The sequence below is a fragment of the Calonectris borealis genome, unplaced genomic scaffold (genome assembly GCF_964195595.1).
Source record: "Calonectris borealis unplaced genomic scaffold, bCalBor7.hap1.2 HAP1_SCAFFOLD_66, whole genome shotgun sequence".
NCBI lineage: Eukaryota > Metazoa > Chordata > Aves > Procellariiformes > Procellariidae > Calonectris > Calonectris borealis.
The window spans coordinates 828,646-896,080 of record NW_027441471.1 but is presented as its reverse complement, the minus strand read 5'-3'; the positions used below and the strand labels follow the sequence as shown (position 1 = coordinate 896,080).

Genomic DNA, 67,435 nt, shown 5'->3' with positions numbered 1-67,435 from the left:
TGACTTGGGTGTGGGCAGGCAAACCGTTACAGAGGTTAAGTTCATCATTCTAGCAAATCCTACGATGATTTTTGCTACCATATTGCTGCCCAGGTCCTGGTTGTTTCTGTTGGTCATTGTCACCATTGCCAGTAGGAGCACCAAGGCAGTCGCTTTTCCATTGTCCTGTAAGAAAACACAGAGCTGGGCCTCGGGCTTGAACGCAGGCTTCAGGGTTAGAAGTCAGGGCTTATCCACTGAGCATTAATACGGTGGGTTTTCCCGTTCCCGTCCAGAGCGTCCCAGGCATATAAGGCTTTGGGCTTTGCCAGGGTCATGGGTACAATGCGAAGGAGGGTAGCTTCACCATTACAGGTTGACCCACGTACGCTCGTAGTGGGAACTGGTCCCTTTTTTGCCCAGTATAGGGTCGTCTCCCATTAATGGTCCCGTAGAATTTTTGGGGTTTCCATAACTTCCCCAGCAGTTGTTAAAAATAAAGACTGCCTGTGGTAATCGGATGTCCCAGTTGTGGCGTGAGACATCGGCATGTTTTTTAATCAAAGCATTGGTTATTTCAATTATACCGTTAGCCTGAGGATAATATGGTGTATGGAACACCCATTTGATGCCTTCCCCTCAAGCCCAGTCTTGCACCACTGTGCAAGAATGCTCTTTGAATGCTCTCGGGAGTGGGTAAAATACTAAACCACTTTCTTAAAGCTTGGACCGTCTGATCTCCGGTGGCGGTGCTAACAGCTGTAGCCATAGTCAGTCCTGACACCACCTCTACTCCGACCAAGATCTATTTCTTCCCATGGGATGGCTGCAAAGGACTATACCCTTTCCCTTTCCAAAAGCAGCACAGTCCCTTTGAGCACCTTGAAATTGAAAGGGACCAGTTGTACCAGCTGCATGTTCACAAGGCCATGGGGCCTTTTCGCATTCATCCCGGAGTACTGGAGGAACTAGGGGATGTCACGGCAGGACCCCTCTCGATCACCTACCAAAGGTCTGGGGAGCCTGGGGAGGTCCCCACTGACTGGCAGCTAGCCAACGTAATTCCAACGTACGCAAGAAGGGCGAGAGGGAAGACTCAGGAAACGACAGACCTCTTGGTCTGACCTCAGTACCTGGAAAAACCATGGAGAAGATCATAATATAAATTGCTGTGCTGGTTTTGTCTGGGATAGAGTTAATTTTTTTCAGAGTAGCTGGTATGGGGCTGTGTTTTGGATTTGTGCTGGAAACAGTGTGGATAACACAGGGCTGTTTTCTGCTTCTCAGGCCACCTCACCAGCGAGTGGGCTGGGGGTGCACAAGAAGGTGGGAGGGGACATAGCCAGGACAGATGATCCCAACTGAACAAAGAAACATTCTGTACTGTATGACGTCATGCTCAGCAATAAAACTAGGGGATGGTTGGCGGGGGGGCCACTGCGATTGGTGGTGAGTAATTGTTTTCATTTGGATAATTTGTCCTTCTTGGGTTTTATTTTTTGCTCTCTTTGTATTTTTTTTTCCTTCCAATTGTTTATTATTGTTATTATATTGCTATTATGTCTTTTTAAAAATTATGAAACAGTTTTTATCTCAACCCACGAGTTTTCTCACTTTTACACTTCCGATTCTCTCCCCCATCCCACCACGGGGACTTAGTGAGTGGCTGTGTGGGGCTCAGTTGCTGGCTGGGGTTAAACCACGACAATTGATTATTTTAAAAATTGTGGGAAGGGAATGCATGCCCTCGAGACTTCTCTGCTACTGTACGTAGAAAGGGACAGTCCCAAGGTAAGAACCAGCTGTTCTGCAGGAATTTTAGCAGCATCAGTGCAATGACTGGCTTTTAAAAATAAGCATAAGCCTGTAGAGAAAAATGGTTCAATGACATGAAAGGAGTATGGAATGGTTTAGTTTATTGTGTATTAGCACTGAGTATGATCAGTGGCTCAGCAAGAGCTCTGCACTGTTGGGAGAGAGGGCAATTCTTGAAGTGCTGATCTCTTCTGATGCACAACATGCCAGTTGCAAGGTTGTACGTTAGGTACAAAGAGAGGAAACCTGCTCTGAAGGAGATGACGTAACTTACTGAAGGAGGAGAGGTGTTTATTCCAGATAAAGCAATACAGAGTTTTAGATATGGCTGGTACAAAATTTTCCATAAGCAACATCCGATTCTGACCTCCCCTGCAGCAAGATTTTAGAGGTTGTTTCTGTTTTCTTAGTGCCACTAGAAAAGAGTGACAGATATAGTTCAGTGCCATGGAGGGAATCTTCATAGCACTGGGGGTGTTTTTGTAGAAAATTTGGTATTTGCCAATTTGTTTAGATTTCTGAAAGTCATATGGTTTAGTTTTTGGTAGTGCTGTGAGGAGCAGGGAGTTGGATGATCCTTATGGGTGCCTTCCAACTTGAGATATTCTAGGATTCTAGGATTGTGGGTGCCATGGAAAGGCGTTTAAAGGACAATGCAATCATCAGGCACAGTCAGCATGGGTTCACAAAGGGAAGGTCCTGTTTAACCAATCCGATATCCTTCTATGATAAGGTCATCTGCCTCGTGGACGAAGGGAAGGCGGTGGATGTCATTTTTCTGGATGTCGGAAAGGCTTTTGATACCGTCCCTCACAGCATCCTTCTGGGCAAGTTGTCCAGCCGTGAGATGAGGGGGTTCCCGGAGCACTCACGGGTGAAGAACTGGCTGGACGGCAGGGCTCAAAGTGTCGAGGTGAACGGGGCTGCTGCATCTGGCTGGCAGCTGGTCACCAGTGGTGTTCCTCTGGGCTCCATCCTGGGGCCAGTTCTATACATTTATCAATGTTCAATGTATTTCTCAATGATCTGGAGGCAGGAGTGGAATCCGTTGTTAGCAAGTTTGCTGATGATCCTAAAATGGGAGGAGCTGTTGACTCTCTCGGGAGACGAGAGGCCTTGCCGAGGGATCCGGCAAACATTTCTGAGCAAACACGATTATAACCAGTACAATGCCAAAAAGACACAAGTTGCCTGCGATCACTTGGAGAAACCTTGTGAAGAGAGATGGGCAGCTTATTTCTGCTGAAATACTACTTCTAGAATCAGGTTCTTCAGGGCATTCTTGAGTTCCTTGTTCCTCATGCTGTAGATGAGGGGGTTGACTGCTGGAGGTACCACTGAGTACAGAACTGTCACCACCAGATCCAAGGATGGGGAGGAGATGGAGGGGGGCTTCAGATAGGAAAACATGCCAGTGCTGACAAACAGGGAGACCACAGCCAGGTGAGGGATGCACGTGGAAAAGGCTTTGTGTCGTCCCTGCTCAGAGGGGATCCTCAGCACAGCCCTGAAGATCTGCACATAGGACACCACAATGAAAATAAAAAATCCAAAATGAAAAGAAAGACTAACCACAAGAAGCCCAACTTCCCTGAGGTAGGCACGTGAGCAGGACAGCTTGAGGAGTGGGGGGATTTCACAGAAGAACTGGTCCACAGTATTGCCCTTGCAGAGGGGCAGTGAAAACGTATTGATGGTGTGAAGGAGAGAATTGAGAAAAGCAGTGCCCCAGGCAGCTGCTGCCATGTGGACACAAGCTCTGCTGCCCAGGAGGGTCCCGTAGTGCAGGGGTTTGCAGATGGCAACATAGCGGTCATAGGCCATGACGGTGAGAAGAGAATACTCTGCTATTACCAAAAAGGCAAAGAGAAAGAGCTGGGCAGCACATCCTGAGTAGGAGATGGCTCTGGTGTCCCAGAGGGAATTGGCCATGGATTTGGGGACAGTGGTGGAGATGCAGACCAGGTCGAGGATGGAGAGGTTGAGGAGGAAGAAGTACATGGGGGTGTGGAGGCGGTGCTCACAGGCTATGGCGGTGATGATGAGGCCGTTGCCCAGCAGGGCAGCCAGGTAGATGCCCAGGAAGAGCCAGAAGTGCAAGAGCTGCAGCTCCCGCGTGTCTGCGAAGGCCAGGAGGAGGAACTGGGTGATGGAGCTGGTGTTGGACATCTGCTGCCTCTGGGCATGAGAGAATGCCTCTGTCCAAGAGGGAAAAGACAGTGACAAGTTAGGAGAGACTTCTCTGAGCAAATTCAAAGCCATTTCTCATAGAACACTGCCCAAAGTGTCTCTCTTCATTCAGGAAGACCTTTGGCAGGTCCCTTGCACGAGCTCTGGTTGGTGCTGGCTGAGGGTGCCCCAGGGAGCCGCAGGCTCTGCTGTGGGCTCTGCAGGAGCCAATCCTGCCCCACAGCAATAGGTAAACAGGAACACGGGTGATCTCAGATTAAATCCACTCGTGATATCAAAGAGCTTTTCAGCATTGTCACTGCCAATTCACCTGCCTGCAGAGCAGAGCTGTGGGGATTTTGGTTTGTGTCTTCTGGTCTGGTTGCCCCACCACAGCTGAGCAGTGTTTCTAATGCAGAAATCCCGGGCATTTCTGCTGCACTGCAAGTGAAATCGTGTGGGTCCTGAGAGGCAAAGCGACTGTCCCTCAGTGCAGAGTGAGGACAGCCGCTCTGTCCATCAGCCCTGAGCTCAGCTGCCCTGTGCTGGCCGCTCTTTCAGCTGGAGGACTATGGCACTCCCGTGTTCCCCCCAAAAGAAACGGGACAGTGCTGGGAGCAGAGGAATCCACGTTCTGAGTGCACATCTCCAAAGCCCTCACCCCATTGTACCTGAGGAGGATCTCAGCTCTCCCCTCCCAACCACGGACACAGAGGGCTCCTTACAGCTGCCCACATACAGCCACCCAGCAGCATTTCAATGGCCTTAGCACCGAGGTGTCTTCTCCATGGGGCTCCTGCATGACATAGAGATGCCCCGGGAGAGCTTTGCCCTACTGGCGGGCAGCCTGCAGCCCAGCAGGACCTCCCAAGGAAAGACTCAACTCTCCTAAATTTGCTGTGTCCTGGAAGGAGGGTGAGATGTGTGCCAGCCGCACACCCTGCACTACCCAGAGCCCCAAAGGTTAACAGGGTGCGAGTTGGATGCTTTTCCTCCACGGACAGACGGGCATGACAGTAGACACAGCGTTGGTGTCTGAGCTGCACTTGAATCCTCACCCCCCACAGCAGTGAGTGTCACAGTAAGAACAAGGGCATCAGGGAGAAGAGGAGAACGTGCCAGAGTTCCCCTGCCAAGGGAGGCAGGGGAGGGAGACACAGTCAGAGCCTTGAGTTTTTCTCCTCTTTGGTGGTCAGGCTGCTGGGAAGGCAACTCATGGCCAAGTGTCCATGACATGAAGGGCAGAGGCTCTGCTGTGTGAGTGAGGAGAGCAGGGGGTTACTGCAGGGAAAGCATCTGCACTGCAGGGGATGGCAGGGAGGTGCCTGAACCCCTCCTGCCAAGGACTTTCTGGGAGCAGTTCTCTCTTCCTCGCTGCCCTTGGCTCTGCTGCCTGGAGCTCTTCTGGGCTAGGACCTGTTTCTCTGCCCTCACCTCTCCTCCCTCTTCATGTTCACAGAGCCCATCCACCCTGCTGCGTGCTCAGCTCTGCCCTGCAGACACCTCCTGGCAGCAGGGTACTGCCCAGGGACATCTCGGTGTGTGCAGGGGCTAGGGAGCAGCTCAGGCAAGTCCTAACGAGAACTGGGGTCTCATTGCCTACTCCAGAGCAGAGCAATCAATTCCCATCTCCCACTGCACACCCAGACAACCCAGGGGAGAAAACTCAAAGCACACACTTCTTCCCTTTCAGGTAATCCCCTACCTCGACACCCATCTTTAACATGACCCTCTGTAAATGTCCTCTGGGTGATGGAGAAGCCTGAGCAGCCCTGACCCACGCTGCACCCTCTGGACAGCAGAAGGACTGTGCCCTGGTGGGGCTCACTCCTTCCACCCACAGCTTCTCCCCACAGCGTCGTGGGGAGCTCCCCGGGCAGGCTGAGTGCTGACCCTGCCCTGGTGCACAGCCCCCTGGGGCGCAGGGACCCTGCTCGGAAGGACAGCCCTGGCCACCCCTGCCTGCACACACGCCTTCACACCCTGGAGCAGTGCCCAGGAGAAGGCAGCCGTCATGCCCTCTCCTTCTGACGGTGCAGCAGGGAAGCCCTGCTCTGCAGCACCTCCTCCTCCTCTACAGCAGGGAAGCTGTGAGAGTCCTCCTGAAAGATCATAGTTGCTGTGGCATGTACCAGCTTTTGGATATCCCTCCAGGAACAGCAGCTACATTGTCCTGCACCCAGGCACTTACCATGTAGAGGGCTGTGAAGATCTCTCCGCGCAGTGAGCTCTCAGCATCCTCCCACTCCAGACTGCCTTTACGCTCTCTCTGCCTCGCTCCCTCCCCTCGCTGCCTGCAGGCAGTGCCCTCAGCCCTGCTGCACTTTGCAGAGGAGCTGCTCCTGGGCAGAGCTGTCTCTCTGCAGCACTGCCCACTTGCCAGGAGCTCCATCCTTCCAGGAGCCCCCTCCTTCCAGGAGCCCAGCCCAGCTCAGCAGCAGAGGACCAGCACAAGGCAGCACTTACTCTGCCCCTCGCGGCTCCCTCGAGGGGTCCCTGGGGCTCCAGGGGAACCTGCTGGGAAACAGCCTGAAGTCATCCCTGATCTTCCCTCCCTCAGCTGCGCAGAGACACTTCCTTCTCCTCTCAGGAAAAGACTTGGCCATGAGAAACCCCTTTTTTTGTCCCAGCATTAGACAGGACTCCCAGGAAGGTGACAAGCAAAGACCTAATTTCTCCAAGCTGGGGGATATCCTCACGTGAATGAAATAGGCATTTCAGTGTGGCTTTGTAGTCCTAGGGATCGAAAGACATTCAGCTCTCTGTTGTCCACGCCACGTCTCTGCTCTGAAGCAAAGCCTTTGCACACAGGGGATCTTGGGCGCTTGGGACCAGGTTTCCTTAGGGCAGGGACGAGCTTGCCTGCTTCCACAGCTGCAGGGCTTCAGCCCAAACGTGCAGCAATGGCCTCAGCCAGGGCCACAGGCAGGAAGAGCTGGAGCTGCTCCTGAGGAGACAGAGCTGTGACATGGTTGCAGAGCTCAGGACAGCTGCTCTTCAAGGACAGCATCCTCCAAGCTCAGCAAGGCTCCAGGTCGAAACTCCCTCTGAACTTGAAAGGCCATTGAAGGGCACCAGAAGGAGCGTTCACTGCTTCAGGAACAGTTAAAGAAGAAACAAAGGTGCTGTGTAGCCACTGCTGAATGTGGTGAGAGCAGGAGCAGATAGATCTGAGATTCTCTATGTCCTCTTTGCCTCAGTCTTCCCCTGCAAGGTCTGCCAGGCCTCTGGGACTCAGGGCAGGACTCTGGAGGAGATCAAGCAGCGGTGCATGGGGATCAAGTCAGGGATCACTTGCGCCAACGCAATCCTTACCAGTCGAGGGGACAGGAGGGGCGGCATCCCAGGGAGCTGAGAGAGCAGCCCAAGGTCACAGTGAAGCCACTCTCCATCATCTTTCAAAGATGGTGGTGTCTGTGGGGATTCCCTGATGACTCGCAGCACCCAAACCTTGCACGCACCTTTCAAAACTGCCCCAAGGATGTGCAGAGGAGCGGAAGGCTGTGCCCCAGATCGTGTTCCCTCAGATCCCATTTCTGGGGGTCTGAAAGAGAAGGTGACTGGATTTACTGGATTTAGCTTGTCTCTCGCCACCCTCTTTGCTTTCTGTGGTGAAAGGACAGGACTGCTGGACACAGGGAGACCAGTAGTTGTCTTTTCACCTGGAAGTCAGTGAAGTTTTCAACATCACCCACCCACTATATTCTTGTCCCAAGTTCAGATATTATGGTCTGCATAGGTGGATAAGTAGATGGGTAAATAACCAGATGGATGGTCAGGCTCAGAGGGATGTGATCAATGCGTGGTACGCTGCCTGGTGGCATCGAGCTCGTAGGGTCCTGCAGGGGTCTGTCCTGCCACCTGCCCTCTTTAAGGTGTTTTTAATGACCTGGAGGAGATGAGCAAGTGCTTTTTCATAGCATTTGCAGATGACATCATATTGAGGAGAGCAGACGCTGCAGTGGAGAGCAGGACTGCTATCCCGAAGGACAAAGACAGGCCAGAGGGATTCGCAAAAAGTAACATCACAATGTCCACTAAAGACAAATCTGCCTTGCGGTGCACCAATCCCGTGCAATGACAGAGGCCAGGGGCTGTGTGGCTGCGTAGCAGCTCTGCAGGAAAGGCTCTGCTGGTCCTTGGATTTCATTAGGCAAAACAGGATCCATCAGCAAAGAAAGCCAATGGCATCATTTGCTTCTCTCTTCATTCCTTTATATTACAAGTGCTTCTCTTTTCTTACCCTAACACCGTCCAAAAAGAACAGCCTACCCACTTAAACCTTTCCCCATTGCCTGTGCATTTTTTGTTTCTTTCCCTCTTTTGGTATTTCTGAGGTGGTTGCTGTGGTAGTTTTCAATCTTGTATAGCAACTCAGTTAAGCACATCATGCCCTTTCAGTCCTTGGAATGTCCTGCAATTCCCCATCTCGTTATCTTGTTTGAGACACTGGCCCACAAACCTTAACTGCTGACGTGTTGGAGTTTCAGTCCAGAGGGACCTTGACACACATGGGGACATGGCCAACAGAAACCTCCTGAAGTTTTAAAGGCAAAGGGGGCAAGGTCTGCACTGGGTCAGAAGAACCTCGTGCATCAGGACAGGCCGGGACCTGACTGGCTGAGGATTGTTGTGAGGAGAAGGGCATGGGAGTTCTGATGGATGCCCTAGGAGCCGATGGGTTTCCCTCTTGAAAGGAGGATGGAGAAACTGGAGAAGGTCCAGAGGAAGGCTGTTACCATGGGCTTAGGAGCCTAAAGCACATGAGCTGTGTGGAGAGGCTGAGGCAACTGGGCCTCTTTAGTCTGCTGAAGGGGAGGCAGAGGGCAGTCTAAAAGCAGGCGACACCTGCCTGGAGAGGTGGTGGAGCCAAGCTCTTCTGCAATGGCAGATGGTATGGCAGAGACAACAGCCACAAGGCTTCTTCCTGGGGGCTTCAAACTTGGTTTCAGGAAAGACTGGCTAGGAGGGTGATGCTGCAGTGCAGCAGGACACCCAGAGACCTTCTGTGCTCTCCATCTTTGGAGGTTTTCACTTTTCAGCTCTACAAAGTCACAGCCGACCTGACCCGTGGTTGGTGATTCCCCAGCCTTTGGTTGGAGCCTGGACCGGAGACCCCCAGTAGTCCCTTTTCCCACCATCTCTTCCATGCCCTTGTGCCTTGCAGTGTGCCCCAGCTGGAAGTGAGGGTCTCTACAGCTCTGGCTCCTGGCACAATTCAGGGTGGAATTGCTCTGTCCTCAGGAGGTCTCCAGTCCTACCTTTGGTTCCAAGCAGGGCCTGCTCCCAAGTCCAAGCAGGTTGCTCAATTAATGTCAGTATCCCTGTGCACAGTCTGCACATGAGCCAGGCAGTGATGCCACCAGTGCAGAAATGCAGATGAGGCATTGGACCAGCTCCTTGAACCCACCAATCGCTATGCCATGCCTCCTGAGATTCCTGGGAACACCTAAGCATTTTGTCCAGGGAAGTGTGACCTCTCTTTCGATGTCCTGTGAGAGAGGTAAAAATAGGTGAAGCTGTAGCGTCTGAACTCACAAATTCTGTGTCAGTAAAGAGAAAGTCCCACAGCCAGTGGGATGTTCTCCTTCTCTGGTCCTCTGGGAATCTGGGTTTCTTGGGTCTCTTGGCTCGAGCCTGCTGCATTCCCGTGTCCAGCAAGGGCAGAAGTTCTGCTTCAGGCATCAACCTTCTGCCCATTCTGCCTGGAGAGCCAGGAGAGTTGTGTCACACAACAGCCAGTGTCAGAGGGAAGATGGAGGTAATGTGAACTGAAATGCTTTCGACTCAGACGGAAGCTCAAATCCCGGGCTGGCAGGACATCATTGGCTGCAGTTAGACATAAGTTACCTACACGACTGTAAGTTCAGCCCTCGTTGGCAGAGTTTCTCACACAGCTCACTGAGGAGGGCAGGGTGTTGGGGAGAGGGGAGACGTTTCAGTTTCCCAAATCTCAGGATAGTGCCCAAACCATCCTTCCCTTGGCCTGAGATGGATCCCAGGATAGTGCCCAAACCATCCTTCCCTTGGCCTGAGATGGCCTCTGTCAAAAATCCTTCAATAATCCTTCAGGTGTTTGTGTGATTTCTCTAAAAATATCAGTATCAAGGGAAAAAAAAAAGCCTTAATGTGACCAAATACAAATTTCTGTAACATTCGCATCCAGAGGGTATTCAGCCCCCTGAGCTGGAAGTAAGGGACGGCGAGCAGGATAAACCCCCCATGATCCAAGAGGAAGCAGTTAACGACCTGCTACGCGACCTGGACGCTCACAAGTCTATGGGGCTGGATGGGATCCACCCGAGGGTACTGAGGGAGCTGGCGGAGGAGCTTGCCAAGCCACACTCCATCATTTATCAGCAGTCCTGGTTAACAGGGGAGGTCCCGGATAACTGGAGGGTTGCCAATGTGACGTCCATCTACAAGAAGTGTTGGAAGGAGGATCTGGGGAACTACAGGCCGGTCAGCCTGACCTTGGTGCCAGGGAAGATTATGGAGCGGTTCGTCTTGAGGGCGCTCACAAGCCATGTGCGGGACAACCACAGGATCAGGCCCAGCCAGCACAGCTTCATGGAAGGCAGGTCCTGCTTGACCAACCTGATCTCCTTCTATGACCTGCCTAGTGGATGAGGGAAAGGCTGTGGATGTGGTCTACCTGGACTTCAGTAAAGCCTTTGACACTGTCTCCCACAGCATTCTCCTAGAGAATCTGGCGGCTCACAGCCAAGACAGGTACACTCTTCACTGGGTAAAAAACTGGCTGGACGGCCGAGCCCAGAGAGTTGTGGTCAACGGAGTTAAATCCAGTTGGCGGCCAGTCACGAGCGGCGCTCCCCAGGGCTCAATTTTGGGACTGGTCTTGTTCAATATCTTTATCTGGATGAGGGGATTGAGTGCTCCCTCAGTCAGTTTGCAGATGACACCAAGCTGGGCGGGAGTGTTGATCTGCTGGAGGGTAGGAAGGCTCTGCAGAGGGACCTGGACAGGTTGGATCGATGGGCCGACGCCAACTCTATGAGGTTAAACAAGGCCAAGTGCTGGGTTCTGCACTTCGGCCACAACAACCCCAGGCAACGTTGTCATTTTATTACAAGTTTTCAGTCATCTCAGCTGATGAAAAGGTGTTCATGTGTTTTTTAAAAGTGTCAAGCAGTTCCTTCCCTTTCCAGGCGGAGCTCAGCTGTCTGGCCATGGACATTGAGGGCCGCTTGTAGAGGCCCTGCTGTAGCTGAGGTGTTTCCCTGCGACTGGCCACTGCCACACAGGACAGGAGGTCTCCTGCAGGAGACCAGAGCCCCTCGGGAGCTGCTGATAGAGAGCAGGCAGAGGGTCCTAGGACACCTGCACAGGCACCAGGCACCCGTGTCCCTGTAACTTAAGACATCTGTGTCCCTGTAGCTACATCCCACCCCGCTTCTGGAAAACATTTTTTCTTTCAAAATAGTAATTAAAAACAACCATTCATTAAATCCCCCAAAGATTGGTATATCAAAACAAAACACATTATTTCCTCCTAATCTGGGAAGATATAAAGACAAGGAATTAAAAAAGCTGAAAATCGTACTAAAACATTTTCTTTGCTTTAGATCTTTCCTCATTTCTTCTTTCTTTCCTTTTTATTGGCTTTTTCTGAACATTTCTATCATAATCAGGCCTGCAGCATAAAAAAAGGTATTTCTATGTCTTGCAGAGATCCCAGCGTGCTAAAACTCCTCTCCATCCAGGAGCACCCACGCTACTCCTCGCTCTTTGCAAGAGAGAGTCACCCACTGAAGCAGCAGGCTCTCTCACCTGATCCTGGGAAGCAGGGTGACCAATTTCAGTGAATGCCCTGGGTTTGGGTGGCCAGATTCGTACTCATCTCTGCAAATCTGTACAACAGTGTCTACTTCAAGGGGTCTCTAGGTCATCTATGAAGACTCCCTTTTCATTCCCTCCAGGGTAAATGAGGAGTGAGTCCATTTTTGGTGAAGAAAGGGAGGAGACTGGTCTCCCCCAGCATCAGACACCTCAGTGCAATTGTCCGCGTTGAATCAAGTTGTCTAGACTTCCCTTTCTCATCAACGGAGAGGAAGAAGTTGTCTCCACCGAGGTTTCTGGAGATACCTTTCCTGGTGATCCAGAAGGGCTCCCATAGGTCCTGGGAGAGGTTTCCAAGCAGCATATTGGTATGTCAGCTCCCCCAGGGCATCTTAGATAGCAAGAGCCGCTGGAAGTGGGCAAAAGGAATTAATCAAATGAATTTGGTCCATCACCTTCCCAGGGACTGAGATGCGGCTGACCAGCCTGTAGTTCCCTGGGTGCTCCTTCTTGCCCTGATTGACAATGGGTGCAATGTCTGTCTTTTTCGAGTCCTCAGGGAACCCCTTCTTTGCCCTGACATTTCAAAGATGATCGAGAGCAGCCTTGCAATGATACCAGCCAGCTCCCCCAGCAACCTGGGCTGCATCCCCTCTGGTCCTATGGACCTGTGTGTGCCCATATGGCGTATGTGCTCCGCAGACACATCTTCCTCTGCCATGGATGCAGCTTTGCCACCACAGATGTTGGTAGGAGAGTCGAGGGCCAGGGAGGTCTGGGAGCAGATCTTACCAGGAGAAGAGGATGGAAAAAAAGGCAGTGAGTTCCTCACTAAGCCTTTTCCAGGTCTTTATCACTCCATGTGCTGCCCCACTGAGCCATGAGACTATATTTTCTTCAGCTGACTCCTTGTGTTGCCAGTGTACTTAGAGAAGCCCCTCTGGTAGCCCTCCCCATCCCTTGCTAGTTCCAGCCCCAGCTGAGCTTTGGCTTTCCTGCGTCCATCCCCGCACCCACGGCCGTGTGTCTATCGGCCTCCTGGGTGACCTGTTTCCCCTGCCACGCCCTCTTCACCGCCTTTTGCTGTTTGAACTCTTTATCCAAGGAGTCCCTGTTCGTCCCACCAGCCTCCAGCCAGGCCCTGACTGACTCCCAGAACGTTGGACTCTTCCTGGGCTTTGATGCTATTGCCCCTGCAAAGTCAAGAGGGCTCCATGGAGCTTGGCTTTCCAGGATCCTGCCAAGCAGATGCTGAACAAGCTGGAATCTGCTCTCTCGGCCATGGTCACTGCAGCCATGGCTGCCCTCACCATTGACCTCCTCATCCAGTTCTGCCTTGTTTGTGAGGAAGAGTCCAGCCCTCGTCAGTCATCAATTGCCTGTGTTAAAAACGGGAGGGGTGAGGCAGGTGGAGGGGACCCGTCTGGGTGCTGGCTGTGAGGACACCTCTGTTGCAGCCAGCCGAGCAGCTGCGCAGGCAGGAGGGCAGGCCACACTCAGGGACACCCTGCTCAACCCTGTCTCCTCTGGAGCAGATCTGACACCAAGCAGCATGTGGCTCTTTGCCCAGGTCTCCTTTGAATGTCATGGGCTGCCCCTGTGGCCTGGAGACACCACGGGGATCATCTGCAGGCTTGCTTTGGCAGCTCAACCTTCCCAGAAGTTGCGTGTGATGTATTATTCCCAGCCAGGTTTTTCATAGCGTGCCGCAGAAGATTTCATGGTGTGTGCACTGAGGCACAGCCTGAAGAAGAGTGGGTGTGCACAGCAGTGCAGAGCTTTCTAGGACAGCACTGGCATACTTGCGGAGGTAAGTGAACCTTGCCTGGGTTCATCCATACTTTCACCTTGGGCCAAAGTAGACTCAGAAGCAGAGCTGGGAATTCAACTTGGAGGGGGTTCACCTGGAAAGAAGAGCCCAGGAGTGAGCTAATAGCCAGGCTGTGGGGGGGCTTATAAGGTGCCTGGAGGCCCAGAAGGAAGGAAGGAAGTGATTTTAAAAGTGCTGTGAGGATAAATTACACTGAAGGAGGATCAAGAACCACTGTCAGCTCTAAGAGGAGCCTGTACAAGCAGGAGTGGAGAGGCACCCAAACAGCGATTGTCTGAAAGAAGGGGAGGCAAATCTCAGGTGGAGTCCATGGGACATGGGAATGCACCAGGAGAAACTCCTTGCTGTCCACAAACACTGGGAAGGTATGAAATAGTCAGAGGTGGGATTCAGTTCCTCTGATGCCCAAAACCTACGAGTAGGAGCTTCAGAGTCCAGATACTGGCCTTTGAGATGGTTAAAGCTGGACGCAATGAGCTTCAGGGGTAATGTAGAGCCATCTGAGGCGGTGCCTCCCAGCCTCCCCTGACAGTCAAACAAGTGGAGGAGATGTCACCTGACTTGTCTTAGCTGGTCACATAAAACACAGGACGATTCACCAACTCCAGTTGAGGTTTGCCTTTCCTAAAAGCACACCTCTGCACCAAAGGCAATAAATATCAACTCCTATTCTGTAGCCTGCCCTTGCTTTCACCTCCTAACGGCTGCTTCGTGTCCCTGGCAGTGTCCTGCCCCTGGCATGGCCCAGCCATACTGCCCTACTGTCGCAAATGAGCGGTTTAGAGGCCGCTTAAAGAATCACAATCAAAGATATCAGCAGAAAGTGATTTTAATAGAGATTTATAAAGGTGCGACCTAACAGAATTCGATGGCAAGGTTCACTCTATTACTTATTACACGGATGAAACAGATAAAGGAAAATCATCTAAGGGTTTATATTTGAGGGACTATATGTGTTTGGCAGCAGTCTAGGTTTCATTCACAATTTAGTAACACTTAATTATCAACTAATCATTTACAAACTTTAGTAACGCTTAATCATTAACTAATTCAATATTTGCAAAGTGACTTAGTAAGTCTTCTACAATCACAACTTAATTACAGATTATGCTTACTATCAGGCCACACACGCAGAGAAACATATATATATATATATATAAAAAAATATACAGAAGGTATACGTGTTAAAAATTCCCCTCAATTTCAGTGAAGAAATATTCACGTCGAATGTCTAGGCATTCCCTCTCAACGGGCGAAGGGTTGAGCTTCGAAAGGCACTCACCCAGGACCCAGTGGTCCTCCGAATATCGCAGGCCCGAAAGATCGCGAGCTCTGAAGGCGTCCCACTCTGAGGGAGATGCTGGGTGCAGCCGCTGCGGTCCAGGAGAGCTCAAAGGGCCTCACTCAGGACCACCGTTTATAGGTTCTCAAGATGGTTGGCTTTAGTCATCCGTAAATTTCCATCCTGGCCACAGTCCCAGGTGGTAATTACTAAAAAACTCTCCAGGTTTCGGTGTTGTTCTACTGGACGCCTGGGCCAGGCAGTAGGAGTATGTTCCCATCCTCAGCTGTGCGGAGTTTCTGATACAGTCAAGGAGCGCTCAGCTGCCAGACTTCAATACACCAAGGCTGAGGTTTCATGGGAATTTCTGAGATCAACAAGCGGCCCAGGGAAGAAAGGGGGGGTATGAATGCACCACCACACCTACACATGGTCCTACGGCTCTGCAGAGAAGGAACCCCATGGAGCAGGTACCTACGGGGTGGGGAGGTGTCCCCCAGCACAGTCCTCTGACAGCCCTCAGTGCCCCACCCTCCTGCTTTGGCAGCCTCCCCCAGTTCCTGGCCCCTGCCCAGCCCCAGCCATGTCCCACACAGGGGCTGGCGACAGCCCTGCTCTGGGGTCTGCCAAGGTCTGGGCAAGAAGAGAGGCTGGGGCAGGGCCGGCTGTTCCCCCGACACAGGCACCGAGGCCAGCAGGAGGAAGGAGATGACCACAAAGCCAACCTCATCCCCATAAACTGCGGTGGGTTGCCAGTGCTGGAAATGGTGATGGGAGAGGCTGGGGGACCAGAGGAAATGGCCTCAAGTTGCGCCAAGGGAGGTTTAGATTGGACATTAGGAGAAATTTCTTTACTGAAAGGGTGGTCAGGCCTTGGAACAGGCTGCCCAGGGAAGTGGTGGAGTCACCATCCCTGGAGGTATTTAAAAGCCGTGTAGATGAGGCACTTAGGGACATGGTGTAGTGAGCATGGGGGTGTTGGGTTGACGGTTGGACTCGATGATCTTAGAGGTCTTTTCCAACCTCAATGATTCTATGATTCTATGACTCCATGAATCCTGCTCTCTGGTGCAGGAGATGCCCACCACAGACTGACTGTGCCCATCACTGTCAGCCCCTCTCCCCAGGCCAGCACAAGAGTCCTGGCCAGGGGACAGAGCAGCCTGCCCCGGGTGGGTGCCTCCAGAAGGAGGTTTCTGTGTCTCACGGATTCCTCCCTGCAAGCACAGAAATGCTCCCTTGCTCTTCTCCAGAGTCATCCCTGCTCCCCAGAGAGCCTTTCCCCAGGTGAGCATGTCTGTGCTGGCCTGCCCGGCCGGTCCTGTCTCCCTGTCCACGCTCCCTGCAAGGCCCCAAGCTCGCCGTTCTCCTCTGCAGAGCCAGGGGGCTGCGGTGCCCTGGGGCCATGGGGTGACCCTGCACTGGCCATGCTGGAGGAGAGGTGAAGAGATGGGAGCTGAATCAAAGAATTTTCTACTGGTTTCTTTGTTGAGTTTATCTGAACGGGGAGCCTGGATCCATATGTACATGAGGTCTTTGGGTCAAGAAAAGACAGGTAGGAGGCCAAGAAAAATATTAACACAGGTATAAATCAAACAAACAAACAAGAAAAGTAACCACAAAGGAAACATAAAGACACATCTGAAGAAAAGTTAGTCCTGGTTATTCCTGAGATACTGTGGGAGCCCTAGTGGGATAACGGGGACCTTATAATCTGAAGTAGCACATATTCAAATAGTTTCCACAGGGCATCCTTGAGTTCCTTGTTCCTCATGCTGTAGATGAGCGGGTTCACTGCTGGAGGTACCAACGTGTACAGAACTGCCACCACCACATCCAGGGATGGGGAGGAGATGGAGGGGGGCTTCAGGTGGGCAAATATGCCAGTGCCGACAAACAGGGAGACCACGGCCAGGTGAGGGAGGCACGTGGAAAAGGATTTGTGCCGTCTGTGGTCAGAGGGAATCCTCAGCACAGCCCTGAAGATCTCCACATAGGACACCACAATGAAAACAAAACACCCAAAAGCTAGACAAAGGCTAAAGCCAAGAAGCCCAAGATCCCTGAGGTAGGTGTGTGAGCAGGAGAGCTTGAGGATCTGGGGGATTTCACAGAAGAACTGGTCCACAGCATTGCCCTTGCAGAGGGGTAGTGAAAATGTATTGGCAGTGTGAAGGAAAGAATTGAGAAACCCACTGCCCCAGGCAGCTGCTGCCATGTGGACACAAGCTCTGCTGCCCAGGAGGGTCCCATAGTGCAGGGGTTGGCAGATGGCAAACTAACGGTCATAGGCCGTGATGGTGAGAAGGGCACACTCTGCTCCAAGGAAGAAGAGAAACAGAAAGAGCTGTGCAGCACATCCCGAGTAGGAGATGGCCCTGGTGTCCCAGAGGGAATTGGCCATGGATTTGGGAACAGTGGTGGAGATGAAGCCCAAGGTCAAGGATAGAGAAGTTGAGGAGGAAGAAGTACATGGGGGTGTGGAGGCGGTGGTCGCAGGCTATGGCGGTGATGATGAGGCCGTTGCCCAGCAGGGCAGCCAGGTAGATGCCCAGGTGTCCTGGTTTTGGCTGGGAGAGAGTTAAATTTCTTCCTAGTGCTGTGTTTTGGATTTAGTATGAGGAGAATGTTGATAACACACTGATGTTTTCAGTTGTTGCTAAGTAGTCTGCTAGTCAAGGACATTCAGCTTCCATGCTCTGGGAGAAGCTGGGAGGGAGCACAGCCAGGACAGCCAGCCCAGCTGGCTAATGGGGTATTCCATACCATGTGACGTCACGCTCAGTATATGAATGGTAGGCGTGTTCCAGGAAGTAGCGATCGCTACTTGGTTATCGGTCAGCGCGGGTGGTGAGCAATTGCATTGTGCATCACTCATTTTGTATATTCTATCATTACCATTATTATTTTCCCTTTTCTGTTCTATTAAACTGTCTTTATCCCAACCAAAGAGTTTTTCTCACTCTTGCCCTTCCGATTCTCTCCCCGTCCCACTGCGGAGGGGGAGAGTGAGCGAGCGGCTGCGTGGTATTTGGCTGCCTGCCAGGTTAAACCACGACAGTCCTTTTTGGCGCCCAACGTGGGGCTCGAAGGGTTGAGATAGCGATAGATCTGACCAAAGCGTGTTAAGGCAAAATTGTTATAAGCATTCATTGTATTGATTGGTCACAATGTTGATTTATTGGCTCTCAAAGTTGTGGGGCTGGGTCTCAATGTTGGGTTATGTAATACCTTGCTTGTAGTATCTGTTCCCGGTTGTGCTGTTTATCGCTATTTGGAACTGGGCCAGATTATCATTTTGCTGCTGTTTTATGATGTGATAAAATCATTGGTTGTAAGTCTAATCTGGGATCTGTACCCAGCACTGCTGTCATCTCTGTACTTTGGGAACCACCTCTTAGAAAAATTATTAGTAATTGGACTTTTTTGTGCTCTAAGAATGAATTTAGGAGGGAGACAGGATGGGACACTTTCTCCCACTTGTTCATCTTCCCTCCCATATCTTCAGAAAATCCTTTTTCTTCTATCCTCTTCATGAAGATGTCCACAATATTTCCTGAGAATTTTGAGTATCCTTGGGATGTTCAAACGAGCATGTTCATATTGCTATGGCTCCTGAATGTGGTTCAGGTCTTGTTTAGGGTTAAACAACTCTTCAGGAATACTGTCCAGAGATCAGCCCCGGCAACAGACACGGTGACTACTCAAACCCCCACGACAGGCACTGCGGCTACTTCAATGCCCACAACAACCACTGTGGCTATTCAAACCCCTGCAACAGTCACTGCAGTTACTCCAGCCGCCGCAACAGGCTCTGCAGCTACCCAAAGCCTCGTGACGGGTACTACAGCTGAACTAGAGGACCAACCGTCGCTGGTATCCATCGACCCTGTACAGAAGAAGAAATCTTTGAAGTGGAGGTCAGGTCGTTTGGAAAGGGATGATGGAAAAGCAGGGCCATCACGAGGAGAGGAGGAGGAAGAGGAAGAACTCATCAACAAGATGGAAACCACCCAATCCCTACACCTGAATGAGTTGCAAGATATGCAGAAAGATTTCAGCCGCCGTCCAGGCAAGCATGTTGTACCTGGCTGCTCCGATGCTGGGATAATGGGGCCAGTAGCCTGGAATTAGAGGGGAAGGAAGCCAGACAGCTGGGATCCCTTGCTAGGGAAGGGGGCATTGACAAAGAAATTGGAAAAGGGGCACAAGCCCTCAGCTTCTGGAGGTGACTGCTGTCAGGCGTGAAGGAAAGGTATCCCTTCAAGGAAGATGTTCTGTATCGCCCAGGCAAATGGACCACTATGGAGAGAGGTATCCAGTACTTGAGAGAATTAGGTGTGCTGGAGGTGGTTTGTAGTGATATGGACAATGACCAAACACACAAAGATCCAGATGAAGTCCAGTGCACGTGACCCATGTGGCAGAAGTTGGTACGGAGCACACCAGCGTCACATACCAGTTCATTGGCAGTACTGTGCTGGAAAGAGGAAGAAGCACCAACGGTGGATGACGTGGTTGGCAGACTCCGGGAATATGAAGAAAGTGTCTCGTCCTCCCTTGTCTCGGCTGTGGAGAAACTGTCCCGGGAGGTCCAGCAACTCAAAGAGGATATGTCCTATTCTCCACCTGTACAGACCAGAATCTCAGCCATTAGGAGTCAGCGTTCTTCTGCTTGAGAGAGAGGATATAGAAGGTACACACCTCGGGGCACCCTGTGGTTTCACCTGCGTGACCACGGAGATGACATGAGGAAGTGGGATGGAAAACCTACCTTGACCCTAGAGGCACGGGTACGTGAGTTGCAAGGAAAAACAATGACACAAGGGGGTTCTCCCAGGGAAAATGCTGCTCCAGTTTTCAGGAAAAACCTGTCTCATGACGGTCCAGTTTCCAGTGAACAGTTCCCCAGACAGAGTAGAAACGCAGATCTTACTTAGCATTGTAATGAAGAAATTCTTGACTCGCGTTTGCAAGAAGTGAGAAACAGATTCTATGACAAGGACTGGAGGGGCCCTGCCTCCGGCCAGGTGGAGGAAAGGGACAACTGGGTTTACTGGACTGTGTGGATTCGATGGCCTGGCACATCAGAGCCACAGGAGTATAAGGCTCTCGTAGACACCGGTGCACAGTGCACCCTGATGCCATCAAGCTCTAAAGGGGCAGAACCCATTTGTATTTCTGGAGTGACAGGGGGATCCCAGGAGTTAACTGTATTGGAGGCCGAAGTGAGCCTAACCGTGAATGAGTGGCAGAAGCACCCCCTTGTGACTGGCCCAGAGGCTCCGTGCATCCTTGGCATAGACTACCTCAGGAGAGGGTATTTCAAGGACCCAGAAGTGTACTGGTGGGCTTTTGGTATAGCTGCCCTGGAGACGGATGAAATTAAACAGCTGTCCACCTTGCCCGGTCTCTCGGAGGACCCTTCTGTTGTAGGGTTGTTGAGGGTTGAAGAACAACAGGTACCAATCGCTACAACAGCGGTGCACCAGCGGCAATACCGCACCAACCGAGACTCCCTGCTTCCCATCCATGAGCTGATTCGTCGACTGGAGAGCCAAGGAATGATCAGCAAGACCCCCTCACCCTTTAACAGTCCCATATGGCCAGTGCGAAAGTCCAATGGAGAGTGGAGACTAACAGTAGACTGTCGTGGCCTGAACGAAGTCATGCCGCCGTTGAGTGCTGCTGTGTCGGACATGCTGGAACTCCAGTACGAACTGGAGTCAAAGGCAGCCAAGTGGTATGCCACAACTGATATCGCTAATGCGTTCTTCTCAATCCCTTTGGCGGCAGAGTGCAGGCCACAGTTTGCTTTCACTTGGAGGGGCGTCCAGTGCACCTGGAACAGACTGCCCCAGGGGTGGAAACACAGCCCTACCATTTGCCATGGACTGATCCACACCGCACTGGAACAGGGTGAGGCTCCAGAAACCTGCAATGCATGGGAGACATCATTGTGCAGGGCAACACAGCAGAAGTTTTTGAGAAAGGGAAGAAAATAATTCAAATCCTTCTGAAGGGTGGTTTTGCCATAAAACAAAGTAAGGTCAAGGGACCTGCACAGGAGATCCAGTTTTTAGGAATAAAATGGCAAGATGGACATCGTCAGATCCCATCGGACGTGATTAATAAAATAACAGCCATGTCCCCACCAACTAGCAAAAAGGAAACACAAGCTTTCTTAGGCACTGTGGGCTTTTGGAGAATGCATATTCCAAATTACAGTCAGATCGTAAGCCCTCTCTATCACGTGACCAGGAAGAAGAACGACTTCAAATGGGGCCCTGAGCAACGACAAGCCTTCGAAAAAATTAAACAGGAGATAGTTCAGGCAGTAGCCCTTGGGCCAGTCCGGGCAGGACAAGATGTGAAGAATGTGCTCTACACTGCAGCCGGGGAGAATGGCCCTACCTGGAGCCTCTGGCAGAAAGCACCAGGGGAGACTCAAGGTCGACCCTTAGGGTTCTGGAGTCAGGGATACAGAGGATCGGAGGCCCGCTACACTCCAACTGAGAAGGAGATATTGGCAGCATATGAAGGGGTTCGAGCTGCTTCGGAAGTGGTTGGCACTGAAGCACAGCTCCTCCTGGCACCCCGACTGCCGGTGCTGGGCTGGATGTTCGAAGGGAGGGTCCCCTCTACACATCATGCAAACGATGCTACGTGGAGTAAGTGGGTCGCACTGATCACACAACGGGCCCGAATAGGAAACCTCAGTCGCCCAGGAATCTTGGAAGTGATCACAAACTAGCCAGAAGGCAAAGATTTTGGAATATCCCCAGAGGAGGATGTGATGCGTGCTGAAGAGGCCCCACTGTATAACAAACTACCAGAAAACGAGAAGCAATATGCCCTGTTCACTGATGGGTCCTGTCGCCTTGTGGGAAAGCATCGGAGGTGGAAAGCTGCTGTATGGAGTCCTATACGCCAAGTTGCAGAAACTGCTGAAGGAGAAGGTGAATCGAGTCAGTTTGCAGAGGTGAAAGCCATCCAGCTGGCCTTGGGCATTGCCGAACGAGAAAAATGGCCAGTACTTTATCTCTATACTGACTCATGGATGGTGGCAAATGCCCTGTGGGGGTGGTTGCAGCAGTGGAAACAGAACAACTGGCAGCGCAGAGGTAAACCCATCTGGGCTGCCACATTGTGGTGAGATATTGCTGCCCGGGTAGAGAACCTGACTGAAAAAGTACGTCACGTAGATGCTCACGTACCCAAGAGTCGGGCCACTGAGGAACATCAAAATAACCAGCAGGTGGACCAGGCTGCTAAGATGGAAGTGGCTGAGGTGGATCTGGACTGGCAACATAAGGGTAAATTACTTATAGCCCCATGGGCCCATGACACCTCGGGCCATCATGGAAGAGAGGCAACATATAGATGGGCTCATGATCGAGGGGTGGACTTAACCATGGACGCTATTGCACAGGTTATCCACGAATGTGAAACATACTCCGCAATCAAGCAAGCCAAGCGAGTAAAGCCTCTTTGGTATGGGGGACGATGGTTGAAATACAAATATGGGGAGGCCTGGCAGATTGATTATATCACACTCCCACAAACCCGCCATGACAAGTGCTATGTGCTCACCATGGTGGAAGCAACCACCAGATGGTTAGAAACATACCCTGTGCCTCATGCCACTGCCCGGAACACCACCCTGGGCCTTGAAAAACAAGTGCTATGGTGACATGGCACCCCAGAAAGAACTGAGTCAGACAACGGGACTCATTTCCAAAACACCCTCATAGACACCTGGGCCAAAGAGCATGGCATTGAGTGGGTCTCTCACACCCCCTACCATGCACCAGCCTCTGGGAAAATCGAACGATACAACGGGCTGCTAAAGACAACACTGAGGGCAATGGGTGGTGGGACATTCAAGCATTGGGACACACATTTAGCAAAAGCCACCTGGTTAGTCAACACCAGGGGATCTGTTAATCAAGCTGCCCTGCCCAACCAAAACCCTTACGTACTGTAGATGGAGATAAAGTCCCTGTTGTGCACGTAAGGAATATGCTGGGGAAGACAGTCTGGGTTACTCCTGCCTCTGGCAAGGGAAAACCCATCCGTGGGATTGCTTTTGCTCAAGGACCTGGGTACACTTGGTGGGTAATGTGAAAGGATGGGAAAGTCCGGTGTGTACCTCAAGGGGATTTGATTTTGGGTGAAAATAGCCAATGAACTGAATTTTATGATGTCAGTTGTTATATGATATTGTATATCATTATTTCTATGGTTGCTATCAATGGTATAGCAGTGAAAATCACCCAGATTAATGAAGAATGAACTAACTCCGATGAAACCGAGCAAAGTGCAACGATGATAGAACTGGATGAGCGCAGCAGTACCGAAATGAGAACTGGCTTCAGGATGCAACAGCCCAACACCACACACCATCCTTCTGGCCCTGAAAGACTATTACAACAGATGGAGCTCAAAGTCATAGATTAAATGAACTCAATGGACATTTTAAAGAGATAGTGCATAGACTAAGGGAATGATATCTGTGTGTGCATATATATATATATGTATATATAAAAAAAGATATTGGTGATTAATTGAAATATATCGAAAAATGTGAGACCTAAGCATAACGTAAATGGTATGGAATAAGGGGTGGATACTGTCCTGGTTTCGGCTGGGATAGGGTTAAATTTCTTCCTAGTGCTGTGTTTTGGATTTAGTATGAGAAGAATGTTGATAACACACTGATGTTTTCAGTTGTTGCCAAGTGCCCTCCTAGTCCAAGGACAACCTGACAGGCAGCCAATACCACGCAGCAGCTCACTCACTCCCCCCACCCCCACAGTGGGACGGGGAGAGAATCGGAAGGGTAAGAGTGAGAAAAACTCGTGGGTTGAGATAAAGACAGTTTAATAGAACAGAAAAGGGAGAATAATGATAATAAATAATGATAAAATATACAAAATGAGTGTTGCACAATGCAATTGCTCACCACCCGTGCTGACCGATAACCAAGTAGCGATCGGTACTTCCTGGATCACGCCTACCATTCACATACTGAGCATGACGTCACATGGTATGGAATACCCCATTGGCCAGCTGGGCTGGCTGTCCTGATTATGTTCCCTCCCATCTTGTGTACCTAGCTCAGTCAGTAAGCATGGGAGCTGTCCTTGGACTAGGAGGGCACTTAGCAACAACTGAAAACATCAGTGTGTTATCAACATTCTCCTCATACTAAATCCAAAACACAGCACTAGGAAGAAATTTAACCCTATCGCAGCCGAAACCAGGACAGTATCTACCCCTTATTCTATACCATTTACGTCGTGCTTAGGTCTCACATCTTTTTTTAAAACATTTCAATTAACCACCACTATCTTTCTTCATATATACACACACATATATATATGCACGCACAGATATCATTCCCTCGGTCTATGGACTATCCCTCTAAAATGTCCACTGAGTTCATTTAGTCTATGACTTTGGGCTCCATCTGTCATAACAGTCTTTCAGGGCCAGAAAGATGGTGTGTGGTGTTGGGCTGTTGCATCCTGAAGCCAGTTCTCATTTCGGTACTGCTGCACTCGTCCAGTTCTATCATCGTTGCACTTTGCTCGGTTTCATAGGAGTTAGCTCATTCTTCATTAATCTGGGTGATTTTTACGGCTATACCATTGATAGCAACCATAGAAATAATGATATACAATATCATGTAACAGTTGACATCAAAATTCAGTTCATTGGCTATTTTCACCCAAAATCAAATCCCCTTGAGGTACACACAGGACCTTCCCATCCTTTCACATCACCCACCAAGTGTACCCAGGTCCTTGAGCAAAAGCAATCCCACGGATGGGTTTTCCCTTGCCATTTTATTCCGAAAAACTGGATCTCCTGTGCAGGTCCCTTGACCTTACTTTGTTTTATGGCAAAGCCAGCTTTCAGAAGGATTTGAATTATTTTCTTCCCTTTTTGCCCCATGCCCCAGCTTCCCCTGCACTTGGCAGAGCATGGGAGGCTGAAAAGTCCACAGTGCAGCACCACCCAGCAACAACCAAAGCATCAATTGGCCATCAACACTCCTCTCATACCAAACCCAAAACACAGCACAGCCCCACCAAGCTACTGGGAAGAAAGTTAACTCTGTCCCAGCTGAAACCAAGACAATATCCACCCCTTATTCTATACTATCTACGTCATGCCCAGGTCTCACATTTTCCAATACTTTCCAATTAACCATCACCACTTTTCCTGCCTTTTGATATATCCACACAGATATCATTCCCTGAGTCCATGGGCCATCCCCCTAAAATGTCCATTCAGTCCATTTAATCCATGACTTTGGGCTCCATCTGTCATAACAGTCTTTCAGGGCATGAGAGATGGTGTGTGGTGTTGGACTGGGGCATCCTGAAGCCAGGTCTGGTTCCATTATCGCTGCGCTCATCCGGTCCTGTCATGGTGGCACTTTGCTCGGTTTCATCAGAGCTCATTCTTCATTAATCTGGGTGATGTTTACTGCTATACCATTGATATGACATATAGCAACCATGGAAGTGATGACATACAGTATTATACAGTATCATACAATTCAGTTCCTTGGCTATTTTCACCCAAAATCAAATCCCCTTGAGGTACACACCGGACTTCCACATCCTTTCACATCACCCACCAAGCGCACCCAGGTCCTTGAGCAAAAGCAATCCCACGGATGGTTTTTCCCTGGCCAGAGGCAGGAGTAACCCAGACTGTCTTCCCCAGCATATTTCTTATGTGCACGACAGGGACTTTATCTCCATCTACAGTATGTAAGGGTTTTGGTTGGGCAGGGCAGCTCGATTAACAGATCCCCTGGTGTTGACTAACCAGGTGGCTTTTGCCAAATGTGTACCCCAATGCTTGAATGTCCCACCACCCATTGCTCTCAGCGTAGTCTTTAGCAGCCCGTTGTATTGTTCGATGGTGTTCTGGGTGGTGGCATGGGGCACAGGATATGTTTCTAACCACCTGATGGTTGCTTCCACCATGGTGAGCACATAGCACTTGCCTTGGTGGGTTTGTGGGAGTGTGATAGAATCAATCTGCCAGGCCTCCACATCTTTATATTTCAACCATCGTCCTCCATACCAAAGAGGCTTTACTCGCTTGGCTTGCTTGATTGCAGCATATGTTTCACATTCGTGGATAACCTGTGCAATAGCGTCCATGGTCAAGTCCACCCCTTGATCATGAGCCCGTCTATATGTTGCCTCTCTTCCGTGATGGCCTGAGGTGTCATGGGCCCATTGGGCTATAAATAATTCACCCTTATGTTGCCAGTCCAGACCCACCTCAGCCACTTCCATCTTAGCAGCCTGGTCCACCTGCTGGTTGTTTTGGTGTTGCTCAGTGGCCCAACTCTTGGGTACGTGAGCATCTATGTGTCGTACTTTTACAACCAGGTTCTCTACCCAGGCAGCGATATCTTGCCACAATGCGGCAGCCCAGATGGGTTTACCTCTGCGCTGCCAGCTGTTCTGCTTCCTCTGCTGCAACCCCCCCCACAGGGCATTTTCCACCATCCATGAGTCAGTATAGAGATAGAGTACTGGCCATTTTTCTCGTTCGGCAATGTCCAAGGCCAGCTGGATGGCTTTCACCTCTACAACCTGGCTCGATTCACCTTCTCCTTCAGCAGTTTCTTCGACTTGTGGTTTAGGAGCCCATACAGCAGCTTTCCATCTCCGATGCTTTCCCACAAGGCGACAAGACCCATCAGTGAACAGGGCATATTGCTTCTCGTTTTCTGGTAGTTTATTATACAGTGGGGCCTCTTCAGCACGCGTCACCTCCTCCTCTGGGGATATTCCAAAATCTTTGCCTTCTGGCCAGTTCGTGATCACCTCCAAGATTCCTGGGCGACTGGGGTTTCCTATTCGGGCCCGTTGTGTGATCAGTGCGACCCACTTACTCCACGTAGCATCGGTTGCATGATATGTAGAGGGGACCCTCCCTTTGAACATCCAGCCCAGCACCGGCACTCGGGGTGCCAGGAGGAGCTGTGCTTCAGTACCAACCACTGCCCAAGCAGCTCGAACCCCTTCATATGCTGCCAATATCTCCTTCTCAGTTGGAGTGTAGCGGGCCTCGGATCCTCTGTATCCCTGACTCCAGAACCCTAAGGGTCGACCTTGAGTCTCCCCTGGTGCTTTCTGCCAGAGGCTCCAGGTAGGGCCATTCTCCCCGGCTGCGGTGTAGAGCACATTCTTCACATCTTGTCCTGCCCGGACTTGCCCAAGGGCTACTGCATGAACTATCTCCTGTTTAATTTGTTCAAAGGCTTGTTGTTGCTCAGGGCCCCATTTGAAGTCGTTCTTCTTCCTGGTCACTTGATAGAGAGGGCTTACGATCTGACTGTAATTTGGAATATGCATTCTCCGAAAGTCCACAACGCCTAAGAAAGCTTGTGTTTCCTTTTTGCTAGTTGGTGGAGACATGGCTGTTATTTTATTAATCATGTCCATTGGGCTCTGATGACGTCCATCGTGCCATTTTATTCCTAAAAACTGGATGTCCTGTGCAGGTCCCTTGACCTTACTTTGTTTTATGGCAAAACCAGCCTTCAGAAGGATTTGAATTATTTTCTCCCCTTTCTCAAAAACTTCTTCTGCTGTGTTGCCCCATTTAATGATGTCATCCATGTATTGCAGGTGTTCTGGAGCCTGTTCCAGTGCGGTGTGGATCAGTCCATGGCAAATGGTAGGGCTGTGTTTCCACCCCTGGGGCAGTTGGTTTCAGGTGTACTGGACGCCCCTCCATGTGAAAGCAAACTGTGGCCTGCACTCTGCTGCCAAAGGGATGGAGAAGAACACATTATCTATGTCAGTTGTGGCGTACCACTTGGCTGCCTTTGACTCCAGTTCCTATTGGAGTTCCAGAATGTCCAGCACGGCAGCACTCAGTGGTGGCGTGACTTCGTTCAGGCCACTAGAGTCTACTGTTAGTCTCTCAGTGTGAAAGTTAGACTTTCGCACTGGCCATATGGGGCTGTTATAAGTGTGAGCGGGTCTTGCTGATCACTCCTTGGCTCTCCAGTCGACGAATCAGCTTATGGATGGGAAGCAGGGAGTCTCGGTTGGTGCAATATTGCCACTGGAGCATCACTGTGGTAGTGATTGGTACCTGCTTGTCCTGGTTTCGGCTGGGATAGGGTTAAATTTCTTCCTAGTGCTGTGTTTTGGATTTAGTATGAGGAGAATGTTGATAACACACTGATGTTTTCAGTTGTTGCTAAGTGCCCTCCTAGTCCAAGGACAGCTCCCGTGCCTACTGACTGAGCTAGGGACACGAGATGGGAGGGAACATAATCAGGACAGCCAGCCCAGCTGGCCAATGGGGTATTCCATACCAGTCATGCTCAGTATATGAAGGGTAGGCGTGATCCAGGAAGTACCGATCGCTACTTGGTTATCGGTCAGCGCAGGTGGTGAGCAATTGCATTGTGCATCACTCATTTTGTATATTTTATCATTATCATTATTATTTTCCCTTTTTTTCCCTGTTCCATTAAACTGTCTTTATCTCAACCCACAAGTTTTTCTCACTCTTACCCTTCCGATTCTCTCCCCGTCCCACTGTGGGGGTGGGGGGAGTGAGTGAGCGGCTGCGTGGTATTTGGCTGCCTGCCAGGTTAAACCACGACAGTCCTTTTTGGCGCCCAACGTGGGGCTCGAAGTGTTGAGATAATGACACATCTGACCCGAACGGGTTAAAACAAATTTGTTATAAGCATTCATTATATCAGTTTAGTACTCGATGTTCACAATGTTGATTTATTTGCTCTCAGAATTTTTGGATCTGTTCTTGCAGTTTTGGTATGTAGCACCTTACTGGCTGTCTATACTGCTGATTATCAGTTTGTATGTGGGGTTGGTCATCTCTGGGAAATGGATTAAGGTCATTGCTTTGCTATACTGTGTGACCTGGCTTTATGTTATGATAAAATTATTGGTCACGAGTCTGTACTCAGCACTGCCATCATTCCTGTTCTTCAGGAGCTATCTTTTGGAAACTATTAATAATTACACTTCTTACGTCTTCACCTCAGAGGATGAATTTAGTGGGGAGACAGGATGGGACACTTTCTCCCACTTGTTCACCTTCCCCTCCATATCTTCAGAAAATCCTTTTTCTTCTATCCTCTTCATGAAGACGTCCACAATATTCCCTGAGAATTTTGAATATTCTTGGGATGTTCAAACAAGCATGATCATATTGCTGTGTCTCCTGAATGTGGTTCAGGCCTTGTTTAGAGTTAAACAACTATTCAGGAATACTGTCCAGAGATCAACCCCAGCAACAGATACAGTGACTACTCAAACCCCCACGACAGGCACTGTAGCTACTTCAACCTGCACGACAACCACCGTGGCTACTTCAACCCCCACAACAACCACTATGGCTACTCAGACCCCGGCAACAGTCACTACAGTTACTCCAACCCCCGCAACAGGCACTGCAGCTACTCAAACTCCTCCAACAGTCACTGCAGTTACTCCAACCAGTGCGACAAGCACTGCAGCCACTCAAACCCTGGCAACAGTCACTACAAATACTCCAACCCCCGTGACAGGCACTGCAGCTACCCAAACCCTCGTGACGGGTACTACAGCTGAACCAGAGGACCAACCGTCGCTGGTATCCGTCGCCCCTGTACAGAAGAAGAAATCTTTGAAGCGGAAGTCAGGTCGTGTAGAAAAGGATGATGGAAAAGCAGGGCTATCACGAAGAGGGGAGGAGGAAGAGGAAGAACTCATAAATGAGACGGAAACCACCCAATCCTTATCCCTGAATGAGCTGCGAGATATGCAGAAAGATTTCGGCCGTCGTCCAGGCGAGCATATTGTTACCTGGCTGCTCCGATGCTGGGATAATGGGGCCAGTAGCCTGGAATTAGAGGGGAAGGAGGCCAAACAGCTGGGATCCCTTGCTAGGGAAGGAGGCATTGACAAAGCGATTGGAAAAGGACCACAGACCCTCAGCCTCTGGAGGCGACTGCTGTCAGGCGTAAAGGAAAGGTATCCCTTCAAGGAAGATGTTATATATCGCCTAGGCAAATGGACTACTATGGAGAGAGGTATCCAGTACCTGAGAGAACTAGGCGTGCTGGAGGTGGTTTATAGTGACCTGGACGACGCCCGAACACACAAAGATCCAGATGACGTCCAGTGCACGCGACCCATGTGGCGGAAGTTGGTACGGAGCGCACCAGCATCGTATGCCAGTTCGTTGGCAGTACTGTGCTGGAAAGAGGAAGAAGCACCAACGGTGGATGAGGTGGTTAGCAGACTTCGGGATTTTGAAGAAACTATCTCCTCCTCCCTTGTCTCGGCTGTAGAGAAACTTTCCCGAGAGGTCCAGCAACTCAAAGACAATAGGTCCTATTCTCCACCTGTACGGACCAGTATCTCAGCCATTAGGAGTCAGCGTTTTTCTCCTCAAGAGAGAGGATATCGAAAGTACACACCACGGGGCACCCTGTGGTTTTACCTGCGTGACCACGGAGAGGACATGAGGCAGTGGGATGGAAAACCTACCTTGACCCTAAAGGCACGTGTACGTGAGTTGCAAGGAAAAACAATCACACAAGGGGGTTCTCTCAGGAAAAATGCTGCTCCAGTTTTCAGGAAAAACCTGTCTCATGACGGTCCAGTTTCCAGTGAACAATTCCCCAGACAGAGTAGAAGGGCTGATCTTACTTTGGATTGTAATGAAGGAATTCTTGACTCACGTTTGCAAGAAGTGAGAGATGGATTCTATGACCAGAACTAGAGGGGCCCTGCCTCCGGCCAGGTGGAGGAAAGGGACAACCGGGTTTACTGGACTGTGTGGATTCGATGGCCTGGCACATCAGAGCCACAGGAGTATAAGGCTCTCGTAGACACTGGTGCACAGTGCACCCTGATGCCATCAAGCTCTAAAGGGGCAGAACCCATTTGTATTTCTGGAGTGACAGGGGGATCCCAAGAGTTAACTGTCTTGGAGGCCGAAGTGAGCCTAACCGGGAACGAGTGGCAGAAGCACCCCATTGTGACTGGCCCAGAGGCTCCGTGCATCCTTGGCATAGACTACCTCAGGAGAGGGTATTTCAAGGACCCAAAAGGGTACTGGTGGGCTTTTGGTATAGCTGCCCTGGAGACAGAGGAAATTAAACAGCTGTCCACCTTGCCCGGTCTCTCAGAGGACCCTTCTGTTGTAGGGTTGTTGAGGGTTGAAGAACAACAGGTACCAATCGCTACCACAACAGTGCATCGGCGACAATACCGCACCAACCGAGATTCCCTGATCCCTATCCATGAGCTGATTCGTCGACTGGAGAGCCAAGGAGTGATCAGCAAGACTCGCTCACCCTTCAACAGTCCCATATGGCCAGTGCGAAAGTCTAATGGAGAGTGGAGACTAACAGTAGACTACCATGGCCTGAACGAAGTCACGCCGCCACTGAGTGCTGCCGTGCCGGACATGCTAGAACTTCAATACGAACTGGAGTCAAAGGCAGCCAAGTGGTACGCCACAACTGACATTGCTAATGCGTTCTTCTCCATCCCTTTGGCAGCAGAGTGCAGGCCACAGTTTGCTTTCACTTGGAGGGGCGTCTAGTACACCTGGAACCAACTGCCCCAGGGGTGGAAACACAGCCCTACCATTTGCCATGGACTGATCCACACTGCACTGGAACAGGGTGAGGCTCCGGAACACCTGCAATACATTGATGACATCATCGTGTGGGGCAACACAGCAGAAGAAGTTTTTGAGAAAGAGGAGAGAATAATTCAAATCCTTCTGAAAGCCGGTTTTGCCATAAAACAAAGTAAGGTCAAGGGACCTGCACAGAAGATCCAGTTTTTAGGAATAAAATGGCAAGATCGACGTCGTCAGATCCCAACGGATGTGATCAATAAAATAAGAGCCATATCCCCCCCAACTAGCAAAAGGGAAACACAAGCTTTCTTAGGCGTTGTGGGTTTTTGGAGAATGCATATTCCAAATTACAGTCAGATTGTAAGCCCTCTCTATCAAGTGACCAGGAAGAAGAACAACTTCAAATGGGGCCCTGAGCAATGACAAGCCTTTGAACAAATTAAACAGGAGATAGTTCAGGCAGTAGCCCTTGGGCCAGTCCGGGCAGGACAAGATGTGAAGAATGTGCTCTACACCGCAGCCGGGGAGAATGGCCCTACCTGGAGCCTCTGGCAGAAAGCCCCAGGGGAGACTCGAGGTCGACCCTTAGGGTTCTGGAGTCGGGGATACAGAGGATCCGAGGCCCGCTACACTCCAACTGAGAAGGAGATATTGGCAGCATATGAAGGGGTTCGAGCTGCTTCGGAAGTGGTTGGTACTGAAGCACAGCTCCTCCTGGCACCCCGACTGCCGGTGCTGGGCTGGATGTTCAAAGGGAGCGTCCCCTCTACACATCATGCAACCGATGCTACGTGGAGTAAGTGGGTCGCACTGATCACACAACGGGCCCGAATAGGAAACCCCAGTCGCCCTGGAATCTTGGAGGTGATCACGAACTGGCCAGAAGGCAAAGATTTTGGAATATCCCCAGAGGAGTAGGTGACACGTGCTGAAGAGGCCCCACTGTATAACAAACTACCAGAAAGCGAGAAGCAATATGCCCTGTTCACTGATGGGTCCTGTCGCCTTGTGGGAAAGCATCGGAGGTGGAAAGCTGCTGTATGGAGTCCTATACGCCAAGTTGCAGAAACTACTGAAGGAGAAGGTGAATCGAGCCAGTTTGCAGAGGTAAAAGCCATCCAGCTGGCCTTGGACATTGCTGAACGAGAAAAATGGCCAGTCCTTTATCTCTATACTGACTCATGGATGGTGGCAAATGCCCTGTGGGGGTGGTTGCAGCAGTGGAAGCAGAACAACTGGCAGTGCAGAGGTAAACCCATCTGGGCTGCCGCATTGTGGCAAGATATCGCTGCCCGAGTAGAGAACCTGGTTGTAAAAGTACGTCACGTAGATGCTCACGTACCCAAGAGTCGGGCCACTGAGGAACATCAAAACAACCAGCAGGTGGACCAGGCTGCTAAGATGGAAGTGGCCCAGGTGGATCTGGACTGGCAACATAAGGGTGAATTATTTATAGCTCGGTGGGCCCATGATGCCTCAGGCCATCAAGGAAGAGATGCAACATACAGATGGGCTCGTGATCGAGGGGTGGACTTAACCATGGACGCTATTGCACAGGTTATCCATGAATGTGAAACGTGCGCTGCAATCAAACAAGCCAAGAGAGTAAAGCCTCTTTGGTATGGAGGACGATGGTTGAAATACAAATATGAGGAGGCCTTGCAGATTGATTATATCACACTCCCACAAACCCGGCACGGCAAATGCTATGTGCTCACCATGGTGGAAGCAACCACCGGGTGGCTAGAAACATACCCTGTGCCTCATGCCACTGCCCGGAACACCATGCTGGGCCTTGAAAAGCAAGTCCTATGGCGACATGGCACCCCAGAAAGAATTGAGTCAGACAACGGGACTCATTTCCGAAACACCCTCATAGACACCTGGGCCAAAGAGCACGGCATTGAGTGGGTCTATCACATCCCCTACCATGCACCAGCCTCCGGGAAAATCGAACGATACAACGGGCTGCTAAAGACAACACTGAGGGCAATGGGTGGTGGGACATTCCAGCATTGGGGTACACATTTAGCAAAAGCCACCTGGTTAGTCAACACTAGGGGGTCTGTTAATCAAGCTGCCCTGCCCAACCAAAACCCTTACGTACTGTAGATGGAGATAAAGTCCCTGTCGTGCACGTAAGGAATATGCTGGGGAAGACAGTCTGGGTTACTCCTGCCTCTGGCAAGGGAAAACCCATCCGTGGGATTGCTTTTGCTCAAGGACCTGGGTGCACTTGGTGGGTGATGCGAAAGGATGGGGAGGTCCGGTGTGTACCTCAAGGGGATTTGATTTTGGGTGAAAATAGCCGATGAACTGATTTTTGATGTCAACTGTTACATGATATTGTATATCATTATTTCTATGATATAGCAGTGGTATAGCAGTGAAAATCACCCAGATTAGTGAAGAATGAACTAACTCCAATGAAACCGAGCGAAGTGCAACGATGATAGAACTGGACGAGCGCAGCAGTACCGAAATGAGAACTGGCTTCAGGATGCAACAGCCCAACACCGCACACCATCTCTTCGGCCCTGAAAGACTGTTATGACACATGGAGCCCAAAGTCATGGACTAAGTGAACTCAGTGGACATTTTAGAGGGATAGTCCATAGACCGAGGGAATGATATCTGTGCGTGCATATATATATGTGTGTGTATATATGAAGAAAGATAGTGGTGGTTAATTGAAATGTATTAAAAAAGATGTGTGACCTAAGCACGACGTAATTGGTATGGAATAAGGGGTGGATACTGTCCTGGTTTCGGCTGGGATAGGGTTAAATTTCTTCCTAGTGCTGTGTTTTGGATTTAGTATGAGGAGAATGTTGATAACACACTGATGTTTTCAGTTGTTGCTAAGTGCCCTCCTAGTCCAAGGACAGCTCCCGTGCCTACTGACTGAGCTAGGTACACAAGATGGGAGGGAACATAATCAGGACAGCCAGCCCAGCTGGCCAATGGGGTATTCCATACCATGTGACGTCATGCTCAGTATATGAAGGATAGGCGTGATCCAGGAAGTGCCGATCGCTACTTGGTTATCGGTCAGCGCAGGTGGTGAGCAATTGCATTGTGCATCACTCATTTTGTATATTTTATCATTATCATTATCATTATTATTTTCCCTTTTTTTTTTCCCTGTTCTATTAAACTGTCTTTATCTCAACCCACGAGTTTTTCTCACTCTTACCCTTCCGATTCTCCCCCCGTCCCGCTGGGGGTGGGGGGAGTGAGTGAGCGGCTGCGTGGTATTTGGCTGCCTGCCAGGTTAAACCACGACAGGGTTAAGGGTGTTTAGCAGAAAGTGTGTTCAGCAGTGCCTAAACATGAATCAATCTGACAGCTATCAAAGAGTTAGTTAAGTTACTACAAATACTAAAACAACATAAACACAGATTATACTTGTTAGTAATTGTAAATGCGCAAAAAGATCTAGGTCAATCAATACGTATATATATATGCAGATGAATATGGTACTGTCGTGGTTTAACCTGGCAGCAGCCAAATACCACGCAGCCGCTTGCTCACCCCCCCTGCCGGGTGGGATGGGGGAGAGAATCAGAAGGGTAAAAGTGAGAAAAACTCGTGGGTTGAGATAAAGACAGTTTAATAGGGAAAGCAGAAGCCGCGCACACAAGCAAAGCAAAGCAAGGAATTCATTCACCACTTCCCATTCGCAGGCAGGTGTTCAGCCATCGCCAGGAAAGCAGGGCTCCATCACGCGGAACGGTTACTTGGGAAGACACATACCATCACTCCGAACATCCCCCCTCCTTCTTCTTCACCCAGCCTTATATGCTGAGCATGACGTCATATGGTATGGAATAGCCTATTGGCCAGCTGGGCCAGCCGCCCTGGCCACACTCCCTCCCAGTCCCCTGCACATCTGGCAGGACATGGGAAGATGAAAAGTCCTTGACTAGCGTAAACAATACCTAGCAACAACCAAAACATCAGCGTGTCATCAACATTATTCTCACACTACATCCAAAACACAGCACTATACCAATTAATAGGAAGAAAATCAACTCCATCCCAGCCAAAACCAGGACAGTATCCACCCCTTATTCCATACCATTTACATCATGCTCAGGTCCCACACTATCCAATACATTCTCATTACCCACCATCCCCCTTCCCATCTTTTGATATAATACACAGATATCATTCCCTTAGTCTATGGACCACCCCTGTAAAATGTTCATAAAATATCCATAAATGTCCACAAAATGTCCACTGCGTTCATTTAGTCCATGACTTCGGGCTCCATCTGTTATGGTGGTCACTCAGGTCAGCAGAGGTGGTGTGTTGCGTGGAGTTACTGGGCACCAAAGCCAGCTCAGGTCGGGTCACTGCTGCACCTGCGCTGCTTCTTGTAAAGTTTGTCCTCCGTTGGTTCAGGTGGTTCCTGCTATAGTAATTCCTATAACATGCAACTCAAATCATGGGTTACAACAATTTAAAGGTATATCCATTACAATCTCCACCCCTGGTCCCTTTGGGCCAGACCACAGGTTTAACATTGCAATGAACTCCTCCCCTTGCCCCTGCTCCGGCTTGGACTTATCCACAGACTGCAGTCTCTTAGGGGTGTACCTGCTCCAAGTGGAGCCTTACCTATGAGCCACAGTCTCTCCAGAGGTATACCTGCTGCGGCATAGACTTATCCACAGCCACAGTCACTTCGAGGTGCACCAGTCCCAGCGTGGCCTTACCCACAGCCACAGTCCCTTCAGAAGTAAACCTGCTCCGACATGGCCTTACCCATGGCTGCAATCTCTCCAGGGGTGTACCTCCCCTGTAATGGGCTTATCCATGGCCACATGCTTTGAGGTGCTCCAGCATGGCCTCATGCACAGCCACTGACACTTCAAGGTGTACCTGCGGCAGCATGGACTTATCCACAGCCACAGATGCTTTGAGGTGTACCTTCTCCAGCGTGGACTTATCCTTGGGCCACAATCCCTTCAGAGGTATACCTGCTGCGGCATGGACATAATCACGGCCACAGATGCTTCGAGATGTACCTGCTTGGGCATGGGCTTATCCTCGGTCACAGACGCCTCGGGGTGTCCTGCTCCCGCGTGGACTCAGCCACAGGTCACAGTCCCTTCGACTCGAGTTCACGCTGCAGTTCCAGCCTGTCCAGCACAGCAGCACAGAAGCAGCAGCGATGCCCTGGCCATCTGCCAGCCCAGGCGCATCCCCATTGCTGTTATCAGAATGTTCCCAGGCACAGCACAGTGAGCTGATCAGCAGTGCAGCAGTACAGCAAGCAGCGAGAGCATAAAAGCAGCCACTAACGAGCACAAGGCTCTAATACACATTAAGGCAAGCAAGCCCCATGGCAAGCGCAAGAGCCTGCAAATTAATAGCTAAACAGCAGTAACAGCTATAAATTCGATCTAGCACATTCCAATCAAACCTGTCGTTATCTCGAACCCTTCGAGCCCCACGTTGGGCGCCAAAAAGGACTGTCGTGGTTTAACCTGGCAGCAGCCAAATACCACGCAGCCGCTCGCTCACCCCCCCTGCCGGGTGGGATGGGGGAGAGAATCAGAAGGGTAAAAGTGAGAAAAACTCGTGGGTTGAGATAAAGACAGTTTAATAGGGAAAGCAGAAGCCGCGCACACAAGCAAAGCAAAGCAAGGAATTCATTCACCACTTCCCATTGGCAGGCAGGTGTTCAGCCATCGCCAGGAAAGCAGGGCTCCATCACGCGGAACGGTTACTTGGGAAGACACACGCCATCACTCCGAACATCCCCCCTCCTTCTTCTTCACCCAGCCTTATATGCTGAGCATGACGTCATATGGTATGGAATAGCCTATTGAACAGCTGGGCCAGCCGCCCTGGCCACACTCCCTCCCAGCCCCCTGCACATCTGGCAGGACATGGGAAGATGAAAAGTCCTTGACTAGCGTAAACAATACCTAGCAACAACCAAAACATCAGCGTGTCATCAACATTATTCTCACACTACATCCAAAACACAGCACTATACCAGTTAATAGGAAGAAAATCAACTCCATCCCAGCCAAAACCAGGACAGGTACCAAAGCTGATCTCTTCTGATGCACAACATGCCAGTTGCAAGGTTGTACGTTAGGTATAAAGAGAGGAAACCTGCTCCTAGGGAGATGACGTAACTTACTGAAGGAGGAGAGGTGTTTATTCCAGATAAAGCAATACAGAGTTTTAGATATGGCTGTCATAAAATTTTCCATAAGCAACAAATGATTCTGACCTGCCCTGCAGCAAGATTTTAGAGGTTGTTTCTGTTTTCTTAGTGCCACTAGAAAAGAGTGACAGATATAGTTCAGTGCCATGAAGGGAATCTTCATAGCACTGGGGGTGTTTTTGTATGAAATTTGATATTTACCAATTTGTTTAGATTTATGAAAGTCATATGGTTTGGTTTTCGGTAGTGCTGTGAGGAGCAGGGAGTTGGACTCCATGATCCTTATGGGTGCCTTCCAACTTGAGATATTCTAGGATTCTAGGATTGTGAGTGCCATGGAAAGGCATTTAAAGGACAATGCAATCATCAGGCACAGTCAGCATGGGTTCACAAAGGGAAGGTCCTGTTTAACCAATCCGATATCCTTCTAAGATAAGGTCACCTGCCTTGTGGATGAAGGGAAGGCGGTGGATGTCGTTTTTCTGGATGTCGGAAAGGCTTTTGATACCGTCCCTCACAGCATCCTTCTGGGCAAGTTGTCCAGCCGTGACATGAGGGGGTTCCCGGAGCACTCACGGGTGAAGAACTGGCTGGACGGCAGGGCTCAAAGTGTCGCAGTGACCGGGGCTGCATCTGGCTGGCAGCTGGTCACCAGTGGTGTTCCTCAGGGCTCCATCCTGGGGCCAGTTCTATACATTTATCAATGTTCAATGTATTTCTCAATGATCTGGAGGCAGGAGTGGAATCCGTTGTTAGCAAGTTTGCTGATGATCCCAAACTGGGAGGTGCTGTTGACTCTCTCGAGGGACGAGAGGCCTTGCCGAGGGATCCAGCTAGGTTGGAGCATTGAGCAGTCATCCTGAAGGGCATGACATTCAACGAGTCCAAATGCCGGGATCTACACCTGGGACGGAGTAACGCTCCGGACACAAGTACAGAGTGGGAGGGGAGTGGCTGGAGAGCAGCCCCGCAGAAAGGGGTCTGGGGGTGCTGGTTGGCAGCAGGCTCCATGTGAGTCTCAGCCTGGGCTTGCCCCGCAGCAGTGCCTGCTGCAGGGTGCTGCAGAGCTCGGGGCACTCCCACCACAGCCCCAGCCTCTCGGAAGGACCCAGAAGCTCCTGGGGGTGGGGAGGGGCTCTCATCCTCCCCATCACTCCCAGGGATCGAGACCGGCAATGGCCCAAGGAATTGGTTCCGTCACTCTTGGTGTGTGGTTGTATCCTTTCCAGAAGAGGCCCCAGACAGCCTGTGCCACCCCCACCCCCAGGTCCAGTGGCACAGGAGCTGCCCCAAGCTGCTGAACAGAAAAACCTCTTTCTCCTGCTTCTTGCCTTCTTTCTGACCCATGCGTGCTGCTCCACTCTTCTCCAGGGAAACCCCTGCTCCACAGAGAGCCTTTCCCCAGGGGAGTGTGTCCGTGCTGGCCTGGCCAGTTGTTGCTGGCTCCCTCCCCTGAGGTGCCCACAGGGCCCGGAGCTGGTGCTGCTGCTCTGCAGAGCTGCCCTGGCACCATGGGCTGACTCCATCCTGGCCATGCCGGTGCGGGAGTGAAGCAGATCTGGCCAGACTGGCATCACTGCCCCTGACAGGTTTCTCCCATGGCTCTGGGCTGTGATACTCCGAGAAATCACAGGGCCTTTTCGCTCTTTCAGGATGTGTTCAGGTGTGTCACTGCATCCAGCCCATGGCTCCTCACTGAAGATAATGTGAATCACTCTTCAGGCTGCCTTCCTCGTGCCTGCTGTGTCTCCGCTGCCTCTCTGGCATTGCAGAGCCCCATTGGGCTGTGCATCCTTCAGGTTAGCCCTTTTCCATTGGGTGACTCCACTTTTGGGGAGGTTTTGGAATCCTTCATTCCCTTTCCACCCCGAGGCACCCAGAGATGCCCTGTGCTCTCCTGGTGGGTTCAGATCCCCTGTTAGAAGGTCGGGCATCTTTGACCAGCCCTGCCATATGTGAGAGAGCCTCAAGCAGATGCCTTTTGACCGTCCAGGATCTCCATGGCATTGGGCACCAGTAAAGTGAAGGCTCACTCCAGCCCTCATTCCCTCACACATCAAGCCATGCCCTTGTCCCCCTAAGCCAATGCAGCACCCAAGCCCAACAGCAGGGCCTTTTAGCCTGCAATTCCCTGAGCGTATTCTGCACTCCACTGTGGAAAGAAGAGCCCAAGCTGCACACGCTGGCAATCCCCTTTATTTACAGACATGCCACAAAGGAGGCCAGCATTAGCGCAGTGATAGACTCATTGAGAGAAGGCCTTTGGGCCAGACAGACTGGCTTCACCCTCCTTAGAAAGAGGATGAAAGCAAACATTTTGGAACAAAGACAATTATAACCAGTACAATGCCCAAAGGACACAAGTTGCCTGAGATCACTTGGAGAAACCTTGTGAAGAGAGATGGGCAGCTTATTTCTGCTGAAATACTCCTTCTCGAATCAGGTTCCTCAGGGCATCCTTGAGTTCCTTGTTCCTCATGCTGTAGATGAGGGGGTTGACTGCTGGAGGTACCACTGAGTACAGCACAGCCAGTACCAGATCCAGGGATGGGGAAGAGATGGAGGGGGGCTTCAGGTAGGCAAACATGCCAGTGCTGACAAACAGGGAGACCACGACCAGGTGAGGGATGCACGTCGAAAAGGCTTTGTGCCGTCCCTGCTCAGAGGGGATCCTCAGCACAGCCCTGAAGATGTGCACATAGGATACCATGATGAAAATAAAACACAAAATATGTAAGGAAAAACTAAACCCAATGACCCCAACTTCCCTGATGTAGGTGTGTGAGCAGGAGAGCTTGAGGAGTGGGGGAATTTCACAGAAGAACTGGTCCACAGCATTGCCCTTGCAGAGGGGCAGTGAAAATGTATTGGCAGTGTGAAGGAGAGAATTGAGAAAAGCAGTGCCCCAGGCAGCTGCTGCCATGTGGACACAAGCTCTGCTGCCCAGGAGGATCCCATAGTGCAGGGGTTGGCAGATGGCAACGTAGCGGTCATAGGCCATGATGGTGAGCAGAGAATACTCTGCTATTACCAAGAAGACAAACAGAAATAGCTGTGCAGCACATCCCACGTAGGAGATGGCCCTGGTGTCCCAGAGGGAATTGGTCATGGATTTGGGAACAGTGGTGGAGATGCAGCCCAGGTCGAGGATGGAGAGGTTGAGGAGGAAGAAGTACATGGGGGTATGGAGGCGGTGGTCACAGGCTATGGCGGTGATGATGAGGCCGTTGCCCAGCAGGGCAGCCAGGTAGATGCCCAGGAAGAGCCAGAAGTGCAAGAGCTGCAGCTCCCGCGTGTCTGCGAAGGCCAGGAGGAGGAAGTGGGTGATGGAGCTGGTGTTGGACATCTGCTGCCTCTGGGCATAGGGATTGTTCAAGAGGGAAAAGACAGTGACAAGTTAGGAGAGACTTCTCTGAGCAAAATCAAAGCCATTTCTCATAGGACCCCCCCCCAAAGTGTCTCTCTCCAGTCAGGAAGACCTTTGGCAGGTCCCTTGCACGAGCTCTGGTTGGTGCTGGCTGAGGGTGCCCCAGGGAGCCGCAGGCTCTGCTCTGGGCTCTGGAGGAGTCAGTCCTGCTCCACAGCAACAGGTAAACAGGAACACGGGGTGATCTCAGATTAAATCCACTCGTGATATCAAAGAGCTTCTCAGCATTGTCGCTGCCAATTCACCTGCCTGCAGAGCAGAGCTGTGGGGTTTTGGTTTGTGCCTTCTGGTCTGGTTGCCCCACCACAGCTGAGCAGTGTTTCTAATGCAGAAATCCTGGGCATTTCTGCTGCACTGCAAGTGAAATTGTGTGGGTCCTGAGAGGCAAAGGGACTGTCCCTCAGTGCAGAGTGAGGACAGCCGCTCTGTCCATAGCCCTGAGCTCAGCTGCCCTGTGCTGGCAGCTCTTTCAGCTGGAGGACTATGGCACTCGCGTGTTCCCCCCAAAAGAAACGGGACACTGCTGGGAGCAGAGGAATCCACGTTCTGAGTGCACATCTCCAAAGCCCTCACCCCATCGTACCTGAGGAGGATCTCAGCTCTCCACTCCCAACCACGGACACAGAGGGCTCCTTACAGCTGCCCACATACAGCCACCCAGCAGCATTTCAATGGCCTTAGCACTGAGGTATCTTCTCCATGGGGCTCTTGCATGACATAGAGATGCCCCGGGAGAGCTTTGCCCTACTGGCGGGCAGCCTGCAGCCCAGCAGGACCTCCCAAGGAAAGACTCAACCCTCCTAAATTTGCTGTGTCCTGGAAGGAGGGTGAGATATGTGCCAGCCGCACACCCTGCACTACCCAGAGCCCCAAAGGTTAACAGGGTGCGAGTTGGATGCTTTTCCTCCACGGACAGACGGGCATGACAGTAGACACAGCGTTGGTGTCTGAGCTGCACTTGAATCCTCACCCCCCCACAGCAGTGAGTGTCACAGTAAGAACAAGGGCGGCAGGGAGGAGAGGAGAACGTGCCAAAGTTCCCCTGCCAAGGGAGGCAGGAGAGGGAGACCCAGTCAGAGGCTTGAGTTTTTCTCCTCTTTGGTGGTCAGGCTGCTGGGAAGGCAACTCATGGCCAAGTGTCCATGACATGAAGGGCAGAGGCTCTGCTGTGTGAGTGAGGAGAGCAGGGGGTTGCTCCAGGGAAAGCATCTGCACTGCAGGGGATGGCAGGGAGGTGCCTGAACCCCTCCTGCCATGGCCTTTCTGGGAGCAGTTCTCTCTTCCTCGCTGCCCATGGCTCTGCTGCCTGGAGCTCTTCTGGGCCAGGACCTGTTTCTCTGCCCTCACCTCTCCTCCCTCTTCATGCTCACAGAGCCCATCCGCCCTGCTGCGTGCTCAGCTCTGCCCTGCAGACTCCTCCTGGCAGCAGGGCACTGCCCAGGGACATCTCGGTGTGTGCAGGGGCTAGGAAGCAGCTCAGGCAAGTCCTAACGAGAACTGGGGTCTTATTGCCTACTCCAGAGCAGAGCAATCAATTCCCATCTCCCACTACCCACCCAGACAACCCAGGGGAGAAAATTCAAAGCACACACTGCTTCCCTTTCAGGTAATCCCCTACCTCGACACCCATCTTTAACATGACCCTCTGCAACTGTCCTCCGGCTGATGGAGAAGCCTGAGCAGCCCTGACCCACGCTGCACCCTCTGGACAGCAGAAGGACCCTGCCCTGCCGGGGCTCACTCCTTCCACCCACAGCTTTTCCCCACAGCATCGTGGAGAGCTCCCCGGGCAGGCTGAGTGCTGAGCCTGGCAGGCGGCAGAGTCCCTGCCCTGGTGCTCAGCTCCCTGGGGCACAGGGACCCTGCTCGGAAGGACAGCCCTGGCCACCCCTGCCTGCACACACGCCTTCACACCCTGGAGCAGTGCCCGGGAGAAGGCAGCCGTCATGCCCTCTCCTTCTGACGGTGCAGCAGGGAAGCCCTGCTCTGCAGCACATCCTCCTCCTCTACAGCAGGGAAGCTGTGAGAGTCCTCCTGAAAGATCATAGTTGCTGTGGCATGTACCAGCTTTTGGATATCCCTCCAGGAACACCAGCTACATTATCCTGCACCCAGGCACTTACCATGTAGAGGGCTGTGAAGGTCTCTCCCTGCAGTGAGCTCTCAGCATCCTCCCACTCCAGACTGCCTTTACGCTCTCTCTGCCTCGCTCCCTCCCCTCGCTGCCTGCAGGCAGTGCCCTCAGCCCTGCTGCGCTTTGCAGAGGAGCTGCTCCTGGGCAGAGCTGTCTCTCTGCAGCACTGCCCACTTGCCAGGAGCTCCCTCCTTCCAGGAGCCCAGCCCAGCTCAGCAGCAGAGGACCAGCCCAAGGCAGCACTTGCTCTGCCCCTCGCGGCTCCCTCGAGGGGTCCCTGGGGCTCCAGGGGAACCTGCTGGGAAACAGCCTGAAGTCATCCCTGATCTTCCCTCCCTCAGCTGCGCAGAGACACTTCCTTCTCCTCTCAGGAGAAGACTTGGCCATGAGAATCCCCTTTCTTTGTCCCAGCATTAGACAGGACTCCCAGGAAGGTGACAAGCAAAGACCTAATTTCTCCAAGCTGGGGGGATATCCTCACGTGAATGAAATAGGCATTTCAGTGTGGCTTTGTAGTCCTAGGGCTCGAAAGACATTCAGCTCTCTGTTGGCCACGCCACGTCTCTGCTCTGAAGCAAAGCCTTTGCACACAGGGGGTCTTGGGCGCTTGGGACCAGGTTTCCTTAGGGCAGGGACGAGCTTGCCTGCTTCCACAGCTGCAGGGCTTCAGCCCAAACGTGCAGCAATGGCCTCAGCCAGGGCCACAGGCAGGAAGAGCTGGAGCTGGTCCTGAGGAGACAGAGCTGTGACATGGTTGCAGAGCTCAGGACAGCTGCTCTTCAAGGACAGCATCCTCCAAGCTCAGCAAGGCTCCAGGTCGAAACTCCCTCTGAACTTGAAAGGCCATTGAAGGGCACCAGAAGGAGCATTCACTGCTTCAGGCACAGTTAAAGAAGAAACAATGATGCTGTGTGGCCACTGCTGAATGTGGTGAGAGCAGGAGGAGATAGATCTGAGGTTCTCTGTGTCCTCTTTGCCTCAGTTTTCCCCAGCAAGGTCTGCCAGGCCTCTGGGACTCAGGGCAGGACTCTGGAGGAGATCAAGCAGCGGTGCATGGGGATCAAGTCAGGGATCACTTGAGCCAACGCAATCCTTACCAGTCGAGGGGACAGGAGGGGCGGCATCCCAGGGAGCTGAGAGAGCAGCCCAATGTCACAGTGAAGCCACTCTCCATCATCTTTCAAAGGTGGTGGTGTCTGTGGGGATTCCCTGATGACTCGCAGCACCCAAACCTTGCACGCACCTTTCAAAACTGCCCCAAGGATGTGCAGAGGAGCGGAAGGCTGTGCCCCAGATCGTGTTCCCTCAGATCCCATTTCTGGGGGTCTGAAAGAGAAGGTGACTGGATTTACTGGATTTAGCTTGTCTCTCACCATCCTCTTTGCTTTCTGTGATGAAAGGACAGGACTGCAGGACACAGGGAGACCAGTGGTTGTCTTTTAACCTGGAAGTCAGTGAAGTTTTCCACATCACCCACCCACAATATTCTTGTGCCCAAGTTCGGATATTGTGGTCTGCATGGGTGGATAAGTAGATGGGTAAATAACCAGATGGATGGTCTGGCTCAGAGGGACGTGATCAATGCGTGGTACTCTGCCTGCAGGCATCGAGCTTGTAGGGTCCTGCAGGGGTCTGTACTGCCACCTGCCCTCTTTAACGTGCTTTTAATGGCCTGCAGGAGATGAGCGAGTGCTTTTTCATCGCATTTGTAGATTGACACTATATTGAGGAAAGCAGACTCTGCAGTGGAGGTCAGGCCTGCCATCGTGAAGGACAAAGAAAGGCCAGAGGGATTTGCAAAAAGTAACATCATGATGTCCAGTAAAGACAAATTTGCAAGTCCTGCCTTGATGTGCACCAATCCTGTGCAATGACAGAGACCAGGGGCTTTGTGACTGGTAGCAGCTCTGTGGGAAAAGCTCTGGTGGTCCTTGGATTTCATTAGGCAAAACAGGAGCCATCACCAAAGGCGGCCAACAGCATCCTTTGCTTCTCTCTTCATTCCTTGAAATTACAAGTGCTTCTCTTTTCTTATCCTAATACCCTCCAAAAAGAACAGCCTACCCTCTGAAACCTTTCCCCATTGGACGTGCATTTCTTCTTTCGTTCCCTCTTTTGGCATTTCTGAGATGGTTGCTGGTTTTCAAGCTTGTTTAGCAATTCCATTAAGCACATCATTCTCTTTCAGTACTTGTAGTGTCCTGCAATTCCCCATCTTGTTATCTTGTTTGAGACACTGCCCACAAACCTTAACTGCAGATATGTTGGAGTTTCAGTCCAGAGGGACCTTGACACACATGGGGATTTGGCCAACAGAAACCTCCTGAAGTTTTAAAGGCAAAGGGGGCAAGGTCTGCACCGGGTCAGAAGAACCGCGTGCATCAGGACAGGCTGGGACCTGACTGGCTGAGGATTGTTCTGAGGAGAAGGGCATGGAAGTTCTGGTGGATGCCCTAGGAGCCCATGGGTTTCCCATTTTGAAAGGAGGATAGAGCAACTGGAGAAGGTCCAGAGGAAGTCTGTCACCATGGGCTTAGGAGCCTAAAGCACATGAGCTGTGTGGAGAGGCTGAGGCAACTGGGCCTCTTTAGTCTGCTGAAGGGGAGGCAGAGGGCAGTCTAAAAGCAGGCGACACCTGCCTGGAGTGGTGGTGGAGCCAAGCTCTTCTGCAATGGCAGATGGTATGGCAGAGACAACAGCCACAAGCTTCTTCCTGGGGGCTTCAGACTGGGCCTCAGGAAAAACTGGCTAGGAGGGTGATGCTGCAGTGCAGCAGGACACCCAGAGACTCTCTGTGCTCTCCATGTTTGGAGGTTTTCAGGTTTCAGCTCTACAAAGTCACAGCCGACCTGCGGTTGGTGATTCCCCAGGCTTTGGTGGGAGCCTGGACCGGAGACCCCCAGTAGTCCCTTTTCCCACCATCTCTTCCATGCCCTTGTGCCTTGCAGTGTCCCCATGTTGTGGAGGCTCACAAAATCAAATTAAGCAGGTGATAGATTCAAAAATAAACTTGATTTAAGCAAAAATTGTTTAGCAGCAAAGTAACTTGAAATGAGGCTCATGAAAATCATTCAACACTCCGACAACATCACTAAACCACAGGTTCAGGATGGTGTACAGGGAATTTAGACTTCACGGCCGGGTTCAGAAATGAGCATCTAAAATGTGCACAGTCACTGGCTTATAAGATGAGGGCTCTCAACCTTGAGGAGGTTCCTTGGGCAGTGTCCCGACCCAAGGGGAGAGTCCCCGACTGCAGTCCCGCTGCTCCGAGGAGGACCCACTCAACTTGCCCTCTGGTGGGGCTCCATTTATACCCCAGTTGAATCTGACCTGTGGTCAACTCTGAGTGGCTGAGGGCCTTAACTTTCTTACTCCTCGCCCAAGGTGTATACATGACCATAATTACTGACCCAAACTGTGTACGTGATGGTTGGTACTTGCCACCTTAAAGGCGCTAAATTAAGGGCATGAAATTAAGGATGCAGTGGTCCTGATGCCTACGGTCTTTGATTGGGGTGGGTGCACCCGCCACACAATCCACCCCCTGACCACAGTCACCATTCGACTGGTTTCCTTGGAGTGGTTGTACAGTCACCTCTTGCCTCCAAAGTTAAAAGGGAGCGCAGTCTCGGTGAGGTCAGTGCTCACCGTGAATCTTCATTTCTCAGTTTAAGGTCGTACTGGAACATCAATTGTACCAACAGAGTCTAAAGGAACACCAATTAGACAAACAGATTAATATAGATTTCATTGTTGTGCGCTTTAACACAAGTTATAACAATACAAATCACAACAATCACAACTACTACCATTATCAGAGATTGGAGAAGGCTGGTTAGCCATCCTGACAAAGAAAACCCAAACACATCGAAAACTTTCCCCAACCAATTAGTCCCCAGTGCAGCAACAATTGCCTCTGAGTCCTCTGCTACTTCTGTCATTTTGTTGATCTGGTCTTGAAGGGGTCCTGACACATTCGGCTTGTGGGCACAGCACTCATCTACCCAGAGGTTCACGACTCCACATACGCCTTTCTCCTTTACCAGCATCAGATCTAACACGGCTCAATTATGAATAGTCATTCTACTGGTATGCTGTAATTGATCATCTATGTCCTGGTTTCGCTGGGATAGCATTAGATTTCTTCCTAGTGCTGTGTTTTGGATTTAGTATGAGGAGAATGTTGATAACACACTGCCACCATTCCTGTTCTTCGGGAGCTATCTTTGGAAACTATTAATAATTACACTTTTTACCCCTTCCCCTCGGAGAGCCAATTTACAGGGGAGATAGCTTCCTTCCCCTTCCCCTTCTCCTCCAGGCTGATTACAATAGCTCTGGAAGATTTTGGATATCTTTGGGATGCTGAAACCAGCGTGTTCCTATTGCTATGTCTTCTGAATATGTTTCAGGCCTTGTTTAAGTTTAAACTATTTAAGGATACCACCCAGAGATCTGCCCTGAGGCTGGATAGTTTTGAGTGGCAGGGTGTGTGGGAAAGCATAGGCAAGTACCTAGGACAGTGGTCACCTCCAATGTTTTGGAGCTTCACCCCTGAACAAGTGCAGAATCCTGAAAAACTAGTAAAATTATTGGAAAATGTATGCTGTCACCCTGGCAATTCCAGAGAGACCCAGATTACTGCAAGGGGCTGGGGCCTGGCCCATGCCTACCGAGCCCTGTTCAAAACTATTCAGAACCCTCAAGGGGGAAAGAAGGTCTCCGGATGCGATGACAAAACGACTGCGGCTCCTCCAACCCCAGCAACAGGTACTACAGCTGAACCAGAGGACCAACCCTTGCTGGTATCCGTCACCCCTGTACAGAAGAAGAAATCTTGGAGGCAAAAGTCAGGTCATTTAGAAAGGGATGATGGAAAAGCAGGGCCATCAGGAGGAGGGCAGGAGGAAGAGGAAGAACTCATAAATGAGATGAAACCACCTGATCCCTATCCCTGAGTGAGCTACGAGATATGTGGAAGCCGTCATCCAGGTGAGCACATTGTTACCTGGCTCCTCTGATAATGGGGCCAGCAGCCTGGAATTAGAGGGGAAGCAGCTGGGATCCCTTGCTAGGGAAGGGGGCATTGACAAAGCGATTGGAAAAGGGACACAGGTCCTCAGTCTGGTTTATAGTGATCTGGACAACGACCAAATGCCCAAAGATCCGGATGAAGTCCAGTGCACGCGACCCATGTGGAGGAAGTTGGTACGGAGTGCAACAGCGTCACATGCCAATTCATTGGCAGTACTGTGCTGGAAAGAGGAAGAAGCACCAACAGTGGATGACGTGGTTGGCAGACTCTGGGAATACGAAGAAATTCTCTCCTCCTCCCTTGTCTCGGCTGTGGAGAAACTGTCCCGGGAGGTCCAGCAACTCAAAGAGGATATGTCCTATTCTCCACCTGTACGGACCTGTATCTCAGCCATTAGGAGTCAGCGTTCTTCTGCTCAAGAGAGAGGATATAGAAAGTACACACCTCGTGGCACCCTGTGGTTTTACCTGCGTGACCACGGAGAGGACATGAGGCAGTGGGATGGAAAACCTACCTTGACCCTAGAGGCATGGGTACGTGAGTTGCAAGGAAAAACAATGACACAAGGGGGTTCTCCCAGGAAAAATGCTGCTCCAGTTTTCAGGAAAAACCTGTCTCACGATGGTCCAGTTTCCAGTGAACAGTTCCCCAGAAACAGTAGAAAGGCTGATCTTACTTTGGATTGTAATTGTAATGAAGAAATTCTTGACTCGCGTTTGCAAGAAGTGAGAAACAGATATTATGGCCAGGATTAGAGGGGCCCTGCCTCCGGCCAGGTGGAGGAAAGGGACAACCGGGTTTACTGGACTGTGTGGATTCGATGGCCTGGCACATCAGACCCACAGGAGTATAAGGCTCTCGTAGACACCGGTGCACAGTGCACCCTGATGCCATCAAGCTCTAAAGGGGCAGAACCCATTTGTATTTCTGGAGTGACAGGGGGATCCCAAGAGTTAACTGTATTGGAGGCCGAAGTGAGCCTAACCGTGAATGAGTGGCAGAAGCACCCCCTTGTGACTGGCCCAGAGGCTCCGTGCATCCTTGGCATAGACTACCTCAGGAGAGGGTATTTCAAGGACCCAAAAGGGTACTGGTGGGCTGTCTCTCCGAGGACCCTTCTGTTGTGGGGCTGCTGAGGGTTAAAGAACAGCAGGTACCAATCACTACCACAGTGATGCACCAGTGGCAATATTGCACCAACCGAGACTCCCTGCGTCCCATCCATAAGCTGATTCATCCACTGGAGAGCCAAGGAGTGATCAGCAAGACCCGCTCACACTTATAACAGCCCCATATGGCCAGTGTGAAAGTCCAATGGAGAGGGGAGACTAACAGTAGACTCTAGTGGCCTGAACGAAGTCACGCCGCCACTGAGTGCTGCCGTGCTGGACATTCTGGAACTCCAATAGGAACTGGAGTCAAAGGCAGCCAAGTGGTACGCCACAACTGACATTGATAATGTGTTCTTCTCCATCCCTTTGGCAGCAGAGTGCAGGCCACAGTTTGCTTTCACTTGGAGGGGCGTCCAGTACACCTGGAACCACCTTCCCCAGGGGTGGAAACACAGCCCTACCATTTGCTATGGACTGATCCACACCGCACTGGAACAGGCTCCAGGACACCTGCAATACATTGATGACATCATTAAATGGGGCAACACAGCAGAAAAAGTTTTTGAGAAAGGGGAGAAAATAATTCAAATCCTTCTGAAGGGTGGTTTTGCCATAAAACAAAGTAAGGTCAAGAGACCTGCACAGGACATCCAGTTTTTAGGAATAAAATGGCACGATGGACGTCATCAGAGCCCAATGGACATGATTAATAAAATAACAGCCATGTCTCCACCAACTAGCAAAAAGGAAACACAAGCTTTCTTAGGCGTTGTGGACTTTTGGAGAATGCATATTCCAAATTACAGTCAGATCGTAAGCCCTCTCTGTCGAGTGACCAGGAAGAAGAACGACTTCAAATGGGGCCCTGAGCAACGACAAGCCTTTGAACAAATTAAATGGGAGATAGTTGATGCAGGAGCCCTTGGGCCAGTCCGGACAGGACAAGATGTAAAGAATGTGCTCTACACCGCAGCCGGGGAGAATGGCCCTACCTGGAGCTTCTGGCAGAAAGCACCAGGGGAGACTCGAGGTCGACCCTTAGGGTTCTGGAGTCAGGGATACAGAGGATCCGAGGCCCGCTACACTCCAACTGAGAAGGAGATATTGGCAGCATATGAAGGGGTTCGAGCTGCTTCGGAAGTGGTTGGTACTGAAGCACAGCTCCTCCTGGCACCCCGACTGCCGGTGCTGGGCTGGATGTTCAAAGGGAGGGTCCCCTCTACACATCATGCAACCGATGCTACGTGGAGTAAGTGGGTCACACTGATCACACAACGGGCCCGAATAGGAAACCCCAGTCGCCCAGGAATCTTGGAGGTGATCACAAACTGGCCAGAAGGCAAAGATTTTGGAATATCCCCAGAGGAGGAGGTGACACGTGCTGAAGAGGCCCCACTGTATAATAAACTACCAGAAAACGAGAAGCAATATGCCCTGTTCACTGATGGGTCCTGTTGCCTTGTGGGAAAACATGGGAGGAGGAAAGCTGCTGTATGGACTCCAAATGACAAGTCAAAGAAACTGCTGAAGGAGAAGGTGAGCCAAATCAGTTTGCAGAGGTGAAAGCCATCCAGCTGGCCTTGGACATTGCTGAACGAGAAAAATGGCCAGTACTTTATCTCTATACTGACTCATGGATGGTAGCAAATGCCCTGTGGGGGTGGCTGCAGCAGTGGAAGCAGACAACTGGCAGCGCAGAGGTAAACCCATCTGGGCTGCCGCGTTGTGGCAAGATATTGCTGCCCGAGTAGAGAACCTGGCTGTAAAAGTACGTCACGTAGATGCTCACGTACCCAAGAGTCGGGCCACTGAGGAACATCAAAACAAGCAGCAGGTGGATCAGGCTGCTAAGATGGAAGTGTCTGAGGTGGATCTGGACTGGCAACATAAGGGTGAATTAATTACAGCCCCATGGGCCCATGACACTTCGAGCCATCATGGAAGAGAGGTAACATATAGATGGGCTCATGACCGAGGAGTGGACTTGACCATGGACGCTATTGCACAGGTTATCCATGAATGTGAAACATGTGCTGCAATCAAGCAAGCCAAGTGAGTAAAGCCTCTTTGGTATGGGGGACAATGGTTGAAATACAAATATGGGGAGGCCTGGCAGATTGATTCTATCACACTCCCACAAACCCGCCATGACAAGTGCTATGTGCTCACCATGGTGGAAGCAACCACCGGATGATTAGAAACATACCCTGTGCCCCATGCCACCACCCAGAACACCACCCTGGGCCTTGAAAAACAAGTCCTATGGCGACATGGCACCCCAGAAAGAACTGAGTCGGACCACGGGACTCACTTCCGAAACACCCTCATAGACACCTGGGCCAAAGAGCATGGCATTGAGTGGGTCTATCACACCCCCTACCATGCACCAGCCTCTGGGAAAATCAAACGATACAACGGGCTGCTAAAGACTACGCTGAGAGCAATGGGTGGTGGGACATTCAAGCATTGGGACACACATTTAGCAAAAGCCACCTGGTTAGTCAAGACCAGGGAACCTGTTAATCGAGCTGCCCTGCCCAACCAAAACCCTTACGTACTGTAGATGGAGATAAAGTCCCTGTCGTGCACATAAGAAATATGCTGGGGAAGACAGTCTGGGTTACTCCTGCCTCTGGTAAGGGAAAACCCATCCGTGGGATTGCTTTTGCTCAAGGACCTGGGTGCACTTGGTGGGTACTGCGAAAGGATGGGCAAGTCCAGTGTGGACCTCAAGGGGATTTGATTTTGGGTGAAAATAGCCAAGGAACTGAATTGTATGATACTGTATAATACTGTATGTCATCATTTCCATGGTTGCTATATGTCATATCAATGGTATAGCAGTAAACATCACCCAGATTAATGAAGAATGAACTCTGATGAAACCGAGCAAAGTGCCACCATGACAGGACCGGATGAGCGCAGCGATAATGGAACCAGACCTGGCTTCAGGATGCCCCAGTCCAACACCACACACCGTCTCTCCTGCCCTGAAAGACTGTTATGACAGATGGAGCCCAAAGTCATGGATTAAATGGACTGAATGGACATTTTAGGGGGATGGCCCATGGACTCAGGGAATGATATCTGTGTGGATATATCAAAAGGCAGGAAAAGTGGTGATGGTTAATTGGAAAGTATTGGAAAATGTGAGACCTGAGCATGACGTAGATGTTATAGAACAAGGGGTGGATACTGTCTTGGTTTCAGCTGGGACAGAGTTAACTTTCTTCCCAGTAGCTTGGTGGGGCTGTGCTGTGTTTTGGGTTTGGTATGAGAGGAGTGTTGATGGCCAATTGATGCGTTGGTTGTTGCTGGGTGGTGCTGCACTGTGGACTTTTCAGCCTCCCATGCTCTGCCAAGTGCAGGGGAAGCTGGGGCATGGGGCATAGCCAGGGCGGTTGACCCAGGTCGCAAATGGGGTATTCTATACCATGTGACATCATGGTCAGTATAAAAATTGGGGGGGAAGGGGGTGGCTCGCTACCTGTTTGCGACACGTTGTCAGCGAGTGGTGAGCAGTTGTATTGTGCATCGCCTGCTTTGTATATATTCCGTTATTGTTGTTGTTATCGTTGTTATTATTACTGTTCTACTTTGTTTTATTGCCATTATTAAACTGTTTTTATCTCAACCTGTGAGTTTTCCTACTTGTGCCCTCCCGATTCTCTCCCCCATCCAACCAGAGGTGGGGGTTGAGCAAGCGGCTGCATGGTATTTATTTGCTGGCTGGGGTTAAACTACGACACCTGCAATGGCCCAAGGAATTGGGTCCGTCACTCTTGGTGTTCTATTGTCTCACCCTCACCCCCCAGGTCCAGTGGCACAGGAGCTGCCCCAAGCTGGTGAACAGAAAACCTGTTTATCCCCATTCTTGCCTTCTTTCTTGGCGATACGTTAATGTCCTACACAAAACTTGGTAAAGGGTCTTCTGCTGACTTGGGTGTGGGCAGGCAAACCGTTACAGAGGTTAAGTTCATCATTCTAGCAAATCCTACGATCATTTTTGCTACCATATTGCTGCCCAGGTCCTGGTTGTTTCTGTTGGTCATTGTCACCATTGCCAGTAGGAGCACCAAGGCAGTCCGCTTTTCCATTGTCCTCTAAGAAAACACAGAGCTGGGCCTCGGGCTTGAACGCAGGCTTCAGGGTTAGAAGTCAGGGCTTATCCACTGAGCATTAATACGGTGGGTTTTCCCGTTCCCGTCCAGAGCGTCCCAGGCATATAAGGCTTTGGGCTTTGCCAGGGTCATGGGTGCAATGCGAAGGAGGGTAGCTTCACCATGACAGGTTGACCCATGTACGCCTGTAGTGGGAACTGGTCCCTTTTTTGCCCAGTATAGGGTCGTCTCCCATTAATGGTCCCGTAGAATTTTTTGGGTTTCCATAATTTCCCCAGCAGTTGTTAAAAATAAAGACTGCCTGTGGTAATCGTATGTCCCAGTTGTGGCGTGAGACATTGGCATGTCTTTTAATCAAAGCATTAGTTATTTCAACTATACCATTAGCCTGAGGATAATATGGTGTATGGAACACCCATTTGATGCCTTCCTCTCAAGCCCAGTCTTGCACCACTCTGCAAGAATGCTCTTTGAATGCTCTCGGGAGTGGGTAAAATACTAAACCACTTTCTTAAAGCTTGGACCGTCTGATCTCCGGTGGTGGTGCTAACAGCTGTAGCCATAGTCAGTCCTGACACCACCTCTACTCCTACCAAGATCTATTTCTTCCCATGGGATGGCTGCAAAGGACTATACCCTTTCCCAGCCAAAAGCAGCACAGTCCCTTTGTGCACCTTGAAATTGAAAGGGACCAGTTGTACCAGCTGCATGTTCACAAGGCCACGGGGCCTTTTGGGATTCATCCCAGAGTACTGGAGGAGCTAGGGGATGTCACGGCAGGACCCCTCTCGATCACCTACCAAAGGTCTGGGGAGCCTTGGGAGGTCCCCACTGACTGGCAGCTAGCCAACATAATTCCAACGTACGCAAGAAGGGCGAGAGGGAAGACCCAGGAAACGACAGACCTGTTGGTCTGACCTCAGTACCAGGAAAAACCATGGAGAAGATCATAATATAAATTGCTGTGCTGGTTTTGGCTGGGATAGAGTTAATTTTCTTCAGAGTAGCTGGTATGGGGCTGTGTTTTGGATTTGTGCTGGAAACAGTGTGGATAACACAGGGCTGTTTTCTGCTTCTCACCCCACCTCACCAGGGAGTGGGCTGGGGGTGCACAAGAAGGTGGGAAGGGACATAGCCAGGACAGATGATCCCAACTGACCAAAGGGATATTCCATACCATATGACGTCATGCTCAGCAATAAAACTAGGGGGGAGGTTGGCGGAGGACCACTGGGATTGCTGGGGGGTAATTGTTTTCATTTGGATAATTTGTCCTTCTTGGGTTTTATTTTTTGCTCTCTTTGTATTTTTTTTTTCCTTACAATTTTTTATTATTGTTTTTTTAGTTGTTATAATATTATTATGTCTTTTTAAAAATTATTAAATTGTTTTTATCTCAACCCACGGGTTTTCTCACTTTTACACTTTCGATTCTCTCCCCTATCCCACCACGGGTAGTGAGTGGCTGTGTGGGGCTCAGTTGCTGACTGGGGTTAAACCATGACAATTGATTATTTTAAAAATTGTGGGAATTGAATGAATGACCTCAAGAATTTTCTGCTACTGTACGTAGAAAAAGAGAGTCCCAAGGCAAGAACCTACTGTTCTGCAGGAATTTTAGCAGCATCTGTGCGACGACTGGCTTTTAAAAATAAGCACAAGCCTGTACAGAAAAATGGTTCAATGACAAGAAAGGAGTATGGAATGGTTTAGTTTATTGTGTATTAGCACTGAGTATGACCAGTGGCTCAGCAAGAGCTCTGCACTGTTGACAGAGAGGGCAGTTCTTGAAGTGCTGATCTCTTCTGATGCACAACGTGCCAGTTGCAATGGTGTACGTTAGGTACAAAGAGAGGAAACCTGCTCCGAAGGAGATGACGTAACTTACTGAAGGAGGAGAGGTGTTTATTCCAGATAAAGCACTACAGAGTTTTAGATATGGCTGTTATAAAATTTTCCATAGGCAACATCTGATTCTGACCTCCCCTGCAGCAAGATTTTAGAGGTTGTTTCTGTTTTCTTAGTGCCACTAGAAAAGAGTGACAGATATAGTTCAGTGCCATGGAGGGAATCTTCATAGCACTGGGGGTGGTTTTGTATAAAAATTGATATTTGCCAATTTGTTTAGATTTATGAAAGTCATATGGTTTAGTTTTTGGTAGTGCTGTGAGGAGCAGGGAGTTGGATGACCCTTCTGGGTGCCTTCCAACTTGAGATATTCTAGGATTCTAGGATTGTGGGTGCCATGGAAAGGCATTTAAAGGACAATGCAATCATCAGGCACAGTCAGCATGGGTTCACAAAGGGAAAGTCATGTTTAACCAATCCGATATCCTTCTATGATAAGGTCACCTGCCTCGTGGATGAAGAGAAGGCAGTGGATGTCGTTTTTCTGGATGTCGGAGAGGCTTTTGGTACCGTCCCTCACAGCATCCTTCTGGGCAAGTTGTCCAGCCGTGGGATGAGGGGGTTCCCGGAGCACTCACGGGTGAAGAACTGGCTGGACGGCAGGGCTCAAAGTGTCGCAGTGACCGGGGCTGCATCTGGCTGGCAGCTGGTCACCAGTGGTGTTCCTCAGGGCTCCATCCTGGGGCCAGTTCTATACATTTATCAATGTTCAATGTATTTCTCAATGATCTGGAGGCAGGAGTGGAATCCGTTGTTAGCAAGTTTGCTGATGATCCCAAACTGGGAGGTGCTGTTGACTCTCTCGAGGGACGAGAGGCCTTGCCGAGGGATCCGGCTAGGTTGGAGCATTGAGCAGTCATCCTGAAGGGCATGACATTCAACGAGTCCAAATGCCGGGATCTGCACCCGGGACGGAGTAACACTCCGGACACAAGTACAGAGTGGGAGGGGACTGGCTGGAGAGCAGCCCCGCAGAAAGGGGTCTGGGGTTGCTGGTTGGCAGCAGGCTCCATGTGAGTCTCAGCCTGGGCTTGCCCCACAGCAGTGCCTGCTGCAGGGTGCTGCAGAGCTCTGGGCACTCCCACCACAGCCCCAGCCTCTCGGAAGGACCAGAAGCTCCTGGGGGTGGGGAGGGGCTCTCATCCTCCCCATCACTCCCAGGGCTCGAGGCCAGCAATGGCCCAAGGAATTGGTTCCGTCACACTTGGTGTATTGTTGTGTCCTTTCCAGAAGAGCCCCCACACAGCCGGTGCCACCCCCACCCCCAGGTCCAGTGGCACAGGAGCTGCCCCAAGCTGCTGAACAGAAAAACCTCTTTCTCCTGCTTCTTGCCTTCTTTCTGACCCACGCGTGGTGCTCCACTCTTCTCCAGGGAAACCCCTGCTCCACAGAGAGCCTTTCCCCCAGGGGAGTGTGTCCGTGCTGGCCTGGCCAGTTGTTGCTGGCTCCCTCCCCTGAGGTGCTCACAGGGCCCGGAGCTGGTGCTGCTGCTCTGCAGAGCTGCCCTGGCACCATGGGCTGACTCCATCCTGGCCATGCTGGTGCGGAAGTGAAGCAGATCTGGCCAGACAGGCATCACTGCCCCGGACAGGTTTCTCCCATGGCTCTGGGCCTGTGATACTCCGAGAAATCACAGGCCCTATCCACGCTTTCAGGATGTGTTCAGGTGTGTCACTGGATCCAGCCCATGGCTCCTCACTGAAGATGATGTGAAGCACTCTTCAGGCTGCCTTCCTCGTGCCTGCTTTGTCTCTGCTGCCTCTCTGGCATTGCAGAGCCCCATTGGGCTGTGCATCCTTCAGGTTAGCCCTTTTCCTTTGGGTGACTCCACTTTTGGGGAAGTTTTGGAAACCTCCATTCACTTTCCACCCCGAGGCACCCAGAGATGCCCTGTGCTCTCCTGGTGGGTTCAGATCCCCCATCAGAAGGTCGGGCATCTTTGACCAGCCCTGCCATATGTGAGAGAGCCTCAGGCAGATGCCTTTTGACCGTCCAGGATCTCCATGGCATTGGGCACCAGTAAAGTGAAGGCTCACCCCAGCCCTCATTCCCTCACACATCAAGCCATGCCCTTGTCCCCCTAAGCCAATGCAGCACCCAAGCCCAACAGCAGGGCCTTTTAGCCTGCAATTCCCTGAGCGTATTCTGCACTCCACTGTGGAATGAAGAGCCCAAGCTGCACACGCTGCACACAGGCAATCCCCTTTATTTACAGACATGCCACAGAGGAGGCCAGCATTAGCGCAGTGATAGACTCATGGAGAGAAGGCCTTTGGGCCAGACAGGCTGGCTTCATCCTCTTGAGAAGGAGGATGAAAGCAAACATTTTGTAACTAACACGATTATAACCAGTACAATGCCCAAAGGACACAAGTTTCCTGAGATCACTTGGAGAAACCTTGTGAAGAGAGATGGGCAGCTTATTTCTGCTGAAATACTACTTCTCGAATCAGGTTCCTCAGGGCATTCTTGAGTTCCTTGTTCCTCATGCTGTAGATGAGGGGGTTGACTGCTGGAGGTACCAACGCGTACAAAACTGTCACCACCACATCCAGGGATGGGGAAGAGATGGAGGGAGGCTTTAGGTAGGCAAATATGATAGTGCTGACAAACAGGAAGACCACGGCCAGGTGAGGGAGGCACATGGAGAAGGTTTTGTGCCGCCCTTGCTCAGAGGGGATCCTCAGCACAGCCCTGAAGATCTGCACGTAGGACAGCACAATTAAAATAAAAAAACCAAAACCTAAAGAAAGACTAACCACAATAAGCCCAACTTCCCTGAGGTAGGTGTGTGAGCAGGAGAGCTTGAGGATCTGGGGGATTTCACAGAAGAACTGGTCCACAGCATTGCCCTTGCAGAGGGGCAGTGAAAATGTATTGGCAGTGTGCAGCAGAGCAGTGAGAAACCCAATGCCCCAGGCAGCTGCTGCCATGTGGACACAAGCTCTGCTGCCCAGGAGTGTCCCGTAGTGCAGGGGTTGGCAGATGGCAACATAGCGGTCATAGGCCATGAAGGTGAGAATATAATACTCTGCCGTGATCATCAAGACAAACAGAAAGACCTGTGCAGCACATCCTGCGTAGGAGATGGCCCTGGTGTCCCAGAGAGAATTGGCCATGGATTTGGGGACAGTGGTGGAGATGCAGCCCAGGTCAAGGACAGATAGGTTGAGGAGGAAGAAGTACATGGGGGTGTGGAGGCGGTGGTCGCAGGCTATGGCGGTGATGATGAGGCTGTTGCCCAGCAGGGCAGCCAGGTAGATGCCCAGGAAGAGCCAGAAGTGCAAGAGCTGCAGCTCCCGCGTGTCTGCGAAGGCCAGGAGGAGGAAGTGGGTGATGGAGCTGGTGTTGGACATCTGCTGCCTCTGGGCATGGGGGACTGTCCAAGAGGGAAAAGACAGTGACAAGTTAGGATAGATTTCTCTGAGCAAAATCAAAGCCATTTCTCATAGGACACCCCCAAAGTGTCTCTCTCCATTCAGGAAGACCTTTGGCAGGTCCCTTGCACAAGCTCTGGTTGGTGCTGGCTGAGGGTGCCCCAGGGAGCCGCAGGCTCTGCTCTGGGCTCTGGAGGAGTCAGTCCTGCCCCACAGCAGTAGGGAAACAGGAACATGGAGTGATCTCAGATTAAATCCACTCGTGATATCAAAGAGCTTCTCAGCATTGTCGCTGCCAATTCACCTGCCTGCAGAGCAGAGCTGTGAGGGTTTTGGTTTGTGCCTTCTGGTCTGGTTGCCCCACCACAACTGAGCAGAGTTTCTAATGCAGAAATCCCGGGCGTTTCTGCTGCACTGCAAGTGAAATTGTGTGGGTCCTGAGAGGCAAAGGGACTGTCCCTCAGTGCAGAGTGAGGACAGCCGCTCTGTCCATCAGCCCTGAGCTCAGCTGCCCTGTGCTGGCAGCTCTTTCAGCTGGAGGACTATGGCACTCGCGTGTTCCCCCGAAAGAAACCGGACAGTGCTGGGAGCAGAGGAATCCACGTTCTGAGTGCACATCTCCAAAGCCCTCACCCCATTGTACCTGAGGAGGATCTCAGCTCTCCCCTCCCAACCACGGACACAGAGGGCTCCTTACAGCTGCCCACATACAGCCACCCAGCAGCATTTCAATGCCCTTAGCACCGAGGTGTCTTCTCCATGGGGCTCTTGCATGACATAGAGATGCCACGGGAGAGCTTTGCCCTACTGGCGGGCAGCCTGCAGCCCAGCAGGACCTCCCAAGGAAAGACTCAACTCTCCTACATTTCCTGTGTCCTGGAAGGAGGGTGAGATGTGTGCCAGCCGCACACCCTGCAGTACCCAGAGCCCCAAACGTTAACAGGGTGCGAGTTGGATGCTTTTCCTCCACGGACAGACGGGCATGAGAGTAGACACAGCGTTGGTGTCTGAGCTGCACTTGAATCCTCCCCCCCCACAGCAGTGAGTGTCACAGTAAGAACAAGGGCGGCAGGGAGAAGAGGAGAACGTGCCAAAGTTCCCCTGCCAAGGGAGGCAGGGGAGGGAGACACAGTCAGAGGCTTGAGTTTTTCTCCTCTTTGGTGGTCAGGCTGCTGGGAAGGAAACTCATGGTCAAGTGTCCATGTCATGAAGGGCAGAGGCTCTGCTGTGTGAGTGAGGAGAGCAGGGGGTTGCTCCAGGGAAAGCATCTGCACTGCAGGGGATGGCAGGGAAGTGCCTGAACCTCTCCTCCCATGGCCTTTCTGGGAGCAGTTCTCTCTTCCTCGCTGCCCATGGCTCTGCTGCCTGGAGCTCTTCTGGGCCAGGACCTGTTTCTCTGCCCTCACGGCTCCTCCCTCTTCATGCTCACAGAGCCCATCCGCCCTGCTGCGTGCTCAGCTCTGCCCTGCAGACACCTCCTGGCAGCAGGGCACTGCCCAGGGACATCTCGGTGTGTGCAGGGGCTAAGGAGCAGCTCAGGCAAGTCCTAACGAGAACTGGGGTCTCATTGCCTACTCCAGAGCAGAGCAATCAATTCCCATCTCCCACTGCCCACCCAGACAACCCAGGGGAGAAAACTCAAAGCACACACTGCTTCCCTTTCAGGTAATCCCCTACCTCGACACCCATCTTTAACATGACCCTCTGCAAATGTCCTCTGGGTGATGGAGAAGCCTGAGTAGCCCTGACCCACGCTGTACCCTCTGGACAGCAGAAGGACCCTGCCCTGCCGGGGCTCACTCCTTCCACACACAGCTTCTCCCCACAGCATCGTGGGGAGCTCCCCGGGCAGGCTGAGTGCTGAGCCTGGCAGGCGGCAGAGTCCCTGCCCTGGTGCTCAGCCCCCTGGGGTGCAGGGACCCTGCTCAGAAGGACAGCCCTGGCCACCCCTGCCTGCACACACGCCTTCACACCCTGGAGCAGTGCCCGGGAGAAGGCAGCCGTCATGCCCTCTCCTTCTGACGGTGCAGCAGGGAAGCCCTGCTCTGCAGCACCTCCTCCTCCTCTACAGCAGGGAAGCTGTGAGAGTCCTCCTGAAAGATCATAGTTGCTGTGGCATGTACCAGCTTTTGGATATCCCTCCAGGAACACCAGCTACATTGTCCTGCACCCAGGCACTTACCAGGTAGAGGGCTGTGAAGATCTCTCCGCGCAGTGAGCTCTCAGCATCCTCCTATTCCAGACTGCCTTTACGCTCTCTCTGCCTCGCTCCCTCCCCTCGGTGCCTGCAGGCAGTGCCCTCAGCCCTGCTGCGCTTTGCAGAGGAGCTGCTCCTGGGCAGAGCTGTCTCTCTGCAGCACTGCCCACTTGCCAGGAGCTCCCTCCTTCCAGGAGCCCAGCCCAGCTCAGCAGCAGAGGACCAGCCCAAGGCAGCACTTGCTCTGCCCCTCGGGGCTCCCTCGAGGGGTCCCTGGAGCTCCAGGGGAACCTGCTGGGAAACAGCCTGAAGTCATCCCTGATCTTCCCTCCCTTAGCTGTGCAGAGACACTTACTTCTCCTCTCAGGAAAAGACTTGGGCATGAGAATCCCCTTTCTTTGTCCCAGCATTAGACAGGACTCCCAGGAAGGTGACAAGCAAAGACCTAATTTCTCCAAGCTGGGGGATATCCTCACGTGAATGAAATAGGCATTTCAGTGTGGCTTTGTAGTCCTAGGGCTCGAAAGACATTCAGCTCTCTGTTGTCCACGCCACGTCTCTGCTCTGAAGCAAAGTCTTTGCACACAGGGGGTCTTGGGCGCTTGGGACCAGGTTTCCTTAGGGCAGGGACGAGCTTGCCTGCTTCCACAGCTGCAGGGCTCCAGCCCAAACGTGCAGCAATGGCCTCAGCCAGGGCCACAGGCAGGATGAGCTGGAGCTGCTCCTGAGGAGACAGAGCTGTGACATGGTTGCAGAGCTCAGGACAGCTGCTCTTCAAGGACAGCATCCTCCAAGCTCAGCAAGGCTCCAGATCGAAACTCCCTCTGAACTTGAAAGGCCATTGAAGGGCACCAGAAGGAGCGTTCACTGCTTCAGGCACAGTTAAAGAAGAAACAAAGATGCTGTGTGGCCACTGCTGAATGTTATGAGAGCAGGAGGAGATAGATCTGAGGTTCTCTGTGTCCTCTTTGCCTCAGTTTTCCCCAGCAAGGTCTGCCAGGCCTCTGGGACTCAGGGCAAGACTCTGGAGGAGATCAAGCAGCGGTGCATGGGGATCAAGTCAGGGATCACTTGAGCCAACACAATCCTTACCAGTCGAGGGGACAGGAGGGGAGGCATCCCAGGGAACTGAGAGAGCAGCCCAACGTCACAGTGAAGCCACTCTCCAGCATCTTTCAAAGGTGGTGGTGTCTGTGGGGATTCCCTGATGACTCGCAGCACCCAAACCTTGCACGCACCTTTCAAAACTGCCCCAAGGATGTGCAGAGGAGCGGAAGGCTGTGCCCCAGATCGTGTTCCCTCAGATCCCATTTCTGGGGGTCTGAAAGAGAAGGTGACTGGATTTACTGGATTTAGCTTGTCTCTCACCATCCACTTTGCTTTCTGTGATGAAAGGACAGGACTGCTGGACACAGGGAGACCAGTGGTTGTCTTTTCACCTGGAGGTCAGTGAAGTTTTCCACATCACCCACCCACAATATTCTTGTGCCCAAGGTCGTATATTTTGGTCTGCATGGGTGGATAAGTAGATGGGTAAATAACCAGATGGATGGTTGGGCTCAGAGGGACATGATCAATGCGTGGTACTCTGCCTGCAGGCATCGAGCTCGTAGGGTCCTGCAGGGGTCTGTCCTGCCACCTGCCCTCTTTAACGTGCTTTTAATGGCCTGCAGGAGATGAGCGAGTGCTTTTTCATCGCATTTGTAGATGGACACTATATTGAGGAAAGCAGACTCTGCAGTGGAGATCAGGCCTGCCATCATGAAGGACAAAGAAAGGCCAGAGGGATTTGCAAAAAGTAACATCATGATGTCCAGTAAAGACAAATTTGCAAGTCCTGCCTTGATGTGCACCAATCCTGTGCAATGACAGAGACCAGGGGCTTTGTGACTGGTAGCAGCTCTATGGGAAAAGCTCTGGTGGTCCTTGGATTTCATTAGGCAAAACGGGAGCCATCACCAAAGGCAGCCAACAGCATCCTTTGCTTCTCTCTTCATTCCTTGAAATTACAAGTGCTTCTCTTTTCTTATCCTAATACCCTCCAAAAAGAACAGCCTACCCTCTGAAACCTTTCCCCATTGGACGTGCATTTCTTCTTTCGTTCCCTCTTTTGGCATTTCTGAGATGGTTGCTGGTTTTCAAGCTTGTTTAGCAATTCCATTAAGCACATCATTCTCTTTCAGTACTTGTAGTGTCCTGCAATTCCCCATCTTGTTATCTTGTTTGAGACACTGGCCCACAAACCTTAACTGCAGACGTGTTGGAGTTTCAGTCAAGAGGGACCTCGACACACATGGGGACATGGCCAACAGAAACCTCCTGAAGTTTTAAAGGCAAAGGGGCCAAGGTCTGCACTGGGTCGGAAGAACCGCGTGCATCAGGACAGGCTGGGACCTGACTGGCTGAGGATTGTTCTGAGGAGAAGGGCATGGGAGTTCTGGTGGATGCCCTAGGAGCCCATGGGTTTCCCATCTTGAAAGGAGGATGGAGAAACTGGAGAAGGTCCAGAGGAAGGCTGTCACCATGGGCTTAGGAGCCTAAAGCACATGAGGTGTGTGGAGAGGCTGAGGCAACTGGGCCTCTTTAGTCTGCTGAAGGGGAGGCACAGGGCAGTCTAAAAGCAGGCGACACCTGCCTGGAGAGGTGGTGGAGCCAAGCTCTTCTGCAATGGCAGATGCTATGGCAGAGACAACAGCCACAAGCTTCTTCCCAGGGGCTTCAGACTGGGCCTCAGGAAAAACTGGCTAGGAGGTGATGCTGCAGTGCAGCAGGACACCCAGAGACTCTCTGTGCTCTCCATGTTTGGAGGTTTTCAGGTTTCAGCTCTACAAAGTCACAGCCGACCTGCGGTTGGTGATTCCCCAGGCTTTGGTGGGAGCCTGGACCGGAGACCCCCAGTAGTCCCTTTTCCCACCATCTCTTCCATGCCCTTGTGCCTTGCAGTGTCCCCATGTTGTGGAGGCTCACAAAATCAAATTAAGCAGGTGATAGATTCAAAAATAAACTTGATTTAAGCAAAAATTGTTTAGCAGCAAAGTAACTTGAAATGAGGCTCATCAAAATCATTCAACACTCCGACAACATCACTAAACCACAGGTTCAGGATGGTGTACAGGGAATTTAGACTTCACGGCCGGGTTCAGAAATGAGCATCTAAAATGTGCACAGTCACTGGCTTATAAGATGAGGGCTCTCAACCTTGAGGAGGTTCCTTGGGCAGTGTCCCGACCCAAGGGGAGAGTCCCCGACTGCAGTCCCGCTGCTCCGAGGAGGACCCACTCAACTTGCCCTCTGGTGGGGCTCCATTTATACCCCAGTTGAATCTGACCTGTGGTCAACTCTGAGTGGCTGAGAGCCTTAACTTTCTTACTCCTCACCCGAGGTGTATACATGACCATAATTACTGACCCAAACTGTGTACGTGATGGTTGGTACTTGCCACCTTAAAGGCGCTAAATTAAGGGCATGAAATTAAGGATGCAGTGGTCCTGATGCCTACGGTCTTTGATTGGGGTGGGTGCACCCGCCACACAATCCACCCCCTGACCACAGTCACCATTCGACTGGTTTCCTTGGAGTGGTGGTACAGTCACCTCTTGCCTCCAAAGTTAAAAGGGAGCGCAGTCTCGGTGAGGTCAGTGCTCACCGTGAATCTTCATTTCTCAGTTTAAGGTCGTACTGGAACATCAGTTGTACCAACAGAGTCTAAAGGAACACCAATTAGACAAACAGATTAATATAGATTTCATTGTTGTGCGCTTTAACACAAGTTATAACAATACAAATCACAACAATCACAACTACTACCATTATCAGAGATTGGAGAAGGCTGGTTAGCCATCCTGATAAAGAAAACCCAAACACATCGAAAACTTTCCCCAACCAATTAGTCCCCAGTGCAGCAACAATTGCCTCTGAGTCCTCTGCTACTTCTGTCATTTTGTTGATCTGGTCTTGAAGGGGTCTTGACACATTCGGCTTGTGGGCACAGCACTCATCTACCCATCGGTTCACGACTCCACATACGCCTTTCTCCTTTACCAGCATCAGATCTAACACGGCTCAATTATGAATAGTCATTCTACTGGTATGCTGTAATTGATCATCTATGTCCTGGTTTCGCTGGGATAGCATTAGATTTCTTCCTAGTGCTGTGTTTTGGATTTAGTATGAGGAGAATGTTGATAACACACTGCCATCATTCCTGTTCTTCGGGAGCTATCTTTGGAAACTATTAATAATTACACTTTTTACCCCTTCCCCTCGGAGAGCCAATTTACAGGGGAGATAGCTTCCTTCACCTTCCCCTTCTCCTCCAGGCTGATTACAATAGCTCTGGAAGATTTTGGATATCTTTGGGATGCTGAAACCAGCGTGTTCCTATTGCTATGTCTTCTGAATATGTTTCAGGCCTTGTTTAAGTTTAAACTATTTAAGGATACCACCCAGAGATCTGCCCTGAGGCTGGATAGTTATGAGTGGCAGGGTGTGTGGGAAAGCATAGGCAAGTACCTAGGACAGTGGTCACCTCCAATGTTTTGGAGCTTCACCCCTGAACAAGTGCAGAATCCTGAAAAACTAGTAAAATTATTGGAAAATGTATGCTGTCACCCTGGCAATTCCAGAGAGACCCAGATTACTGCAAGGGGCTGGGGCCTGGCCCATGCCTACCGAGCCCTGTTCAACACTATTCAGAACCCTCAAGGGGGAAAGAAGGTCTCCGGATCCGATGACAAAACGACTGCGGCTCCTCCAACCCCAGCAACAGGTACTACAGCTGAACCAGAGGACCAACCCTTGCTGGTATCCGTCACCCCTGTACAGAAGAAGAAATCTTGGAGGCAAAAGTCAGGTCATTTAGAAAGGGATGATGGAAAAGCAGGCCATCAGGAGGAGGGCAGGAGGAAGAGGAAGAACTCATAAATGAGATGAAACCACCCGATCCCTATCCCTGAGTGAGCTACGAGATATGTGGAAGCCGTCATCCAGGTGAGCACATTGTTACCTGGCTCCTCTGATAATGGGGCCAGCAGCCTGGAATTAGAGGGGAAGCAGCTGGGATCCCTTGCTAGGGAAGGGGGCATTGACAAAGCGATTGGAAAAGGGACACAGGTCCTCAGCCTGGTTTATAGTGATCTGGACAATGACCAAATGCCCAAAGATCCGGATGAAGTCCAGTGCACGCGACCCATGTGGAGGAAGTTGGTACGGAGTGCAACAGCATCACATGCCAGTTCATTGGAAGTACTGTGCTGGAAAGAGGAAGAAGCACCAACAGTGAATGACGTGGTTGGCAGACTCTGGGAATACGAAGAAATTCTCTCCTCCTCCCTTGTCTCGGCTGTGGAGAAACTGTCCTGGGAGGTCCAGCAACTCAAAGAGGATATGTCCTATTCTCCACCTGTACGGACCTGTATCTCAGACATTAGGAGTCAGCGTTCTTCTGCTCAAGAGAGAGGATATCGAAAGTACACACCACGGGGCACCCTGTGGTTTTACCTGCGTGACCACGGAGAGGACATGAGGCAGTGGGATGGAAAACCTACCTTGACCCTAAAGGCACGTGTACGTGAGTTGCAAGGAAAAACAATGACACAAGGGGGTTCTCCCAGGAAAAATGCTGCTCCAGTTTTCAGGAAAACCCTGTCTCACGACGGTCCAGTTTCCAGTGAACAGTTCCCCAGACAGAGTAGAAGGGCTGATCTTACTTTGAACTGTAATGAAGGAATTCTTGACTCACGTTTGCAAGAAGTGAGAAGCGGATACTATGACCAGAACTAGAGGGGCCCTGCCTCCGGCCAGGTGGAGGAAAGGGACAACCGGGTTTACTGGACTGTGTGGATTCGATGGCCTGGCACATCAGATCCACAGGAGTATAAGGCTCTCGTAGACACTGGTGCACAGTGCACCCTGATGCCATCAAGCTATAAAGGGGCAGAACCCATTTGTATTTCTGGAGTGACAGGGGGATCCCAGGAGTTAACTGTGTTGGAGGCCGAAGTGAGCCTAACCGGGAATGAGTGGCAGAAGCACCCCCTTGTGACTGGCCCAGAGGCTCCGTGCATCCTTGGCATAGACTACCTCAGGAGAGGGTATTTCAAGGACCCAAAAGGGTACCGGTGGGCTTTTGGTATAGCTACCCTGGAGATGGAGGAAATTAAACAGCTGTCCACCTTGCCCGGTCTCTCGGAGGACCCTTCTGTTGTGGGGTTGCTGAGGGTTGAAGAACAACAAGTACCAATTGCTACCACAGTGGTGCACCAGCGGCAATATCGCACAAACCGAAACTCCCTGTTTCCCATCCATGAGCTGATTCGTCGACTGGAGAGCCAAGGAGTGATCAGCAAGGCTCGCTCACCCTTTAACAGTCCCATATGCCCCGTGCAAAAGTCCAATGGA

General features: G+C 51.2%; 1 protein-coding gene across 1 annotated transcript; it reads right to left on the bottom strand.

Moving 5' to 3' along the window:
* Nucleotides 1–16,052: 16,052 nt before the first annotated feature.
* On the bottom strand, nucleotides 16,053–41,068 carry LOC142076588 (olfactory receptor 14J1-like). Its single transcript, XM_075138880.1, has 2 exons — nucleotides 40,706–41,068; nucleotides 16,053–17,154 (listed from the first exon to the last, which is right to left on the bottom strand). Exons 1-2 carry the CDS (start codon nucleotides 41,066–41,068, stop codon nucleotides 16,564–16,566), a joined length of 954 nt encoding a protein of 317 aa, XP_074994981.1. The 3' UTR covers nucleotides 16,053–16,563.
* Between the last annotated feature and the right edge of the window lie 26,367 nt (nucleotides 41,069–67,435).

What these genes read in the sequence shown, in the direction of transcription:
- LOC142076588 (XM_075138880.1), bottom strand. Translation starts at nt 41,068, where the DNA reads ATGTCCAACACCAGCTCCATCACCCACTTCCTCCTCCTGGCCTTCGCA. An exon ending in TCATGGCCTATGACCGCTAC is followed by an intron (nt 17,155 to 40,705) that starts GTTGCCATCTGC and finishes TATGACCGTTAG; the next exon opens with TTTGCCATCTGCCAACCCCT.